The 60948-nt window shown below is 29.8% G+C and overlaps 8 protein-coding genes and 1 pseudogene across 13 annotated transcripts; 3 read left to right on the forward strand and 6 right to left on the reverse strand.

Moving 5' to 3' along the window:
• Positions 1–8178: 8178 nt before the first annotated feature.
• On the reverse strand, positions 8179–12191 carry LOC125423052 (uncharacterized). 2 transcript variants are annotated; one of them, XM_048476209.2, is made up of 6 exons: positions 11754–12191; positions 11289–11403; positions 9040–9121; positions 8896–8947; positions 8723–8765; positions 8179–8578 (listed from the first exon to the last, which is right to left on the reverse strand). In XM_048476209.2, the coding sequence occupies exons 1-6, from the start codon at positions 12150–12152 to the stop codon at positions 8493–8495; spliced, it is 777 nt and encodes a 258-aa protein (XP_048332166.2). In that variant the 5' UTR covers positions 12153–12191; the 3' UTR covers positions 8179–8492. The 2 variants fall into 2 exon arrangements, with proteins under 2 accessions (XP_048332166.2, XP_048332165.2); XM_048476208.2 differs by having other exon boundaries at positions 8723–8777.
• Positions 12192–24008: 11817 nt separating this feature from the next.
• LOC107421612 (LRR receptor-like serine/threonine-protein kinase RGI1) lies at positions 24009–28043 on the forward strand. The gene is made up of 2 exons (XM_048475867.2): positions 24009–27150; positions 27481–28043. The coding sequence occupies exons 1-2, from the start codon at positions 24339–24341 to the stop codon at positions 27933–27935; spliced, it is 3267 nt and encodes a 1088-aa protein (XP_048331824.2). The 5' UTR covers positions 24009–24338; the 3' UTR covers positions 27936–28043.
• Positions 28044–30414: 2371 nt separating this feature from the next.
• LOC107421634 (uncharacterized) lies at positions 30415–35027 on the reverse strand. Its single transcript, XM_016030914.4, has 9 exons — positions 34711–35027; positions 34510–34575; positions 32655–32735; positions 32497–32550; positions 32350–32418; positions 31579–31641; positions 31016–31098; positions 30869–30934; positions 30415–30746 (listed from the first exon to the last, which is right to left on the reverse strand). Exons 1-9 carry the CDS (start codon positions 34948–34950, stop codon positions 30704–30706), a joined length of 765 nt encoding a protein of 254 aa, XP_015886400.2. The 5' UTR covers positions 34951–35027; the 3' UTR covers positions 30415–30703.
• Positions 35028–41780: 6753 nt separating this feature from the next.
• Positions 41781–44214, forward strand: LOC125422970 (glycolipid transfer protein 3-like). Its single transcript, XM_048475690.2, has 6 exons — positions 41781–42124; positions 42303–42358; positions 42499–42629; positions 43025–43160; positions 43842–43985; positions 44115–44214. The coding sequence occupies exons 1-6, from the start codon at positions 41959–41961 to the stop codon at positions 44148–44150; spliced, it is 669 nt and encodes a 222-aa protein (XP_048331647.2). The 5' UTR covers positions 41781–41958; the 3' UTR covers positions 44151–44214.
• A 552-nt stretch (positions 44215–44766) lies between these two features.
• On the reverse strand, positions 44767–47203 carry LOC125422971 (endoglucanase 25). Its single transcript, XM_048466699.2, has 6 exons — positions 46819–47203; positions 46397–46716; positions 45823–46299; positions 45589–45718; positions 45273–45448; positions 44767–45144 (listed from the first exon to the last, which is right to left on the reverse strand). The coding sequence occupies exons 1-6, from the start codon at positions 47201–47203 to the stop codon at positions 44767–44769; spliced, it is 1866 nt and encodes a 621-aa protein (XP_048322656.2).
• A 1231-nt stretch (positions 47204–48434) lies between these two features.
• On the forward strand, positions 48435–51960 carry LOC125418143 (uncharacterized protein C57A10.07). Of its 5 annotated transcripts, XM_060817740.1 has the most exons (6): positions 48438–48736; positions 48917–48964; positions 49048–49613; positions 50525–50646; positions 51191–51629; positions 51717–51960. In XM_060817740.1, exons 3-5 carry the CDS (start codon positions 49154–49156, stop codon positions 51506–51508), a joined length of 900 nt encoding a protein of 299 aa, XP_060673723.1. In that variant the 5' UTR covers positions 48438–48736; positions 48917–48964; positions 49048–49153; the 3' UTR covers positions 51509–51629; positions 51717–51960. The 5 variants fall into 5 exon arrangements, with proteins under 5 accessions (XP_060673719.1, XP_060673718.1, XP_060673723.1 ...); XM_060817736.1 differs by having other exon boundaries at positions 48435–48736; positions 48917–49613; XM_060817737.1 differs by having other exon boundaries at positions 48438–48964.
• LOC112492102 (pathogen-related protein-like) lies at positions 51716–52960 on the reverse strand (annotated as a pseudogene).
• A 1269-nt stretch (positions 52961–54229) lies between these two features.
• LOC125420163 (pathogen-related protein) lies at positions 54230–55576 on the reverse strand. Its single transcript, XM_048476101.2, has 4 exons — positions 55308–55576; positions 55044–55176; positions 54620–54921; positions 54230–54468 (listed from the first exon to the last, which is right to left on the reverse strand). Exons 1-4 carry the CDS (start codon positions 55425–55427, stop codon positions 54319–54321), a joined length of 705 nt encoding a protein of 234 aa, XP_048332058.2. The 5' UTR covers positions 55428–55576; the 3' UTR covers positions 54230–54318.
• A 3581-nt stretch (positions 55577–59157) lies between these two features.
• Positions 59158–60589, reverse strand: LOC125420162 (pathogen-related protein). The gene is made up of 4 exons (XM_016030915.4): positions 60292–60589; positions 60043–60175; positions 59630–59931; positions 59158–59488 (listed from the first exon to the last, which is right to left on the reverse strand). The coding sequence occupies exons 1-4, from the start codon at positions 60427–60429 to the stop codon at positions 59345–59347; spliced, it is 717 nt and encodes a 238-aa protein (XP_015886401.3). The 5' UTR covers positions 60430–60589; the 3' UTR covers positions 59158–59344.
• Between the last annotated feature and the right edge of the window lie 359 nt (positions 60590–60948).

The following is a 60948-nucleotide window of genomic DNA, read 5'->3' on the forward strand; positions in this document are numbered from 1 at the left end:
GTGGTCCAGTAAAATATTTCTCTCTCTCTCTCTCTCTCTCTCTCTCTCTCTCTCTCTATATATATATATATATATATATATATATAGTTTTGTACACGTCTGCATTATCAAACTCATACATGCATCCCAAATATATTACATATAATCAGATAGCGGATTATATATAATTTAATTTGCATGCGTTTTATAACAAAACTATATCTATATATAAATAAATCTTATGAAAGAATCGTATTCTGTAATTGTAGCTGAAAAGGAAGATGGAAACGCACGTATATCCAAAAGCAAATATATATTACAATTTTTCTTTTTTTTTAATGAAAAAGGAGATTATAAGAAAGATTAGCAACATCAACGTCCAGGAGCTCTTAATCCAATCAGGGCAATCCTCACCCCAGGAAACATAATTGTCAATGTCTAGTAATACTAATTAATTAAGATTTGGTAAGTAATTTATATATACGTACCATCAGCGTGGCAATAGCCACCTCGAAGAACATGAGCAGGATAGTTGCTGAAGTAGTAGCCATCATATTCACTTTGGAAGACTTAGAGAAACTCATTTTGCTCTGCTTATAGTACTTCAGAGGAAGAAGATGAGCTACTAAGCTCTAAGTAGGAAGCAGCCGTGGCATGTAGGAATAAAGTATGTGGTGGTATTTATAGCAAAACTCTTGGAGACCTCTATATCTGGCTGGAGAAAAGTCACACATCTTTATCATTAATATATTTATTACTGATACATATGAATCTTTAGTTTATCAATTCCTGAACAGGACTTGGATTAATCCCTCTTTTTTACAGGAGGTATCTAATACGTATTATGAAATATTGTAAAAATAAAATAAAAGGCAATAGAAATTTAAAGATTTTACTCCATTTTGAATCTCCAAATTTGTGATGACAAGGATTGTTTATATTCTCATTTGTGCATGTAGCATGAGTCCATGACCCTACTAATTAATCTCCAAATAGAATTTTTATTTTTATTTTTATTTTATTATTATTATTATTATTTTTATGACGGCCTTTTTTAACTGTAAAGGTACCAAAAAATTACCCAAACATTGGATACCAAACAAACAATCGAGCCTTAATAAATGGAAGAGTTCATCCAATTTGCCAAGGCAAGATGTGTCTCCTTCCGTATGATGAAAGTTGTCTTTCCATTTTATAAAACAAATCTTAAATATGATGTTGATTTGTCGAGCAAGAACCTGTATTTGAGGCACTAAAAACAAAAAATCATCATGTGACCAAACGGTAGCTTGAGCATTTTGCAGTGACTTTTATATGTGTCGTTATTTTTATTTTAAACAGCTAATTTTGAAAAAATTTGCTCCAATTGCCTTTTTCTGTTGATTTAGGTGCTACGTGTAAAAAGTTAAATTCACTTTTTATATTAAATATTATATTATTTTAATTTAATACATAATAAATTTTTTAATAATATTATAATATTTTAAAATAAAATTTTATAAAAATACAATAAAAATCTCTATAGATAGATGAATATTTATGAAACTATAAAAAATTATTCAATTAAAAATGTTATATATTTATCAATAAATAAATAATTTATTAATTTATCAATAAATAAATATTTATTAATTTAAAAATATGTATATATATATATATATATATATATATATATATAGAGCACGGATCAGTTCGTACCAAAAGAGAGGGATTTTGACACTCGTTTGCTTTTTTCCATTTAATATAACGAAGAGGTGCCAACAACGAAAAATAAAATCAAACAACATTAGAGAGTATTAAATCTCCTTTTAACCAAGTTAAAAAGAATAGTTTGCCACTATTTTATAAGAGAATCAGTTAAGAGGGGACTTAGTTTGCCCGTTTATTCATTAAATAGAGAGAAAAGCAAACGGATGGACCAAAAGAGGTGCCAACGCACATTTCATTAAACGGAGAAAAGCAAACAAACGTCAAAGTCCTCTCCATGTGGTGCGAACTTGTATGCTATATCACTGCTATTTTTACATATATATATATATATACTTATGAGAAATAATTTTTCTAACTATATAATATATATATAAATAAAGAAAAAAATAAATCAAATTTCATTAAATCTACAATTATGAAATTAATCATCACTCGAGCAACAAATAAAGAAAAAATAATAGAGAATTTTAACATACATAAAATATTAAAAATCTACTAATAAAAGTAACCGATAAATGCAAATAACACTTAAATGCAAATAACACTATTGTTAAGTTAGCTAAATGGTTGACCTCTACTTAATTCTTATTTCAAATTTTATTTTATTTTCTTCTACTATTGATACAAAGCAAAAAACTTTAAACGCAAATTTTGAAATAAATTAAATTGAAAAAAAAATTATTAAGTAAATTTTTTTATTATGTATGATAAATGTTTATATATATTATTTATCTTTTAAATTTAATTAAATATTAATTTATATATTCAATGGTCTTAAAAGGATTTTATATATATATATATATATATATATATATATTAAAAAAAAAAAAAAAACAGAGAATATATCAACACATAGCCAAACAGGGGATAAGCCTCTTATAAAGCTTAACTCGTTTTATTTATTCGTTCTTGGAATCCAACAATTAGAGTCAGGATTTATACGTACCTACCTTCAGCTACCATTGAGTCGAGATCAGAAAGGGTGCTAACTGCCGTTAACAGTTTATACAGGTTTATGAAAACAAACTAAGTCAAGCTTAATTATAAGTGATGAAGAAGTAGAAAGCAACATATATTAATTAATTAATTAAAAAGAAAAGAAACAAACCATACCAGTACTAAGGCACCAGGCTTTAATGGAAGTTCCTCCCCCCGGTTATATTCCTGGTCATATATATTTTCATATATTATTTTAGTAATTTAGGAATGAATCATATATTAAATATATTTATATATGTTAATTAGAATAATGGAGTACCTAATTATGACCTTTCCCTCAATTTCTTTACATTCAAAGAATTGGCATCCAGTACTGAATTGTATCACCTTTTCTTTCCACTCTGCAGTCATAATTAAATATTATGGTCAAGTTTTCAACCTACTAACTCCGAGAAGGATCGTCATGTGCTAAAATTATCCTTTCTATTTTTTATTATTATTATTTTTTTCAAATAAAACTTCCACAAGTATCTTTTCAAAAAATAATAATCATAATAAGAAAACAAAAAGTTGGAGAATCGATGGCTAGATGGCCAATAAGCCTCCATCTCTTGGTCTAGAGGGCCCATTAAACCTTGAATTCTGCTTGATACACAACAGAATCAAATTTATGCACCAACATATTACAATTTTTAAGATAATTAACAGTAATGAACTGAGGCTGCTCTCTCTTCTCTCCTTGGATGTCATCTATCTCCTCATCCTTTTATAATTGCTTCTGATTCTAATTTTTGTTCTTAAAATGGACAATATAAAGCTAAATTATTTTCTCCTCTAATAGTTAGATTCCCATTACTAATAAATATATTTGAAAATTTAATAGATCAAGCTTAAATTAAGTTTTTAATATCAGAATTTGTTTTTTTAATTATTGGATCATATCAAAAGTTAAAATTTTAAATTATATTTATTAATCATCAAATATTAATAGAGTTTTTTTTTTAATTATGGTTGTAATGTGTAAATAAACTCATGTTTAATTGTTTTTTTAAAATTTTAAATCATAATATTTAATATAATTTAAAAACTAATAAAAAATTATGATATTATCTAGATTTTAACATCAAATCATTTCAATGCAAGCCCAATTATATATATATATATATATATATATATTTGAAGCTATGCAATTTGAGATAACAAAATTAAATTAAAGTGGAACTTACTATGCCCAATGGCACTAGCAGTTAAGCCCTCGCCTTCTATCACATCTTTGATGGCCGCATGAATATTTGGTCCCATTGCGTCCATCACGCTGTGACTAAATCCTACCACATTCTGTATACATACATACATACATAGGGGTGATTCATTTAATGAATTTAAAATTCCAAATTAATCTCAAAATTAAAAATTGGATATAACCTCTCAAGTTAGATGCAATAAATCTTTACAAGTTGATTAATGAAGTGTGGCTTGTGGATTTAATTATATTTTTACCCTCCTTTTTTTTTTTTCTGTTTCATTTTTGTTTTTGATAAGTTAGGGAGCGGGAAGGGACCTCCTTTGTTTTCCCTAATTAATAAAAGAAATTTTCAATAATAATAATAACAACAACAACCAACCTCTTTGCCTTTAAAATGGTAATAAAAAAAAAATGAGGTCATGGAAATTGCAAACCTCTAATAGAAGTTCCTTCCCTTCAATTTTTTTCCTTGGTAGACCAACTCTTTCACAGAAAAAGGTGGAATTCCACATGATCCGTCTTGCACCAGATTCTCCAATGATCTAAAAACTCTTTGCTCTTCTTTACAGCATTTATTACTTCTGACGGTTCCCCTCGTGGTTTTGATGATAAAATCAAACTACTATTAGGTCTGGACTATAGAAAAATATCTAGTACTCCTGGAGTATTGAGAACTGGGTACTCCAGCCTATAGATTTTTGACATTGGACCATCTATTCCACATCATTCAAGTAAAATTAAACACTGTGAAGTGCTTTTCTTCTCTTCCGCCTTTAATCCCTCTTCTATTTCAAATGCCTCGTCAACTTCATCAAACCAAACTCCCAAAAAAAAACTGTGTTAAACGGCGAAGAACTCGGTTAAGCATTTTTCCAGCATCAGATTTGCATAGCAAACCAACAAAATACATTTAAACTCTTCCATTTTTTGGTTTTGATTAACTAAATCTTCCAATAAAAAATCCCCCGTAACCCAAAATTTTAAATAATCTTGAAAAGGGCATTACAAACCAAAATTTTAATAAGGTGCTCAGATGTTTTCATGCTTGTACAAATGAAATAAGCAAACCAATTTCACCAAAAATCGCAACTCAGAAAAAAAATGAAAAATAAAAAAATGAAACTTGGTTGAGGGAGGATTCCAGCAGTGGCTTGGAGGGTGTGACCATATTATTGTCCACACTCGGATGTGTAGGAATAGAACTTTGATATTTTTGTGTCAGAGTGTTCCCTGTGATTTTAGCTTGAAAAATGAAGACCGAGTTAGATCTGTCTTTTCAAAGAAGGGAGATGAGGGTGGGAAGAGGAAGAAAACCGTTTTGTTGGTGTTTAATTTTACGTGGTTGATATGTAATTAGATGTCCAAATGTCAAAAACCTATGAGCAGGAGTACCTATTTCTAAATACTCCGGGAGTACTAAATATTTCCTTCATTAGTAATTCGATGGTTGGGTTTTGGAAATATTAATTAGAAAATGTGCTCCCTTAGTACTCTTTTTCCCATTGGGAGTTTGAGTTTTCCTTATTGGGATTTTTATTCCAACAGGTTTTAATGAAGGCTAGGGACGTCTTGGTCAAAGGATTTTTTTTTTTTTTTTCCCTTGTTGTTAGAGGTGCCAACTTAATTGAAATGTCATTTTTCCCTTCCTTTTTCAAGTAATCTATATCAAATTATTTATTAATTATTTTGTGTGTGAGTATATATATATATATATATATTTATATATTTATTATATATTTGTAAATTGGAGAATAAATTATCAGTTAATATATATACATGATACGTACAATATTAAGATAAGAGTTTAAGGCATTTCTAGTATATGTTTGGCAAAAATCTCAAGAAAAAATATTAAAAAAGAAATGTATCTATTAGGCATTATTCATGTGTTTTTGTCTTCGTTTTACAGGATTAATATATATATATATATATATATATATATATATATATGTAAATTGGTGAATAAATTATCTGTTAATATATACATGATACATACAATATTAAAATAGGAGTTTAAGGCATTTATAGTATATCTCTTTGGCAAAAATCTCAAGGAAAAATATTAAAAAAGAAATGTATCTGTTAGGCATTATTCATGTGTTTTTGTCTTTATTTTACCGGATTAATATTTTAAAAAAATTCAATAACTGGGTTTAAAAGTTATTAAATCTACTCTCTCTTATCCAAAAAAAATATAATGCTAGGATCCTGAAAATATAGTGTTAAATTGTTGTTAATTAATCTATATATGATTACAGCTGTTAATTGATTAATTATTTAAAGCATTCACAAAAGCTTGATCCTATAGAATAGCGGGTAAGAGAGGAAAATGCAAATTAAGCTTAGCTACAAGAATAAGAAATGTGAAGAATAATTGATATGAGAAATTTTTCCCACCGTTTTATTTATTGTGATTCTTTTGCTGCCGATTAATTGCTATGAACACAAGGAATAGATTTTCATGTGAATTAATCTAACTCATACCTGGCTACTAAGGCAAAGAATATATCTTGTTGTACTGTTTGTTTTTTTTTTTTTTTTTTTTTCCTTCTTTTCTCTCTCTTGAAATAAGGAAAATTTCCGTAGTTGCCGTTGTTCTTTAATTATTCTAATTAGTTGCATATTTTTTTAAATAATATTGAGAGTACGGAATTTGAATTCGGAATCTTTTTCTAATAAAGTAGTGGTTTACCACTAGATTGTCCTCATTGTTTGGAACAATTACTAAATTTTTTTAGTAAATTATTATGAGGTATAGATAGGTGATACAATTGATATAGTTATAGAGTAGTAAACTCGGATAATACCAAACTCACAAGATTCCAAATTACAGAAATACAAAAGAGAAGAAGAAAAATTGATTCAAATTGATCTGACAATTAATTTTAGGTTAAATAAAATAAAATTGAAAATGAATATAGACAGAACATAAATTTTCAAAGGACTAATAAAAAAAAAGTTGTTTAAGAATGCTTTTGCCATAAATATTATTATCTTTTTAAATTTTTTTTCTGATATTTTCAAAAAGATAAATCTAAAGTGATTAAATGTTTTTACCAAAATTTTGGTATCCATGATTTGGCAAATTTTAAATCATTTATCTATCTATGTATATAAGGAAATATCAATTTAACATATTAAAAAACTACCACATAATTGGTTATAAAAATTTTGGTAAAAAAATTTGGTACCTGTAGCATTACTCTTTTTAAAAATATTTTACTATTAAAAATATGAAGTTAACTGGTTAGAGAACTAATAAGTCTGATAAAATACCATACGATCTATTAACATGGTACAAACCAGCTTGATAATTTACAAGTTTGGATCTATGATATTGAATTGGATTCGTAGCAATATCACTCGATAAGATCCATTAAAAATATGAGTGATAACAGATGAAACCCATTGGAAACCGTTAGACTCGTTAATATAGGATAGTTTTGTAATTTTATATTACACTAATAATTTTATCCTAAAATTGATTTTATATGAAATTTTAAATAGTGATGTATGGTTCTAGATTTATTATTTTCTAATTGTCATATTGGATTTTAAATATTAGTTTGGTTTGTAATTTTTGAATATTTTAAATTGACATATTCCTTGACTACAAATAATGTTTAATATTAATTTAATTTGTAATATTTTGAATTGACAATTATTAATGGATGTGAAATTTTAATTTGTGTATACTTTTCTTTCTTTTTCTTTGTTTTTTTTCTTTTTTAACATTATTAAAACGACATATTGCCAGACCTAAAAAAAAATTTATACCCACTAAGAAAAGTATACATCATTCGAATTAATATCGAACGTGGACCACTTAATTAATTTATATATATATATATATATTGCTGAAAAAGTGGAATTTATATATATGCCTACCAGGAAAAGTACACATCATTCGAATTAATATTGGGCTTGGACCACTATATAACATTGTCCCTAACACTTTATAATTTATCTTTTAATTAAAAGAAAACAAAATTTTGATCTAGCTGTATATACCGAGTGAACTAACCTTATTTGACCATTCGTATTCAATTATTTGGCATCCAATAATGAATATTCCAAGTTATCACAGATTAATTCATATAAATATTGCAAATATCATTTCAGCCTTTTAGAAATCTATAAAGAATAATAGTATTATTATTAAATTGTAATTAACATTAATTCCCATGGTGTATTGTTAATATATAAATAAATAATTAGTAAATTTCCAAACAATTTCTGATTTATGTCAGTTTAAACATAAATAACACATTTAAGAAAAAAAAAAAAAAGAATTAGCAAATTTATTAGATGCCTTGTTTTATATGCTCATCAAGTGATCCGATAGGTTGATCAAATTAACAATTGATAAAGGGACATATATAACAGATCATACTTTGAAATAATAATATCAAGAAGAAGAAAAAAATATCACAGATTTGCTACAACTTTCAATGTGACAAGTAGAAATGAGAAAATCTTTACGAGAGGTATATCCTACTCACACTGATTTGTGTGTGGAATTCACATGTTGATCCCCATCTATATGTATGTGAGTAGTGCGTTTCATATACCTGTCCCACTGAAGAAGTTTTCCAATAGATCATATAATCAAACAAAATCAAGAAGAGTGTCCCTTACGAAGCATGTCTAAAAGCATATCTAGTCCGTGATGCGTGTCACGAGTCTTCATGCCGTGCAACAAACCTACCAAATTGGTTAACTTTCAGTGGTAATTAACAACTTTTGTTTAGATAATCAAATAGGGAATTAGCCTCTTATAAAGTTTAACTTATTTTGTTTGTTGGCTATTAGAATCCAACAATTAGAGTCAGAATTATACGTACGTACCTTCAGCTACCAATGGGTAGAGATCAAAAAGGGTGCTCACTGTCTTTAAGAGTTTCTACAGGTTTATGAAAACAAAATAATGTCCAGCTCAATTATAAGTGATGGAAAAGTAGAAAGTAAATAGACAAATAAATATAAATAAAAATAAAAGTGAAAAGAAGCATGAACCATACCAGTACTACATCACCAGGCTTTAATGGTAGTTCCTCCACCCCGGTTATATTCCTAGTCATATATTGTCATATATTATTCTAGTAATTTAGTAATGACTCATCTATAAAATATATTTATATATGTTAATTAGAATAATGGTGTACCTAATAAAAAGTTTTCCCTCAATTTCTTCACATTCAAAGAATCTGCAACCAGTAGAGAATGGTATCTCGATTTTTTTCCACTCTGCATTCATAATTAAATGTTATGGCTAAATGTTCAGCCTATTAACTCTAAAGAGTACTGATTTGGTGCTGAATTTCTCCTTAATAATTTTTTTTTTTTTTTTTTTTTTTTTGTAAATAAAACTTCCACAAAGACCTTCTCAAAACATCATAATAATAATAATAAAACTCGGAGTCAAGGGCTAAAGGGTCAATCAGCCTCCATCTCTTGGACTAGACGGTCCATTTAATTTTTTTTCTACTTAATACTCGTTAGAATCAATTTTATGCACCAACAAATTACAAATTTTATAATAATCAATAGTAAGAGCAAATGCGATGGCTCTCTAGGATGCCAACTTTTACCTGCTACATAAAAAATATTGAAATTTATTAAAAAATAAATCTCTTTATGTTTCAATTTAAATATTTTGTTAAACTAATATGGCAAAAGAATAAATGAATAAACACTATAAAAGCATCTTCAATAGTTTTATTTATTTCTATATTTTTTTATCACATTAGAAAAATAGATAGTTATTCAAAAAAATATTTCTAATGGATTTTTCTAAACAACTTATCAAGTTGATGTAACAAAAAATAATAATAATAAACACTATTAAGGTGAGAGCATCTATAATAGTTTGTCTATTGCCAGATTTTGTTTACCACATCAGAAAATTTGATATGCACTATAAAAACATTGTCAATAGATCTATTTAAACATCTTGTCAAGTTCATGTGAAAAAAAATTGTCAAACATCATGAAGTTTTCATAAAAGCAAAATTTTAAAAAAAAAAATCAATTTTTTAAAAAAATTAATAAAATATATGTCACATATATTATTATTGGAGAATAATTTTAAAATAGATTGTACATTTATGACACATAAATTTAGATGATGTCAATTTTAATACTACATAATCACCAATTTATATTTACAATTGAAGATGTCCTAACCCTCTACTTATAAATGGTTTATTAGACATTCTCATATTTCTTTAAAAAACAAAATTTTTCTTGAAAAAGTTTTTTTTTTCAAATAAATTATAAAATATTTAATTAATTAATAGTTATAAATAATTTTTATATATATTTTCATTGAAAAATAATTTTAAAATTAATTGTACATTTATACTACTTAAATTTAGAAAATATCAATTTCTATGTCGCATATGCTGTAATCTACATTTATTATTGGTGATGCTCTAAAAATATTATTTATTTTAAATGGACTGTTAAATTATATAACTTAGTAAAACAATATTTATCACGAATATAATCTTTTTTTAAATGAAAAAATAAATTCATCGATATTATATATTATTGTTATCTTATTTATGGGAAAAATAAATTTGTGCATCATTAATTGATTGAAATTTAAATAAATCTACTGACATTTTATTAAATTAATATTTATGTGACATAGATTGAAAACCTTTTCAACTTTTATACCACATAGATTATAATTCATATAACTATTAGAGCATATCTAATAAAATATCTATTGGTTTTACACATCTTAAAAAATCTATACCACATCAGATTGACAGACAACATTTTTAATAAAATATTCTCTAACAATGCTATGCAAAAGGTTTATTAAAATGGGATGATAACAAATATATATATATATATATAAGTTGTCTAACAGATTATTTTTTTATAAAAAATTTGTTAGACAGTTTGAGTCATTAATTAATATTTTCTCTCTCCTCTCTCTTTATCAATTTACAATCATTTCTCTTCCCTCTCACAAATTCATTTTATTTAAAATTCTAAACATGATCCATTGAAGAAGAAATTTTAAATAAACATTATCTTTTGATAAGTTCTGTATTATCCAAATTTTAATATCCTTCAAATTTTTTACTATATAAATTTCATCGGACAGAATTATTGAAAATGTTTTTAGAGATGCTCTAATCAACCTAGGCTAGTGTCGCTTCTCTAGGTGGATGAATTCAATCTCCCTCATCCTTTATTTGTTTCTTCTAATTCTAATTCTTGGTCTTAAAATGACACTAATGAAGCTAAATAATTTTCTCCTTTAATAGTTAGACTTCAATTACTGACATATATATATATATATATATTTGAAGATTTAACAATAAATATATATTTATATACATGTATATTTGAAGCTATGGAATTTGGGATAACAAAATTAAATTAAAGTGGAAGTTACCCAGATGCCCAATGGCACTAGCAGTCAAGTCCTCGTCTTCTGCCACACCTGTAATGACCGCATGAATATTTGGTCCCATTGCATCCATCGCGCGGTGAATAAATCCTGCCACATTCTGTATACATAGATGTGAATTACCAAAAAAATAAAGGAATCATGCATAGAGGTGATTAAGTTAATGAATTTAAAATTCAAAATCAATCTCAAAATTAAAGATTGAATATAAGCTCTCAAGTAGGATGCAATAAATCTTGACTAGTTGATTAATGACGTATGTGGCTTGTTGATTTAATTATATTTTAACCCGATTTTTTTTATTTTTGATAAATTGAGAAACAGGAATGTCATCATCAATAAAATTTAAAAATTATCTCTAATCATCGTTGTCAATTTGATTATCTCAAAGACTTCCTTTGTTTTCCCTTATGAACAAAAGAAATTTTCATAATATTAATAATAACCAACCTCTTTGCCATCAAAATGGTCATAAAACATGAGGTCATGGAAATGACAATCCACTGATAGAAGTTCCTCCACTTTTTCTTTGTCCTTGTCATTGATGGCCTTGTAAAATTCTTGGATCAACTCTTTCACGGAAAGAGGTGGAGATATAGGTGGAATTGCAGATGATCCATCTTCATTGCACCAAATTCTCCAAAGATTTAAAAATTCTTTGCTCTTTCTCCCAATATTTATTACTTCTGATGGTTTCCTTCGTGATCTTGATGACAAAAACAAACTACTATTGGGTCTAGACTTTTGCTGATAATTCAATGGTTGGGATTTGGAAATATTTGAAAATGCGTTCAAGCTCTTCTTCGAGATAAAGCTAGGTCCTATAGAAAAGTGGGTAAGAGAGGCCATTGCAAATTAAGCTTAGCTACAACAACAAGAATTGTGAAGAATGATTGATATGGGAAATTTTTCCCACCATTTTATTTATTGTGATTTCTTTTTCTGCCGATTAATTGCTATGGACGCAAGGAATAGGTTTTCATGGAAATTAAAAGCTAACTTATACCTGGCTACTAAGTCAAGAATATATCTTGTTGTACTGTTCTTTTTTTCTGAGAGAAGCAAAATTTTTGTAGTTGTCGTTTTTCTTTTAGTTATTCTAATTAATCGTAAGTTATAATATATTATCTATAGGAACTATTCTAAGTTGGAAGCTTTGTAATAGATATCTAAATAATAAAACATATCAAAAGTGTTCGGAACAAGTACTAAAATTCCATAAAATAAAAAAAATTCGTTATGAGGTATATAGATGATATAATTGATATAGTTGTAGGGTAGTGAACTCAAATAATCATGAACTCACAAAATTTCAAATCACAGAAATACAAAAAGAGAAAAGAAAATTTGATTCAAATTGATCTTATAATTACTTTTAGGTTCAATTGAAAACGAATACAAACAGAGCATAAATTTTTAAAAGACTAATAAAAAGCTGTTTGAGGATGCTTTTGCAGAAAACATTTTTCATGGCTTAAAATATCCGAAATTTTTATTATTTTTTTAAGAAATTAAAATAAAATTTAGGTTCCAAATGGAAATAGATAGAATTTCTATAATATCCATTGAAATTTCAAATAAAATTTCTATAATATCCATTGAACTCAAATAGAATTTCTATAATATCCAGAGTATAAATCTTTGGACATTTGGGTGAAATTTCAATGGATATTATAGAAATTTCAGAAATTTCACCAAAATATTCATGGAAATTTCCATAAAAATATCCACATCAAATCCTTAACAATTTGGTTAAAAAATCTATAATTTTCATGGAAATTTCGAAAATATCCATGGAATTTTTTTTTAAATTCATAAATATTATTGATGTTTAGTAAATTTTTTTTATCAAATTAACTTCATTGATAATTTTTTTACCCTTTAATTATCTTTTAAACTTTTAATGATATAAGCAAAATAAAATGAATTAAATTGAATAATATTAATAAGTTCTACTTATTGAATATCGATAAAGCAAAAATACAAAGATTGTGGATTATATTTTTGAATCTGGAAAGTCTTGTTACTGGAAATATCTGTTTTACAAATGTGGGTAAATAGATGATGAAACATATACATAGCGATATCACAACAAGAAGAAAATTCGATTTTTATGAATTTTGAATCAATGAGAGTTAGAAGTCATTTTCATAACCATTATTCAATGGATATTTATAGAATGTCATCAAGTATTAACTCATGAATACCATCTCAAACTCAACCATCAGATAATAGTATTTATGCATATAATCAACCAATAATGGAATATCTATATAGTTAACATATTAATAATTATATATAAAATTATCAAGGAGATACATCTTTTCATAACTATTTTTCACATTTCACATCTCAAAATCAAAATAAGGAAGAAACTGACTATTTTCAATCACTTAGAAATTCTGTGTGTTATTAAAATGACATTTATGTACTACAATGTAATTGTAATAATCGTTTTATATATTTTAGTTAATAAATAATTTTATCATATATGTATTTTTTGACATATTTTTATTAATAATAATTTATCTATAGTCTTTAATGCTTATTATAACTCAGTTCACTAGAAGAATATAATATCTATTCAATATTTTAGCAAGTTTTATAATCAATTTGATAATTTATGGATTAAATAAACTAATTCTAAAGTTTCAATAAATATTTCTATTTTTTAAAATAATTTTTTATTATTTTTTATAATTTTTTATCGATATTGATATTTTCATGAAAATTTCCATATTTTAAATTCTTGATAGTTCTATCGATACCAATTTTTTAAACCTTGACATTTTTATCTATATTCTCGAATGGTATTTTTCCCAATCTCTTCAAAAGTATTTTACTCCTAAAATCCTTTAGCTATTACTTCTTGGACAATTAAGTCCAATTATGTATTTTAATAAATAAATTTGATGAAAATTTTTATTGGTAAATTTGATGAAATTCAACTTGAAAAATTCATATCAGTATATTTGAAAACTGTTTTATCCTACTAATTAATATTGCTTTTGGACAGCATGTACGACAAAACAAGGTAAAATTGCATGATTAAGCTAAATTGATAAAAACGCCTTACTTCAGAAGGCAATATGAGGAATTTTATAGTTTTTGAGGTTAAATGTAAAAGGTTGAATAGTTTAAAAGGGGATAAAATATAGTTACCATGAAGTAGTCCATTAGCTTATGAAGTTTAATAGTAGTTAATATTAATATTTTTAATATTTTGACGAACAAATTAAATAGAAAATGCAATGTATAATACATTTTATTACTAATTAATTTTAAAATTATACAGAAAAAATGAAGCAAAAACCAATTTAGAGGACGAGTCAATCAAATCCCCTGTAACGTCTAAGCTATTAGGCATGTAAAGGTGTATCAAATTAAGCTCGGATTGTCAATGACAGAGAAAACAAATGCCCACTTTTGTTGTCGTTGTCTGATCTAAACGACAATACAATTTTGTCGTCATATTGCAAATGAACCACGCAAACCTTGTTGTCGTTTTTATCCATTCGACATTTGATGGTGCCGTTTGATTCAAGTTGATGTGAAACTTACGACTGGGGGGGGGGGGGGGGGGGGGGGGGGGGGGGGGGGGTGGGCCAGCTGGCTCATTTCTTCACTTTTAGCATTGAAATGATGTCGTTTCGGCTGTTAGCGTTTGCTTGCTTGCAATTCCTCGTCATGAACCCAATCTAGCCCATCCATCCCTTTAGGCAACAAATTCAGCCCAAGCTCTATGCAACAAGCTGGACTCCAGACCAAAGTTTTTGTTACCAAGAAAAGAATTAATTAATTTATTTATTTTTAGACATATAATAAATAAATAATAATAATGCTAATGGGTTCCCTAAAGTCTAATAAACTGTTTAGCAAGTAATGAAATGTGATTATTTAATTAGTTTGTTTACACTTATATTATCTCTTCAAAAGTTCACTTCTTAATATTAATATTTTAACCAATAACAATAACACCTCACTTATTTAGTAAATTTTTTTCTACGCCTAGCATTTCTCTACAATAAGTTAGGGGAGGATAGGAGATCTTTTTAAATACATAATGCTAGAAGCATTTTATCCACCCAAAAAAAAAAAAAAAGCTAGAGATATAAAAAAAAAAAAAAAAAATTATCAAGGTGTTTACCGAATGAAAATCTAACTTATATTAATTTGCTAAACAATCTAGAAGACTTATCAGTAAATTAGTATTACTTTTTTTTAGCTCTTAATTGAGTATGTGTTAACATCCATGGTCATTATTTACTGAAAAATATAGTTGTGGTCACTGATTATTTCTATATGAGTGTTGACTGAAGAATTTTTTGCTTTCTCACATGAGGGTGAAGAAATTTTTTTCTTTTATTTACACTGTTAGAGTTAGTGACCCGAATTTCTTGTTGACCCGACCCGAAAAGCTCGCAGTGCGACCCATTTGGTGAAACTAATTTTGGAGAAAAATTTGGGGCTCTGTGGTGGAAGCGGAGGTTTCGGGCCGATAGGCCCGAGACCGTAGCCCACTACTTAGCCCGACGGGGGTGCGGGGGTAGCCTCCCCGCAGTACGGACCTGTTTAATTTTAGGGTTTCTTCAGTACAATATAAATATATTTTTTATGCTTTTGGGGGTTTGACGGCTGTAATTGGGGTTTCAGAGTATCGCGAAATCTAGCTCACCTTTGTACCAATTTTTCGATATTTGATTTGCTTTTCCCTTCCCGTGATTTTTTCCGTCAAGGGTTTCCACGTAAATTGTGTGTTTGTTCTTCGCTTTCTTTATTTCCGTTGCTAGTTATTTTTCTCCCAATTCCGTAACATACACCACTGCAAAAGCTCTACAAATATTAAAATGAGGTTAAATTACTTAAATAAAGCTGCTCAAAAATATTTTCCACTTTCTGACTTTTTATTTTATTTCCGACATATATCCAAAATTTTATTTGTCAAAACATTTTATTCATTTCAAAGCTTTTTTCTTCACCTTTTAGAGATTTATCAGGAAAGGTCAACGTGCAACATAATTTTCTTTTTCTATTTCTATTTTTATATTTTGTGACCTATATATGTCTTGAATATTGGCAAAGCTACAGTTGTTTTCCGAAAAAAGTAAAAAAAGTAAAAGTCTTTGTGTTTTAAAAAAGCTACCAAACAGTCTTATAGATGATGGGTCCTTGGTGATTATCGACCAGCCTTAGCTACCAGACCTACAAATGAAATTGACTGATGGATGGTGATTTTTGAGGGGGAAAGGAAAACATATATAATAAGCGCTTGCAATAATAATAATAATAGAACTAAAATATATTATATTTAATTTTAGAAGATTCTTTTTTAGAACCAAAATTTATTATTTTGCTATCGTTTGCATGGTGACTAACAGTGATAAATAAGAAAATTCATTACTATGCATCCACATATTTTAATTTTAAAATTTAAAATTTTTACTTCTTTAATATAGCTCTAAAATGTCTACAACTTCGCTGATCTTTCTAATTTATTTTTAGTTGTTACCATTTCCTTTTAGTTCTTGGTCAGTTAGTTACCCACCAGCAAAATTGATCGTCAATGCTATCCACTAACCAATCAATAGACAATTATAATGGCATCATGAGTATAAACAAATAAAAAAACAAAAAGACATTTACAAGAGAATTGAAGAAATTAAAAGGAATGATAAATTAATGTGATTGATGGGAATTAAAAAGAGTTCAATTTTTTGGTAATTTAATTACATTATGTTAAAAAATTAGCAACAAAATTTAAATATTATTAATTTTTGTAAAAATTATTGTTGGTTTGTGATTTAACATCTCAATTTCATGTGGTTTATTAACTTTTCTTTTCTTTTTCTTTTTTCTTTTTTTTTAATTTCGTAAATATATAGTATTTAAGAATGGTATTTTTTTGGGTATATCAAATCCTTTTTCCAAGAGAGAGAGATCAAATTAAATTGTTGGAAAGGAAGATGAGATATTCACCAATATATATATATGAAAAGAAAGATGAGATTCCCCAAAGAGAAAAAAAATAAAAAATAAAGATTACTATTTTCCTTTGTATTCATTGCCTAATTGTTATTCTTTTCGTTTCTTTTTCTCGCAGTACGTGGCTGCCCATGGACCTGTAATTAGGAAGTCACTGATCACATGTGATGTTCAGGGGAAGAAAAAGTAAGAAAAAAAGAAGTTAAAATATTTCTATGAAAATTAATAAAAAGAATAAAGAAACCTTAGATAGTACGGATTATTAAAGTTCCTCTAGTTCTTCTTCTTATCTTCATATTCTTTTCTATCTCTTATATATTTATTTTTGTTTCGTTTCTGCTGCTAATAATTTATGGTGAATAGAATTCTTATAAGTATTTCCGATGAGGATGAGAATGAGAATGTGAAGTCTAAAGATAAGCTTGTTATATAACTAATATGAATAATATTTAAAAAATTATTCTTTAATAATATTATTTAAAATGAATATCAAAATGACATGTGATACATCTTATTAAGATAAATATTATTTTTAAAAGTTCTGCTAGATATTGTAAAGTTTATTATAAAAAAAAAAAATTAAAGTCTTCATTAAGGTTAATTTACCCAATTTAATTGCAAGCCTACTAGATGAATATTGTCCATTTACCAAATCAACATTATTGATGCAATTTGGCAATGACAAATGACAATGACTACAGCTTTTCAAATAATTAAGGACGCGAATTGCAAGTTAAATTGATATTCAATTTGACATGCAATTATTGATAACAAATTACATAATCTACCAAATTAAATTTTCATTAAATCATTTGGTAACAATTGTTTAAAGAAAAAGGTAAACAATTGTTAGTGTTATTTTATGTTGTCATTAAAATTATAAATATTCATATTTTCGCATTTATATGTTGAGGTGATGCATAAGGTTGTTCTTTGTTTTACTAGTGGAATTCTTGTTCTTTTTTAAAAGAAAAAGACATGATTTGCACGTGACGTGGGACATGGCATTATACTTTTTCATTTTCCTTTTTCATTATTATCATTATTATTATTATTATTATTATTATTTTTTAGTAATTCCACTTTTCTTAGCTGATAAGTAGAGAAGGTCTGACTTGCCATATGTATGCATGAGGCAGAATATTTTCGAAGTACACTGGCTTTAACTGGGAGGATATTATATGGAGAGGATTCCCGTAGAAAGGGATTTGACAAATCATCTTAACTTTTTTTTTATTTTTCATATTTAATAGTCAATAAATGTTTCTTTATAATAAATTAGTCATTAGAAAAATCAATTTCTATAAGTTAACCTATTGAGTATAAAATTGTTTTCAACAAGTGGATGAACCTCATCCAACAGCTAGAATAATTTATCACAAAAGTTCATCAAGTCAATTTGTTGAGAGAATTGGGGCATGAATATGTAATAATATATATATACATATGGAAATATTAAAAAATATACATAATATATATGGGACAGTGTCCTCTACAAAAATATTCGATTCTAATATTTTTATCAAATTTATTTATTAAATGATATGGTTGATGATATATTAATTTTTAATTATTTTTTAATTTATTTATTAATTATTTATTAATTAATTTATCAATTTAAAAATTTATTATTTTTATATTTAAATTATATGAATATGTCAATTAATAATATTTTAACACGTGTCATTTAATAAATAAATTTGATAAATTTTTAATACATGTTGCATTGCACTGTATTTAATATATGTTCAGTTTTAACAAATACTATATATTTTAGTACTGAATAGCCATATCAAACTGTATAAATTATGTGCTGAAAAAAAAAAAATGGGTGCATAAAATGATTTGTCCAATACTGTAGTGCATGGAATACTCCACCATATATATATATATATCTATGATTGTATTTATATGCAAATAATTTTATACTCAAATGAAATGATAGCAGGTGAAGTGTTCAATTTGCAAAAAAAAAAAAAAAAAATTAGTGGAATTATAATTCCCACTTGAGGTGGGTTGAAATTATTGAAACAAGGAAGTTAATTGAACTTCAAGGATGCATTAATGTAGCATTCAACTATTGCTGTTGACTAAGGGCATTACCTTGTGGAGGAAAACAAGTCTGTTCCTTAACCAACATTAATTCCTTCCCCAACTAGCTAGGTTTCACTGAATGTATCACATATACTTTGAAACTATGTATATCATGAAAACTACTACTTGAAATAAGTAAAATACAAGCTTTTATTAATCAATTAATGTTCTTATTGTCGGCAGACCCTTTTGGATTCTTTTTTAGTTTTTCGGATAAGAAATTAATGAGAATATTATTAAAAGCAAAAATGATGATTAGAATGTATAGCAATTAGTCATACACCACCTAGCTGGATGGAAACCAAACAACAACCAACAGACCACAACAATGCAACAAACTGCCCAATCTAGTACCACTACTACTCAATGTTGTCCCATCCAAATCCCCAAAATGATGCTTAACTTAATTAGTTCTAGTTCCTTCTTCTGTTAAGCAATCTTTTGCTCTTTGCATTTTGGGAAATGACTGCATTTCACGCAACTTAAATGAAAAATCTTAAAATTTATTGCAAATTGCTTTTGTCAACTCTTTTTCCTTCTCGTAACCAAAACTAATTATCTTATTTTGGGAAGTCTTCTATAATGAATATTTAGAAATTAGAATTGCCAATTTTAAATTTCAAACACTAATTATTATATAGGTGTTGCTACAAAAAGAATTAATTACATTTTAGTATACTCTAATTTTAAAATTAAACTAATTTTAAAATTTTACAATTTAAGTCCTTAATTTTAAAATTCATCATATTGAGACCTCTTTTTTTGATTTGATGCACACTGAGCTTTCTATAAATTTAATAGTTATGGTTTTAACCTCTAATTGCAATTAGGGAGTATGGGCCGCAACCTTTATAAACGGAATTGTGATGTTTTAAACTTTGTTAAGTGAAACATCAAGAACATACTCCTTTTTTGATTGATAATGAAGAATTTGTTAATAGCTGGATTAATGTGAAATAAAAAATAGAAGGTCTAATGTGGGTGAGTTTTATAAACAATGGCCGAAATTGCACTATAAAATATAAAGTGCAATTACCTTAAAAAAAAAAAAAATGTTCATCTCCATAGTGATAATCACTGGTGATATGGCAGCTAACGTGATAGTGTAATCTCTTGTAAATGGGTTCCTTTTCTTATATAAGGTTTGTTTCAAAAATTCAGAAGAGATTTAAATAAAAGTTAAACAAATTTAAATAAAAGTTAAACAATTATGTAAACCATTTTATTGGTGGTGATCACTCTATGGTGATGAAAAGCAATGCACAAAGTAACCATCGTCGTCACTATTGGAAGATCAAAGATGCATATGTATGGTTTGCTTAATTTCCTTTTGCCTTTTCGGTAAAATGCTTATCATTAAAAAAATTTCCTTCGCTTTAGAATTTAATTGTCAATGCCTTGATTATAATTTAAGATATCTTTTTTATTTTTGGGCAAAAAATATCGTCTTTTATTTCATATATATAGTTATCCGCTTTTATTCCATCTTGATGTATACTCACTGGCGGTGACTGGAGAATAAGTTTGTTGTGGATAAATTCTAAATATTATATAATTTGAGTAGAAGATAGAAATTATTTTTTAGTATAGACTTCATAACTTCAAGAAGCTTCAATAAATGTCGTATAATAATCCACTCAAAAAAAAATAAAAAAAATTTGTGTCATATAATAAGTTGAAATATTCACTAATTTAAGATTATTTTTAATGGTGATCAGCGAAAAATTATATGACTAAAAGAATTTCAAAATATATATATAATATTTCCTTATAATCTTATATACATTTATTAATACAGGTCCACTATATACTCTTATATATACCTATCTACAGTAGTGGAGTTACATAACATATTATGATGGACATCGTTCATTTATATCCAATAATAAATCGGATATAATCATGTAACTAAGCGAAACTAACCATAATATGCAAATGCAACTCTACATATAATAATTCTTAAAAAATAAATAACTTCCCCTTCATAATTATCCATATGCACATAAAAATTTCCATTAAATTCTTTATTTCTACTTGTAATAGTTGTTCTGATTGATCTCAGTTTCTCAACAATAAAAGTTCATCAGAACAGCGAAAACTTCTAATTTTTTCGATCGAAGTCTATCTCCCAATAAGAATCCTTAACCACAATTTAATCTTAAAAAAAGAAAAAAAAAAAAAGATTTTAAAGCAAAAAATGTATATGGTTCTTCATGGATGGCGTTGAAAGCACAGTGGTGGCCCTCACTATAGAAATGGCTCTAAAATTTGGGTAAAGAGGTATTGGGTGTCTTTGTTAGGCCATTGGCTTTTAGGCATATTGACAAATTCCTCCATGAACGTAGAAAAGGAGAGAACAAAGTACCGACTCTCTCCCAACCCATACGTGGGACATTACTTGAGAAAAAGGGCCCTATCTCTTAGGTGTCTCTCACTTTAATTCGATTGAATAGTGCTATCAAATGAGTTAAGGAGAGCTAGAAAAACTCAACACTCAATTCTTACTAATAGCTGTCCTTTTTCCACTTTTTTTTTTTTTTTCCTTCCACACAAAGTTTAGCCACCCTGTATAATATTTACATAGTTTTCAAGGTCAATAACACTAGAATTATCAAAATGTTTTATCAAATGATCTACTAAATAATACGGTAACATTTAATTGATTTATTTATTAATTCATTTATAAATTTACTTTTCTAAATTTTAATTATAAAAATATTCTAAGCAATAACATATATAAATAAATTTGATCAACATTTTAATATATAGAATATTACTGTTTCAAAATTAAATATATAATTAGTGTCTAATGACATGTAATTTTTTATAACATAATTAATAAATTATATCTAAGTGAACATAATCCATTATAACATGACTATAAATTTATATATGGATCAATATCTTCAATCACATTTTCATATTCCAATTCATATTCTACCACTATATAATGTTACCTAACCTAAAAAAAACTTTTATAATTTGGAAAGAAAACAGGAAAATTGAATAGTGATCCTAATCCATGATATTTTATGTAGTAAAATAAAAAAGATCCAAAGTGATTTTTTTTTTTTTTAATTGCAAATTAGATAAGTGACAGTAATTGTGGTTGGGGAATCACTTGTCCCCACCATCCCATACTAGCTTATCTCATCCATGGGCCATACAATCTCCTAATAGATATCCCACTTGTTTCCATTTCAAAATCAATGGACATCTTTGAGAGACCCACACTAACGAGAGATCGTTTTCTTTATGTCTTCTCTTCTGTTTGTATGTTTTTTTCATTTCTAAAATTCCCTTCATTGTCTTCTTGACCCTTCTTCCATGTAGATTCTTCACCACGACAAAAAAATTCATCAAATTAAACCCATTATCCTTACCATAGGAAAATGAAAACTATATATACAACCATATAGACCAAAAGCATTTGAAATTAATTGGAAATAACTTTATGAATTTTCAAAAGTGTTCTTTCTTTCTCTTTCCTTTTTTTTTTTTTCTTTTTCCCTTCCTTTAAACATTTTTGAATGGAACTAACTAATAAAGATTTCTTGAGGGGGAGATTTTTACAATAAAGCCAAATTTGTATTGCTTTTTATTAGGTATGTAGTGAGGGATGGATGGTTCATGCACTTGGGTAGGAAAAAAGGGTCTTTCTTTTAGATGAGGCTATGGACCTTTGTTATTGTCCCTTCAAGAAAATCACTTGGTCACTCACATGATATGAACAACTTTAATTATCAAATTTATATTATAAGATGATTTTGAGGCCTCACCATACTTAAGTTGCATCTCCAAAAAGGTTGCAGTGTCCCCCTCTTTTTCTTTTTTCTTTTTTTTCTTTTTTTTTTTCTTTCTCTCTCAAATTTTTATTTGTTCTATTTTTGTGGGTTTGGGTGCTGCTTTGTCGTTTTCATTTTGAAGATTGTTGTGCAATACAACTCAAGAGATGAACAATCATTTTATAAAAGCCTTGAGGAACTACAAGATATTTCTGTCAAGAACTTGATTTTCCATACAAAGATTATCATCCAATTACATTTGGAATACTAGACAGATTTACAATTTACAATAACAAAAACCATTTCATACTTTCTTTCCTTCTTTTTTTTTTTTTTTTTTTTAATTTTTTATGCAAAGTACGAGTATCAACAATGCTAAATGAAACATGAAACTGAATAAAGGAACCAACATATGGATGTTTGCTGGTTTAAGCGACGAATGTCTCTAAGATCACGTCTTGTATTCGAATTCGATCGACCAAAAGTAACAGATAATATTCATGGATCATGTGTTATCCTCCTTTACAGTTTGATGCTTCCACTTGGAAAACTGAACTTTATACTGTGAAATAATTAAAGAACATCCCCTTAAAGATTATATGAACATGAATTTTATTAAAAGCCTAAATCTACATAAAGTTTCTCCACAGTGTCCTGTTTTACTTTTTGGTTACACATGTCACTCATTGCATATAAACTTGTGTCATGTGATGTTATTCTAAACCCACCATAGAAAAGTCTGAAAATAAAAAATAAAAGACTTGAAAAAATTAACCAATAGAAAGAAAGGTCAATAGTGGAATATTTGCAAATTATTCAAAACAAGACAAGACTCTCATGACCCCAATCATAGAAACTATAGTTATGTCCCTTCATAACCAAAAATACATAATATGCCTGGCACTTCATTTTATCCATCTCTATTTTTAAAAACCAAATAAACTGACTTGTCCCTCTAGTTCCATAGCTCTCAATCTACACTTCAATACAACCAAAGGCATGTTCTTCTTCATGATAAGAACAGTGAGGAGGATTTCAATGGAATCCACTATATTTCTTCAGTTGCTTTCATCAAACTGAGGATATTATCTTTTTAAAGACTGGTTCTTTTTTTGGGTCAAATAACATGAGATAAAACAGTATCATCATCTTTTTATGTTTTATCAACCTCATCATGCCAATCAATGCAATCACAATTCTCTTTTTGTTTCTCAACATTTCTCTGTTTCCAAACATCTCTGCTCTGAACCAAGAGGGTATCTCCCTACTTTCATGGCTCTCAACTTTCAATTCCTCTTCTTCTTCTGCACTCTTCTCTTCATGGAATCCATTCCACAAAAATCCATGCAAATGGGATTACATCAAATGTTCAAATGATGGTTTTGTTTCAGAAATCATAATCACTTCAATCAACCTTCCCACCAGCTTCCCTGCACAGTTTCTCTCCTTCAACCATCTCACCACCCTTGTTCTTTCTAATGGGAATCTCACCGGAGAAATTCCTTCATCCATCGGAAACCTGTCGTCTCTTATCACGCTGGACCTCAGTTTCAATGCGCTGACAGGGAACATACCAAATGAGATAGGAAGGTTGTCAAAGTTGCAGTTTTTGGCATTGAATTCAAATTCCTTGGGAGGTGAAATTCCAGCAGGGATAGGGAACTGCTCAAAGCTTCAGCAACTTGAGTTGTTTGACAACCAGCTATTTGGTAAGATTCCTGAAGAAATAGGACAGTTATGGGCACTGGAAACCTTCAGAGCAGGAGGGAACCTTGGGATTCATGGTGAAATCCCAATGCAGATATCAAACTGCAAAGAACTCAACTTTCTTGGGCTGGCAGATACCGGAATTTCGGGGCAAATCCCCAGTAGTTTAGGTGAACTCAAGAATCTGAAAACTCTTTCTGTCTATACTGCTAATCTCACAGGTGTTATCCCACCGGAAATCAGTAATTGTTCAAACTTGGAGGACCTGTTTCTTTATGAGAACCAGCTTTCTGGTGAAATTCCTGTTGAATTTGGTGCCTTGAAGAAGCTCAGAAGAGTCTTGTTATGGCAGAACAATTTGACAGGAACCATTCCAGGAACTCTGGCAAACTGTTCATCTTTGATGGTTATAGATTTTTCGTTGAATCTACTGAGTGGTGAGATTCCTGCTTCTCTGGAAAATTTAGTGTCACTGGAAGAACTTCTTTTGTCTGGTAATCAGATCTCCGGCGACATACCAACATTTCTTGGAAATATTTCTGGTTTGAAGCAGCTTGAATTGGATAACAACAGGTTTTCTGGTGAGATTCCTCGTGCCATCGGAAAACTGAAGGAGCTTACTCTGTTCTTTGCCTGGCAGAATCAGCTACATGGAAGCATACCCTTTGAGCTTGCAAACTGTGAGAAACTTCAAGCTGTGGATCTTTCACACAATTTCTTATCTGGGTCAGTTCCATATTCTCTTTTCAATCTCAAGAACTTAACACAATTATTATTGATATCAAATAGAATCTCAGGAAAACTTCCACCCAATATAGGAAATTGCACCAGCTTAATACGTTTAAGGCTGGGATCAAACAACTTCAGTGGTCAAATCCCAAGAGAGATTGGCCTCCTACATAGGTTGAGCTTCCTTGAATTATCAGAAAACCGATTCAACGGAGAAATTCCACCCGAAATCGGCAGCTGTTCTCACCTGGAAATGGTTGATTTGCATGGAAATGAGCTCCAAGGCATGATTCCATCAACTTTTCAATTCATTTTTGGGCTTAATGTTTTAGACCTTTCGTCGAACAGATTAGAAGGAACCATTCCTGAGAATTTGGGCAAGCTTTCATCCTTGAACAAACTGATCATCAGTGGCAACTCCATTACTGGTTCAATTCCCAAGTCATTGGGTTTCTGTCAAGATTTGCAGTTGTTGGATATGAGCACCAACAAGCTCACTAGTTCAATCCCAGATGAGATTGGATTCTTGCAAGGCTTGGATATCCTGCTCAACTTGAGTTGGAATTCTCTTACAGGTCCTATTCCTGAAAGCTTCTCAAATCTTTCAAAGCTTGCCAATTTGGACCTCTCTCACAATAAGCTAACAGGGACTCTTAAGGCACTTTCTAGTCTAGACAACCTTGTCTCTCTCAATGTTTCCTATAATGATCTCTCAGGCAGTCTTCCCAATACCAAGTTCTTCAAAGATCTCCCTGCAAGTGCATTTGCTGGTAACCAAAAGCTCTGCGTCAACAGAACTGATTGCCACTTTAATGGCAACCAGAATGGAAGGAAATCCACCAGGAATCTCATTCTTTCTATTCTTCTGAGTTTAAGTGCAACCACATTAATTTTGATTGCTGGAATAACTTCATATATTAGATTTTGTGGAATCTCATTTGGGAGGAAGAATGATGAAGAAAATGATCTGGACTGGGAATTCACCCCATTTCAAAAGCTTAATTTCTCTGTCCATGATATTGTCACAAGGCTGTCAGATACGAACATCGTGGGAAAAGGTTGTTCGGGCATGGTTTATCGTGTCGAGACTCCGACGAAGCAGGTTGTTGCAGTGAAGAAGCTGTGGCCAGCAAGTAACGCAGAAGTCCCTGAAAGAGACTTGTTTTCCGCTGAAGTACGTACCTTGGGATCGATAAGGCATAAGAACATAGTGAGGCTATTGGGATCCTGTAACAATAGGAAAACGAAGTTGCTTCTGTTTGATTATATTAGTAATGGAAGTTTGGCTGGCTTGCTCCATGAGAAGAAGCTCTTCCTGGATTGGGATGTGAGATACAAGATAATACTTGGAGCAGCTCATGGTTTAGCTTATCTTCATCATGATTGCATGCCTCCAATCGTTCACCGGGACATTAAAGCTAACAACATCCTGGTAGGACCACAGTTTGAAGCTTATCTTGCAGATTTTGGCCTTGCCAAGCTTGTTAGTTCTTCTGAAGGTTCGAGAGCTTCTAGAACAGTTGCAGGTTCTTATGGTTACATTGCTCCTGGTAAGTGTTTTTCAATGATCATTTACATGTTTTTTTGTTTCAGGATAGTTCATTCCACAATATGCATAAATTTAACATCATATGATATATGATCCATTCCATGTTAAAATTTAGTTTCAACTTCACTCTAGATGTTTTCCAAGTTTTGCATGGCCTTTCGATAATCTTCCCTGTCTGCTTTCGGTTTCAGGGTACTAAATTTCAAATTTTCAGTTTGTTTCTGTATGGACTCTTCCAATTTCCAAATATCGAGCATGCTTCTTGCTTTGATCTTTTGGAATGATCATTCAGGTATATCTGGATCCTAACACAACTTTTGATGAATTGCAGAATATGGCTACACTTTGAGGATCACAGAGAAAAGTGATGTATATAGTTATGGAGTTGTGCTCTTGGAGGTCTTAACCGGGAGGGAACCAATAGATAACAGACTTCCAGATGGTGCCCACATTGTCACATGGGTTAACAATGAACTCCGGCAGAAGAAGAAAGGATTCACAACTATTCTTGATCAGCAGCTGATATTGAGATCCGGAACTCAGATCCAAGAGATGCTTCAAGTGCTTGGGGTGGCTCTCCTCTGTGTTAATCCTTCCCCGGAAGAACGACCTACCATGAATGATGTGACAGTAATGCTCAAGGAAATACGGCATGAAAATGAGGATTATGAAAAAACAAATATGCTTGGTAAAGGAGCAGTAACAAATCCAAAAGCAGCAATTCACTGTTCTAGTTTCTCTAGATCATCTGAACCTCTAATTAAATCACCTTCTTCCCAACAATAAACTCATAGGACCGGTATTCAACTTCATTGATATTTTTGTTAACGTATAAATTATGTAGATTGGCATCATTTAGTAGCAACAGAGACATCATTTCTCTGTCTTTCAGTATATCCAACTATTGCTTCATTCAAATTGGGAAGGTCCTCAGTGTAACTATGTGTGCAGATCCTGGACACATTCATCTTGTAATTACAGCTGAAATGAATTGTTGATAAATTAAGAAGATGAAAATTACAGCATGAAAAATTATGCATTCAGCTGGAAAATTACAAAGTCAGAGCTTTAAAAAACTACCATAAATATGCCTCGGAAATAAAAGATCAAAATGGAGTTTATAATAATGAGTCTACAAAATCATTGCAAAGTGTCCCAGAAATGCAAATATAACTTGTTTCCACCAACAAAACTATGTCCCATAAAGCAGAAAAATGGTTTAGTGCCACATTACCAAGGACTTAAACAACATGATTGCAGTTGTCAAAATGGGGACCAACAAAAACATACTGTTGCTTTCAAGCCCCATCAAAGTTGTCCTTGGAGGGCCGACCCTACGAGAAAAGCGATGGTAGTGACAATCCTGTTTGTCATTAGCTGAATACAACATGAAAATATAAAAAAGATACAATTGGACCGCTATCACTCTCAAGTTTTTCCCAACAATTATTTTGGCAGAGATAAAGAGAACTCATGCTCCATGATCTTGAAAGGATACGTTGCTTTTAGACATGTGATATTGAACCCTCTCAGGCCCACTGATATACATATTGTACCTTATCAAACTTCTATGGCTAAGAATGCAAGCAACCATCAACTAAAAGTAATCATTCTAATAAATCTTCTCATAAAAGCAATATGACTTTATAAGAATTGAAATTATAATCTACTTGAATCTATAAAGGGCCAGCAATTTTCCCATAATCACTGGAGACCTTATAACTCACATATTCTAGCTAAATTCAAGAGAGCAAACCATCACTTTTGCAATGTGGTTATAATACTATTCAAAGAGAAGACAGATAGCGACCATTAGTCTCTATACATCTTCATTAATAGCAAAACAATTCCAATGATAGTGTATATATTAAATATTCATTCATTTAATGATTAAACTCTTATAACTTAAAAGGTAGATGAGCAGAAACATCTTCTCCAAGGCTCAAAGTTTATTTAGATATAGTAAATTAATGACATCAGAAAGAAGTCATCAATAAAATGGAAAGTAATATAATAAAATATCTTAAAATATAAACAAATAAAGCCAATGTAACAGCAGAGAATTTTGCCATCAGCTGCAATGATGGGTACAGAAAATGAAATGCTAAATAACAAAAAAGTGAAAATATCATATGGACGGAAAAATATTATACAGGAGATTGGAAGGTGCCAATGATAAAGTAAAGAAAATGGAATCAATCTTCTACAAATATAAATCAAAGGAAAATTAATCCATATATAATCCTCTTGTAAACTTTGAAACCAAAGTATAGAAATCATTTTTGCCTCAGCGGTAACACATAAATTAAGGCCAATCAGGAAACTAACTGACAAATAAAAGCAACCAACCTAAACAACAAAGTACACATATATTTGATACGAAGTTGAAGACCCCAGTGGCCATTAGGCAAAGAATATCAGACTAGACAATGATTGTACAACTCAATATTTCTTTTGAAGGTACTTAGTACCTTCCGTCTACTCTGTATTTCTTAAATTAATAAATGTCCAGACTCATGCATCTACCAAAAAATGTACCAAAACTAAACAAAATGTAAAGAATTTTCAGCATTCAAAAGGCAAAACATGTCTCTATACATATAGTCATTTCATAATTTACAGAACTCCACATAAAATTTTGAAAACTTAAAAAGGATAGTGTAAAGAACACACAATAATGACTTCCCTTGTATGTCTACATCTGTGTCTATATGAACTTCCACGTTCTGATGAATCAATATTTGCAAAATGGCATAGTTTTCAGGCACAAAATCATAACTATTATTTTGACATTGCTGTGAGGGTAGCATGTGAAAAATAATGAAAAGGCAAATTCCACGGTTGTTTTTTTTTGGTTATATATTTATATAATCTAAAGACATAAATAACCCTTTAGTAAAAGTTCCATCCCAAGAATATAACAACCCAAACTAGGGGCCAAGGAAGGAGCTTTTCATTACCTGCTAACAAAAATGACCTAAAGGAGGATCTACACGTGAATGCTGCAATAGAAGTGGGCCCAAAATTTCAAAGAAAATCAGCACAATAATTGGACCAGTACCAAACACATTAAATAACGTATACAAATAATCAAAACTTATTATCCATATATACATGCAAAGAATAATGTTAAATATATTACCATTGGTGCTACTTTATTGATTATCAATTTATCACATTATTAGAACCTTGGAAACAGGAAAAGCTAAAACTTCAAGCGTAAAATTTACTTTATTAACTCATTCAGGTAAGAATCAGATAACTATATCGCAATACAATTTACTTTATTACATAAATAAATACTATATTACAAAATCAGTGAACCAAAAGAATCAGATTTTACATCATTTTCCTTGTCTTTTGTGCTTTCACAAATCCAATTTAATCAGTAAGAGTAGTGGAGAGATTAAGGTAAACAGTACATCAAGAAAAATATATTTTACATTCCAATATAAAATGGCTAATGGCCAGTACAAGACCAACATGTAACATCTTGAAGAAAAACTGCACTCACGGTTCTTGACCTCAAGAAAGTTGCAACAAAGGCTTACATATTACAATTTTCTCTCAGGGTGCCACTTTATGCTGCATCCAACGCTTTTTCACAAATGGATAGAAAAGATTTTTAAGAATGTATTGAGGAAGAATTGAAAGAAAATTGAAAATGAAATATAAACTTATGGAAAAGAAGTCAGAAAGTATAAAAAAAAAGAAGATACCTCGGTTTCTGAACCATTGATACCGGTTGGCCACTAAGAACAGAATCTATAGCAAGGCTTAAGTCCCTAGACGAAGGAACAATTTGATATAAAAACTAACTAAATGAAGATAGCCAAAATTTGAAGCAGTAAAAAACAGAGGCCAACCTTCCAGTTATGCGCACATTATTACTTGGTCTTGAATCGTCAAATTGTCCATGGTACACCAGCTCAAATGGCCTCCGACCATCCTACTCAAGAGTGGATAGACTTATCACCATGTTAGAAATGTAAAAAGGGTGTTTTCTTAGTTAAGAAAGAAAATGTATATTTCATTTGGACCCAACTAGGGTTTACCCTAATCAAGATTTACTTCCTTGGGACCCGATAATTTCATATAGCACCCCCATAGAAGGTGTGGAAGATATTAATCCAAGGGATATAAATAAAACAATAGGGGATAAAGATAATGACTTTTTGAAACCAAAGGGGAAGTTGATAATATTTTTTAAATCAACAGGGTCAAATTGTATTAACTCTCGAGGGAAGTGAATGAAACTAATTAAAAGAGAGAGAGAGAGAGAGAGAGGAGAAGTGGCTTGATGCAAAAGTTAAATCACATTGATGAAAGAAATAAATGAGAACAAAGAAAATAGATAACCCTTAAGAAAGATCTAAAATGTGTTATACTGCATGAATAATTTAAGTAAAATGATTTTTCTTTCAGTCACCTTTTTAAACAGGAAAAACTCAGGCGTACAATGTGCTCCAAAATCTTTTGCAACATCCTGTGACTGCAATTAAACAAATTTAACTATAAGGTTCAGCCTTATAAACATCAAGAAATACAAACTTCAATTGATTCCACTTTTGACTATGCTACTGCAAGGGCAAGAGGAACAACTATTGTCCTAGCCATTTCAATTCCAGAAAAGCCATCAACAACGAAAATATAATTACAAAAGGGACAAAGAGAGAGTTGCATCAGTGGGTGTTGCTGGCAAAAAAGCCAAAATTTCCAAAATTAAAAGTGTGTTCATAAAAGCTCAAGTTTGTAGGATATGAACTGAAAATAGTTTACATATTTAAACATTCCATTATATGTGAATCTTAAGTCTAGATTGTACACTCTTTTGGGCCAAATATTGGATTCTGTCACATGTATATGAGGGTCTTACTCTTACCTCACATGCCATATCAGGAAATGACAAAACAAAAAATTTAGTTTTATATATATATATATATCCAATGAACATGATACTTATTAAGCAAGGTATAACTAACTATAAGTAAGCAGCAACATAGGTGGGATTGGCTTGGGAAAAATAAAAAAATTAAAAAAAATAAACAGGGGATGCATGAACATGTACAGTGTTTTTATGAGACAAAATATAAGATTACTCACAATCTGAATAATTTCTCAAAGCCATGGTGAAACAGAGATGAAGAGATCAAAAAGCATGGAAAAGAAAAACAGCATGCTGAGACTGGCAGTAAAGTACCTCATCATAAAGATATGGGAATGGATAGTTAAAAAGTTTAGCATCTTCTGCCATGAATTGTGGTCCATCCTGTCAGGAATTCCATGTTGGAAAATCAAACAATAGCTTCAACACAGCTCTAAACCCAAATTATGGAGTTGTTAGAACCTGTGGGTGTGTCAACACAGAATTTGAAGATATCGCAACAACTGCAAGTCCTTTCTGCAACAAAATACAGTCAGATTTGATTAAGTTACTTATGTATGGTCACCTCTTATGGTACAACAGGAGAGGCAAGTTTTTCAAAAGATAAAGAAATATGATACCTTCATATAGAAAGTAGTAAGCTTCACGATATCTTTCTTCAGGTGCTTAACAAATGGGCAATGGTTGCAAATAAACATAACCTGCGATATTACATGGTTAGAAATTAGAATGCAACTAACCATTGCTATCATCTAGAGAGATAATCGGAGGGTACATACAACAATATCCATAAAATGAGTGGGAAACAGTTCCTATGTCTAAAGGTGACCATAGTGGCAAAACAATCATAAATAAGTGTCAACAGGTTGACCTAATCATATATCTAGCTATGGAATGCATATCATAGTAGATTCTTCAATTTGTTTCTTTTTCACTTTTAAATACTATAAATGACCTGTTTTATGAGTACATAAATGCTAAAACAAAGTTAATTAAAATGTCAGCCCAAACTTTTGAGAGTATTAACCAGTAATGACGTGTCTCAACTACCATGTACGAGATCCAGCCAAAAGGTACATAATGAAGACAAAAGAAATAGTATCCTCAATAAATGAATCATCTAGAATGATGAATCACCAAGGCCATATTTTGTTAGGTTGTACTTGTTAAGTCATGTATATTACATGGAAGCCCACAATGATTAGAGGAGGTGTGGGGTAGAGGCACTTATACGAGCTCAATTAGTTAAATAGCATTCTATTGCGTTATAAAAATAATATTTCACTTACAAGAATAGCATAATTTACCAACATTTTTGGAAAATGGAGTTTCTAGTTCTAGCTTTAAGTGTTCACTGTAGTTTCTTTTCCTCCAAATTTGATAAATATATTGCAGTGCAGGGGGGCAAGATAACCTTGCTAAACCAAAATGAGCAATTTGCTACCACATCAGTTCTAGATAGCATCAACTTCAGCTCAGTCCTCCATTTCATGGCTTAAACATTTGGGAAGGTACTTAATAAGGTTATTCATACTCATCCCAGATCAGTGGAATGTTTGAGCCAATGGGGTTGGCAAGCCACCTTCTATTATGAAACCTACAAATTAAAAATAATACAATCCAAGATTCCGATAACTTCTGGTTCAGCCTACTATTTTCTCAACTTTATCCAATCTAAAATTACAAATGAAATAAACATGATCTATTTGTTCAGCAACTGTTTCCTTTAATTCTTTTACTGCAAGCCAGCATTATACCTTCGATCAATATTAACATGAATAAATACAGGACCAGAAATATTTCACTCAGTTGCTCTGATCAGCATCAAATTGATTAAAATTACCTACATATGTGGTTTAAATTGAACTAGTGTTGTTTAAATTGTTGAGACAACTTGTGTGGTTTACTCATCGTTACAGATTTCTCAACTCATCATGATTATATCAATTTAATTAATGAACATTTGGATTCTCACCTCAAAGTGTAAAATTGACTCCAGAAATTATAGCTATAAAAATGTTAGCTCAAGCACAAGCGACCTCAGAATCAGATTGTAGGTTTTAGACTCCAAATCACAGGAAAAAAGGACCAAAATCATTTTATGATCTTTCGTTTGATTCAAATATGATAACTAAGACTTGAAAGCACATTGCCATTTAAACATCAGACATTTTAAGTGGAGGGCACTTAAAAAACTAGGACTGTTTTGGGATAATTTTGTATATATAGATATTTTTTCCGTTGATTTCATTCATACAACAAAAGTAATAGTCAATATCCAATATCCAAAGCAGAAATATGACCACATATAAAGAATAAATAATAACCATCAAGAAAATAAGAAACTATAACTCATCAGTTAAAAGATATAGAGTAAAAAATGGTATCAATAAACAACCCAAACATGTAGTACCAACAACCAAAAATACAAATCAACAACAAAAAAAGCTACAGAAGAAAAAAAGGCATACTTACCAATAAAGCAGGATATGATTCAAAATCTTCTAATTTCCAAACTTTACCGGTAAGAGGCTCCGGAAGCTAAAGCAATCCAACCAAAATCCCAAAATTAACAAAACAAAGATTCAGTTTCAAATCCTCTATCATTTTTAAAAAATAAATAAATAAACAAAATGAAATAAAACTCATAAATATACAAATGAATGAATAGAAGACCTGGAATTCAGGAGCTCTGAAGCCCAAGGAGACTCCTTTGGACTCGGTTCTAGCAGCTCGAACTACAAGCTTCCTTGCAGGCAGAGTGCTCTGAAGCTTCATAGGATTAAAACCCAATTTGGAGAAGGACCATTTGGGTATGAAATGATAACCCATTCTTGCTATCGTCCTTGGAGGCCGCACCAAAAGTGCATGCACTGAGTAAACACCAGCAGAAGAAGTGGCAGCCATGGCCGCCATTTCACAAGGTGAGAGCTTTTTCCCAAGTCCAAATAAAATAAAATAAAATAAAACAAAATCTTGATTACGTATTATGAATATAATATTGAGGGCAATTCTGATACTTGTATTTCTAGAACATTTTGGTCTCCATGGACAATAGCAAGAAGAAGAAGTCCAACTATGGGTTCAAGTCCACTCGAAAACCAACTTCGACAAGGCCTTTAAACAAAGCCCAAGTACTCGTCTATCATAAAACCAAAGTTCCATGGACTTTCTTAATACACCACTGAATTTGTTAAAGTTTAATTTGTTATAATTTCTAAAAAAAATTATATTAAAAAACCAGAAAGAATACTATACCTCCTTCCCTATTCTCCTGCCTAAATGGTTAGCAGATGAAATACCGTCCGCATATATAGACCAAAGAAAAAGTCAATATTTTTTTTTAAAAAACATAAAAATTATCGGTTTTATTTATATATATACGAGAGAAAAACCAATAATTTTTAAAAAAATTTTTTTAAACAGCATCGGTTTTTTCTTGATCTGTATATGGACAGTTTTGATGTAGAAAAACTATATATATATATATATATAGTTTTTTTACTTTTCTTTTTTTTATGTTTTAAAACTTCCAATTGTAATTTAGTATTTTTTTTTTTTTTTGTTTTTGGGGCCAAAATCCAATTATAATTTTATTGAAATAGAGTTAATGTGAATATAATCTTTAAAAATAAATAAATAAATAAAGCAAGAAAGCGATGATATTAATGAAATATGTTTATGAACTGGCAAGATAAGAACTGGCAAAATAAGCCAATGTAAATATCCATATAGCATGTCATGAATATTAATAATATATTTACTCAAAGTATAGCAGTTTAACCAATGTTTTTTCATAAATAAATAATAGAATATTTGTACGAATTAATTATTTTCTTATGCTGATGAAAGCAATTTGGTCTCCCCCACACCAACGAATACAACAGGCCTAGATTCCGTTCACACTTTCAAACCCGTCGTCATCGCATACGTGTCCGTACCATTAGATTAAATTAATTATGATCTAAAAAATTGAATTATTTATAAAAATTAAGCTTTTGGAAACCTCTTAAACTTGTATATATCCTCCTCCTAAATGGTAGTAAGTTTTTGTGATAGTTTTAATCACAAAAAACTATTTATGAGAAGCATTTTATTTCATTTTAGAAGTTAACTTTACTCCTTAATTTGAGTAACACTTTTTTTTTTCTTAAAATTAAAATTATTTTCAAAAAATATAAACGAAATTAAGTAATCGAATCTACCTAAAGCAAAAAAAAATTGACTGATAATGTGTGAAGTATTTTTAAAATAATAATATAATTGATTTAATACTCATAGCATTAGTCATTTTGCTGAACACAAGAATCTGTTTTGTAGAAGATATATATATATATTCGACCAAACAATTAAAAAGCAAATTAATTATTCTAATTGACTTATTGTAAGTTGAAAATAATTATGCCCATTTTTGCATCTCTCTTTTTTATGGTATCTAAGCAGTTCAATAACTATGTTGTATTTAGAAGTTATCTTTAGGTTTTATATTCAATCAAATATAAATGAATGTACTCTCATATATTTCGCTCAAACTCAGCTCTAATGTTTCCAAAAAAAACTAGGCCACGATGCCCCACTTAGCAAAATTATATGTATATATATATATATAACTTTTATACAGGAAAAATACATTGTTAATTAAATTTTAAGAAATATATCAATTAATCTTTTTTAATAACTACCATGGATTCTATGTAAATCTAACAATTGTTATTTTACAATTTTGGTTTTATATAATAAAAATTAAAATATATTTAAATGATATGACATTATTTAGATAATGTGGTTTATTATTTTTATTGCAAATTTTTATTATCACGTCTTTTACTGTGTTAAAAACTGCTAAAAAATATAAATTAACTTTTTTTGATCCCAAATTTATAATTATTCTAAGTTAAATTAATTATAACATATCTTACAAGAAAAATTAATTATTGCAAAAAAATACTTTATAAAACATCAGTTATTGACTCAAGAATCAATAACATATAGAAATTAATGCATCAATCATCCATATACATACCGTTATTGTAATGTTAATATTTTTATCGAGGATGGTAACTTAACAGAAAAAAACCACTTCACATCTATGTATTCAGAAGTTGAGGTTAAAATCTTGACAAGCTCCATTATTGTCTAGGATGGTCCAATTCAGCAATGCGGCGTGACACAGGACTACAACCTGATGCCTATGATACTACCAGATCACATTTTTTTTTTCAGCAAAAATAAAAAAATTCCTCCTTTCAGCAAGGAAAAAAAAAAAAAAAAAACAAGATTCCTCCTTTAGAAAAAGAAATGAAATATTTGAAAAAAAATTAAAAAAAAAAAACTAGATCCTGCTTCAGACAGATCATAAAATATAAGATAATTATAGCAGAATGATTAGCATCTTTTCTAATGATTAGCATCTTTTTTGGGTGTATGATTAGCATCTTTTCTAATGATTAGCATCTTTTTTGGGTGTTCTAGAGGCTAATTTATGTACAGACTGCAGTAGAGTACCCGATATATATGCAACGATTGGTTGAAGCATACATATTTTATCAGACTGATCGATATTTCAAAGCCACTTGAAAGGAAAAATAATTAACATTTATTAACAACTTTGTGTCTATCTCTTTTGGATTAAAAAAAAAAAAAATTACAAACAAACCTTGTCCATCTGTTAAGCAAAATAAAATAATAATAATAATAAATAAATAAATAACTTTGTCTATCAAATTTGAATAAAACACGAACTGTCATCTATTCAATACGTAATTGAACAGTTGGTTTGCAAGCCAATGCGTAGCAATCGCTGCACTGTCATATATTATAAATCCCCTGGATAAATGTCATGTGTATCTTAAAATATATATATATATATATATATATAAATAATTATTTTATTTATGTATCTAGAGACACAACCAATTTGCAATTTAAAATGATAACCCCCTCTAGTTATTTCACATCATCATACCATGAAGATGACATGCTTAATCTGTTGTAATTAATATTTACCTTTATAATTATTTTATGTAGGTATGCATGTACAAATTACCTTTACATACAATACAAATGGTGATTTTAATATGCTGAAGGATTCATGAACAAAGATTATGAGAAACAATATTCATAGTTGTTAAATGTATATAATTTATTTGATCTAATAATTGTAGATAGTTATTTTTTATAGTCTCATCATAAATTTTTCACTATAATAAATCCATATAAATGGTGAAAATTTTTTCACTACGTATATATCTTTTAGAGGATATAAGGCATACTCTCCATTATTGTGCATGATAGTCAAACTATGATTAAAAGACATAGTAAATAAGAGAATAAATAAACCATATTTATTAAAATAAAAAACAAAAAGTTTTAATTTGGAACAGGAATATGCATGCCTAATTAAATTCTTTGGATTCATGAATTCAATTTCAAGAGACATTAATTACATATATATTGTTGTTGAATATACGTAAAACTAAGGAAGAGTTTAAAGGGCATTTCAATATTTTTGAGTAATGTTATAGATACTAATTAATTTACCACTTTATTTATCAATGGAAATGTAAACTGTCAAGCATTATGTAAATTTTCAATCTCTTTTATATATATATATATATACACACGAAGAACATATTTTTAACAATAATGCAAAAGAAACATTCATTGAATTTATTTATTAAATGATGTAATAGATAATATATAAATATTTAATTGATTTATTTTTTTAATTTATTTATCCTTTTAAAAATTCAATTATCTACATTTAAATTATATAAATATACCAATCAATAATATATTAAAATGTGTATTTGATAAATATTTTAGTGCATATACCATTATCGTATTTTTGATCCCCCCTCAGTTGGTTGACTTGTTCTTTATCTTATTTGTGTGCTAATTAATTAATTAATTAATTATGTTATGTTATGTATATTTACAGTTTTTTTTTATGAATAGTATATTTACAGTTTTGAGTCTATAACTTATTGTCAAAAAAAAAAAAAAAGCTTGCCAGAGATATATATGTGCTTGCAAAATGTAGTCAAGAGAATTTTCTACTAGCTATATTTTTTTATGTATATATTTTAAATACATAGAAAGTTTCAAATTAAACCTACTCATTCTCAAGGAATCCATAAGATTTTTCCTCTTTAAATTGAATGTGGTAATTTTTAACAATTTGTTATATAATAATCTCTAATTTAATAAAGTTAGAGATTTCTAATTAGAGAATTCTTATATCTGAATCTCAATATATATATATATATATATAGTTAGTAAAATTACAAATTCTAATGTATAAATATATGTATATATATATATATTAATTACCAAAAATATATATATTTATATTATTGGAAAATACTTTCATGTTAATCTGTGTATAACCTGGATTTTTTCAAACAGATCGAAAGTCCAATACTGTACTTTTTCTGTTATGCATTTTTTCTAGAGGTACTGAAAATTACAGTTGTGTTCCGTTATATTGTAAGTATTTTACACTCCAGCCCTATATCATTTTAGTTAAATCTGTATTTCACTGTATTCTAATATACTGAAATTTCTTCTATAAATTAATCATAACTTTTTTTTTAATTTAATTTATTGATTTTTTATTTTTTTTTTTTTTGTCTGGATAAGATTGGTTCAAACATAATTTAGCTGTTAGTTGACAGTTTTTGTATACATATAGATACGATACACATATAAGGGCTTGACAATGATTTTTTTCATTATTATTCCTTTGAACCGATCAGCAAAATAATTAATTAATCATCGAACTAACGGCATGGATAAAGCAACAACGGAATGTTGGATCATCAGTTGACAATTAATACGATCTCATTGGACAAGGATGTGATATATTTATATATATATATATATATGGATAAATACATTATACATGATCTCTCTCTCTCTCTCTCTCTCTCTCTCTCTCTATATATATATATATATAGTAAAGAGCTTATGAAAAATAATTTTAAAAAATAAAAATTTATTCAAAATTCCCACGTAAGAGTATTATTAATAAAATTTGTTCAAAATTTGTTGATAAGAAAATAACTAATATATATATATATATAGATATTTTATTTTTTTAAAACTATCTTCAATTTATAGTTGACAACATACCAACATAATAAATTATAATATCATCTCAATTAATAAATTTAATACTAGAAACTTACTTCCAAATATCTTAAACCCTAAACATTGTCTTGTTTACCATCATAAATTAGAAAATAGTTTAGATCAAATTTGTATATATGTTGAGCTTATTTATTCTTAAATTTTCTTTTCAGTAGAGAGTATTCTTAATCACTTGAGCGTTACTATATATAAATTATAAAAAATTCAAAACTCAAATTATATATGTACATATACATATACATATATATACACACATATTATATATATATATATATATAATATATATAATATGTGATTAAAAAGGATTTGAGAAAAGCAAATTATAAAAACAATGGTCGTTATCCTTCTAACAATGCATTTCGAATAAAAATGGGAAGCAAAAGTCCAAATAAAGCACAACCCATTTAAAAGAAAGAATAATAGCTTGATTACTCTAATGTCCAACACGACGTCAGGCCCATTATTTTACAATAGAAGGAAATAAATAATATAAATGAGTTATGCTATTATCGGGGAAATATATATATATATATATATTGGAATTTTATTGTGCCGAGAGTCTCTATGCGGATCGCATCCAATATCGATGTGTTTTGAATAAAAGCGTTGATTTTGATGTGTACAGTGTACAGCAAAATCGATATTTTTATTAAAAAAACATCAATTTTGGGTGCATCTGCACCTTAAAAACACTTTATATAGGATTTTATGATGATTTTTCAATGATATATAAATGGTCTGGAATCATTTCTTGTGGAAGTAAAACAACTCGTTTACTTATAATAATAATAATAATAATAAAAGAGCTATTATAACATTTTAGTAAGAGGTTTAGTCACTAATTAAATTTAGTTAGTTTATTTTTTTGATATTAAATTTAGTTGGTTTATTAAGTAAATAAATTTATCCAAATGTAAAGTTACTCATTAACTTTTAAATAAATATATGTTTAATGGCTTATATGTACTCAATTTTCAAAGACCAGACAATATTTACCTCAAAATTATTGGGAAAAATATTAAAAACGGAATTAACTCATTGATATGTGGTAGTGGAATGGTTGAACCTCTTATAAACAAAAGATAAAATAACAGAATTAGGAAGACATAAATAAATAAAAATAAAAATAAAAAAATAAGAAGAAGAAGAAGAAGAAGAAGAAGAAGAAGAAGAAGAAAGAACAAAAAAATGAGACGAGGACCTAAAGTGTAGATATATGGGCTTGTTTAGGTTCTGCTGTCTATAAAAAATTAATTTTAAAATAATAAGAATTTTCTTTTGATTTTTAAAAATAAAATAATCTGTACAGATTATTTTATCATTAAAATCAAAACTGTTCCCTAAAATGCTGTTTTTGTTTTTTTTTATTTTTTATGTTGGGAAAAATTGAAACACTATTTTGAGCTTAACAGAATTTTGAGACAGAAGCTATTTTTAATTTTTTTTTAACTTATTTATTATCATTATCAATATATATATATATATATATATATATATTTGTTTTTTTTTGGAAGAACAAAAAACTGTTTTAAAAAACAGTTAGAAAATAGTTCCTAATCTATGTGTTGACCATCTCCCTCTTTTAAGTAACAAATAGATGGAGTTGCAAGATTTTCAAGCAAAGTTAGCTTAATTAGTAGCTAGTTCTGAAAACAGTAAAGCTCACCCTCTCTGTTTGAATGCAAACTTCAATTTCAGAGAGAGAGAGAGAGAGAGAGAGAGAGAGAGAAACTGAGAGAAAGAGGAGGTCTATATAATTATATGAATATATAAATGAAGAGAAAAAGAGAAATGGAATCCTCAGAAATAAGATCCGCCATTGAAGAGCTATCCAAGTTGGCTAAGCTTAAACCTGGTTGTGACGATAATCACGACGATGCCCTTCACATCCCCACCATGATTTTCATTTCAGTTTGCAACTTTGTTCTTCAAGTTCTTGGTTTGGTTTTTTTATTTTTTTATTTTTTTTATTTTTTAATGTTGTTTTTCAACTTAGTTTCTTCTTCAAGTTCCTGATGTTATTAATGTCTTCTCTCTTTCTCTCTCAATAGCTGTGAAGAAAATCATCTATCTAAACTTGATTTTATCTGACAAAGATCGAACTTTTTTTTCTGCAGACAAGATTGGGCCAACAATGGCTGTTCTGAGACAAGACATTCATCAGAATATTCAGGTAACAAAAGAAGACAAAGTAAAACACATGTATCAATCAGAACATTTTATATAGTTTATTATATAAAATGGGGTTCCCTTAATTAGTTACTATGAGTAGTAGAATTGGTAATTAACAATTTGATATGTGTGGCACTGTAGAGAGTGGAATTGGTTCGTGAATCCGATCCTTCAAAGTTTTCTAATTTGGTTGAGATTTTGAAGAAAGAAGCCATTGAAGGCAATTCAAGGAAAACCAGCAGCTGCAGTAGAGCCTTGGTTTGGCTCACCAGGTTACCAATATTATCAACAATTATTACTTCCTTATTTTAATAATCATAAATTTGGTAATTTGAAGCCCAAATTTTTTTTTTAATTTTAAAATTAAAAATAGAAATTACAGTTTTTAAGTATATAACCATAAAAGTGTTAATTAAGATTGAATGCAGATTTAAAATATGTGAAAGTGCATGTTTTGTTGCTTTGGTTTTAAGCTTATCAATCTGTTTTTACCTTTTAGCAAATAATTATGTATCTGAATCCAATTAATGAAAAATTGTAGTAACTTTTAATTTTATAACTATTCCAAAATCTTAGTATTGGAGAGAACCAACACAAATGAGTATACATAACATGCAAAACTATAGTACTAATTACTTTGTCATAATTTTTTAATATTAATGATCAGATCCTTGGATTTTACTGTGGCATTATTACAAAAGTTGACAAAAGGGTCTGGGCAGAAAATGGAGAAAATAGTAGAAGACTGTTACAACATCACTTTGAAGCCATGGCATGGATGGATTTCATTAACTGCTGTTAAGGTGCTAATGTTTCTGCTCTATTTCCTAACTAGTTTCTCAATTTTACATATAATCCCTGTTCAAGTGACGACTAGTGGTTTAGATCTATTAAATTAAGTGCTTTGATCAAATTTAGTAAATGAGCTCAAATTCATAAGATCCTGGACTAAACAGAAAATTTGCTTATTAGCAGACCACTAATAAGTTATTATAACTGCTAATAAGTTGTTAGACTCCCATGACCTTTATAAATTTGTCCATTTATTAGTGGTTATAGAAGCCTATTATATCTCATAAAGAATGTTCCATGGACTTTAGTTTTACTCCCTGCCTAAGAGCCTCTCTAAAATGATAAGAGGTCCAAATTTATTTAAAAGCCTACAATCATTAAAAGAATAGGCCTTGACCGGACAAAAATTTATCCAAAATTTGCTATTGAAAGAAAAATTTTATATATATATATATATATATACATGTGTGTGTGTGTGTGAGAGAGAGAGAGAAAATTATATATATATATATATATATATATACGTGTGTGTGTGTGTGTGTGTGTGTGTGAGAGAGAGAGAGAGAGAGAGAGAGAGAGAGAGAGAGAGAGAGAGAGAGAGATAAAAAGGAAAAAAGAATCTATACATATATTAACATATATTTATTAAATTTGAAGATTCCTTGAACTAACAGGTTTAGTATTTATTGCAGGTGGCTCTAAAACTAGTGCCTGATCAGAAAACGTTGATGGATTACCTAATGGCAAAAGATGGAAACTTGGACACCCTGAAAGAGGAAATGCAGACCTTTGTGACTCTGCTTGCCCCTTTTTTAGAAAACATCCATTCTACTTTGGTATATATATAAATATATATATATATATGCTCTAATTAATTGAATTTATGCTTTAATTTCAACTTAATATGCAGCTTAATTTATATATACACTTAGTCAATTTTTAATATATTAATTCCCATTTTGCAGAGATCGTATCGAGTGGATAGGCTGAAGTCTACTTAAAGATGTATTATCAATTAAGAAAGCAAACAGTGGGATGTTTCTTTTTCTGTCTTTTTTTTTTTTTTTTTTTTTTTAAAACCCCCATGATTTAATGTTTATTTTGGTCTAGAATTTGCCAACTTATGTACATAGGTAACCACCTCCTTTTTTTGCATATGAAATGGGGACAGTACTCTTAATTGTGTTGTTGTAGACCAAGAAAAGAACTCATTCGTATTTTTATCATCTTTATGGTTTTGTCTGACCATATATATGTTTGCGGTGAAACAATTAATTTTCTGTACCATATACAAATAAAAATTAAGGTGAGTTCTTATCCAAGAATATAGCTTTTAATTTCTAGCCTTTTGAGTAAATTAATAATTAGGAGTTTAACATAGTTTTAGCTTTTGATTCAAAGAATACTAGCATGCAGTTGTTGTAAATAAAGAAGATATTCATAATTAAACTTCTATATGACGCAATGAAAAATTTCACATACATATCCAAAAACAGAATAATAAATTAAGCTGTATTAATGGAAAATGAATAAAATTAACTATTTTGATATTCCACTATTCCCTCATTAATTTCCTTTTATCATAAAGTTTGAAATGGTTTTCACGGATCAAAAATATTAAAGCCGGATATTTTCAAAGAGACTGGTCTGGTCTAAACCCAACTTATTGCCAGAATTATGGCGAGGAGGATGATGAAGTGCAATGAGTGCTGCAACCAAACCAGCATTGCTTGAAATGCTAGGCTCAGTGAACAATGGTCTTTCCCTTTCATCAGTGAAATTGTCAAACTGGTTTGGTCCTCCTACCATGGCCCCAACCACAACATTTGGATTTGGTTCTTTAGATTTCAACCATTTTTCTCCTTTTTCACAGGAATAGTGTTTACCATCCCAAGGAATTGATGCACTCCTATGGTGAACTTGGTTTGGATACTTGTCCCCAAACCCTACCATGTAGCTCATCTTCATTGGATTATCTCCCAAAATGTAATTCACCTGCAAAAAACAAAAACAAAAAGACATTATAAGCATGAATTAAAAAAGTTTAGACCCATTTAGTATATATAGACATATATATATTTGCATAGGTTTAACTTTGGTATTTTCATTTAATTTATACTAGCCTGGGATTTGGAGAATTCCCTCAACTTTTCTACAGTAAAAGCACCAATACTGCTGCATCTCCCACCTGATCTCAATAGAACTTCAAGATAATCACTGTACAATTTACTTAGGAAAGAAGCTGTTGCAGCAAACTGAAGTGGTGCTCCATTTTCAGGTCTTTGGATGATCAATCCACCTATACATGTTTTTGAAGATAATTATAATATATATATATATATATATATATGTATATGTACATTTATATGTATATATGCATGTATTGCTTGATTAGTACTATCAGACCGAGATGATAAGAGGCTGGTTATGCATATGTACCTGGAGTCATGTCAAAATTTTGACCAAGATAAGAACACATTAGGGAGTCAATCATATCCGAGGACTGAGCAAGAGCATCTTCAAATGGATAGCCAAGATCATAAAAGAATCTGAGACGCGTAAACAAAACCTAAAACAGAAACATTAAAAGAAATAAAAATGATAATAAAAAAAAAAAAAGCCTTCACAATATGTTATGAAAGTTGAAGAAACATTTTGAGAACATATAATTACAGCAATAGCAGTGAGCTTGTTGTTCCAATAAAAGACCCCACTATCAAAACTTGTTACATTGTTTTTGGCTGAATCAAAATTCTTGGTTGCATAATCAAGATAAGTAAGATTCCCAGTAGCAAAAGACAACCAAGTTCCTCCCCAAACCAGCTCATCTATATGCCCAGATGAGTTATAAAATGTTCTTGATTCTCCTCCACATGCATCATCCAACCTGGTATATGTTCCTTGCCTATGTGGGTCTTCATTCCATGCAACCTCAAATAACTTCTCAGCTGCTTTAACTAATTTCCTTGAATAGACATCATCTTCCTTAAAAACCATTGATGCTGCTGATAATGCAGCAACAATTTCCCCTGCTAGATCCGAAGCCGAGCCGTCACAAACAGAAACAGGTCTGTCATAATCCATGTCTTCAGGTCTTTGCCAGCACTTCATATCATTAGAAGCCGCACTTTTATTGCTGGCAACTCCAACCTGAATTGCAAAATCAATTACTTTTCTAGATTAAAAGAGGAAAAAAAAAAAAAAAAAGATTATGGTGCAAAATTTTTGGTATTTAGACTTTGCTTGCCTGAGAATATAATATGGTTCTGCCGGAAGTTGCATCCATAGGAGGAACAAAAACTTTGAGCAAATATTCAGTACCCCATTTGATGATGTCCTTGACATGAGCAAGCTCATGAATATCATCATATTTCTGGTGATATTCGATCACAGTCCAACTCAACAAAGTTATGGTATAAGCTGTAGGGAAAGTGAACTTCATGTTGTTTCCAGAGTCATAAAAACCTCCCACAAGATCAACAGGTGGATTAGCATTGCTCGAATTCCCATCTCGCAATCCCGAATCTCCTCGGAATTTCACCGGACTGTTCTTTGGATAAATACCAGCTGATATGGAAAAAAAAAAAAATAATAATAATAATAATAACATAAATGAACCACATTTTGAGAAATAAATTAACAGTCAAAGATAGGAAGAGATTGTATTACACTTTTGAGCATCATAAAAAGTCAGAGCTTGGTTTACAGCGAGTGTCAAATTCTTATTATCACCATGTTTATGATGTTTTTGAGGCAAAAAGACAACAAGCAAAACCAGTGCGATAATAAGAATAACCGATGAACCTAATATGTAAAGAAAACGTTTGAAGTACTGCTTATCAGTGACAATGAGCTCATATTGGAATGACTTTGAGTAGCGAGAAGGAAGTGAACCATAATCTGAGGAAGCCTGTGGGAAAAGACCGAATTCAAGTTCTATTGAGTTCCATTGACTTGAAGAAGGAAGAAGACGACCTGCCTCTGAAATTGTGTGAACATACTTTACAGGGGAATTTGTCTCAATATATGATGCAGAACCTACAGGGGACACCATAACTGAAATATATATAGTGAAGAAGAAACAGTTTTCAATGCCAAAAATTCATTTCTGTAAATATATATTAATTCTTCTTCTGGGTTGATAGAAATCACAAAAACAAAAATATGGTGTGTACTTTTTCACTAACTGGAATCATTAAGGAATAAGAATAATTGGAATGTGTATAGGCTAAAATTCTGATAAAAGAGAGGCAAAAATTTGCTGTGCTTTGCTGTAGACCGTGAAGATGAAGGAAAAGAATTTCGATGCCCCCAAGAGGGTGCCAAAATCTTTGATAAATCTTTATAACCATCACAGTTTGAAGAGGTTAATATAGACATTAATTTTCTCTGAGACCAAGCAGCAAATGGTTGTGTTGGACAAAACTTTTTTCATGGTGGGTGTAAGTCCATGAGCAGTATGTCAGACAAAAATACATCTTTTTTGGTGATGTTTCCAAAGGAAAATTGATGATTTGGTAAATACTCATATAGATTAATTAGATGCTAATGAGAAAATGTAAAACTTGAAGAAACAAAAAGGAAAAAGCCATCTGAAATGTTAATCTCAATGCTTGTTTTGTCTCTTATTATGGTACTTTGTTATTCCTAGAATTACTGAAAGTCAAACAAACACACAAAGCCTTACCAAAATGTAACTTGCTATATATGTTTCTTCAACACAGATTATAGTAAGGCATCTACAAATGGTAAGCCCCTTGTATTTGAAAAATAATTTATCAGTTAATTTTAAATTTAAAAAGTTGAGTCGATATTTTTTTGAAAACCAAATACAGAAACAGTTGCGAAAATTCTGTTTCCAAAAATAATTAAAATAAAAAAAATTAAAATTAATATATATATATATATATATTTCTACCAAATGAGCATTTTTGATTTTCATTTTTAATTAATTTACTTTAATTTAACAATATGTATAACTAGAATATATATATATATATATATATGCATACATATGAACCTTAGCACACCAAAACATAAATTAAACAGATGTCTCAGATGATAATAATCTTTATCAACTATGCCATAAGAAATTTTTTATTAATTTTATATACAATATAAATAAAATAAAAATGAAAATATTAAATATTTACCAGTTAAGGATTTTGCTTGGCCCATTTGGATGAAGGTCCATCCAAAATTCTCACTAATGGGCTTACAATTAATATATGTTGCATGACCACAACTTGGGACCAAAATTTTTCCGATTGGGACCCAAATTAGAAATATTTCCACAACATCGAAAACAAAACAAAAACAAAAAAAACGACAACGAAAAAACATGAAACGTTTACCAGATTGGGAAGATCTTCACCCTTTGAGCGACGACCTTAAAAAAATAGAAAACAATTCCAAATACAAAGGAACCTCTGTGAAGCAAGGACTGGATCTTCTCCAATTTTCTTTATGAACCACGTCTCAGGAAAAGTAATGTGTTTTTAAGTCAACCATTCGGCAAAGCACAAAGATCGCCTTGAAACCTCAAAACATTCTTCCCAGTAGAGTTAGCAATCTTCCACTGTTTTTGGTGAGTTTTTTGTCCACTACTTCCAATTTTTCATTTTCAAATCTGTCTATTCTCATTCTCGTACTTGAATTTCTATTGGGTTTTGATTGCTTTCTTTCTTATGTGCTGTCTCTTCCACGGGAGTTGGTCTGATTGATGTCGATGTATATATATAAGATGTTGATATTTTTGTATATATAGATCAAATATTCATGATCCCGTTATCTTGTTTGTGTAAATTCCGTCTGGGTATGTTTACTTTCATTCTTTTTCGTTTCCCATTAGCTTAGTTCATATGCTATAATGAGCAATTATTCATTTGGGTCTGGTAGTACTCCCAAGTCTTTCAGTGCATACCCAAGAGGTGATTTTGATTTAGAATCTGGAACCATTAGAAGACATCGGAAGCGTAGGAATTCTCGACTTCATCCCTTCAAAATGATTAAATCAATAAGAAACCGTTTGCTTTATTATTGTAAGTTGCGCCCACTTTTAGCTTTCTTCATATCCTTGTCCCTTGGGGTCACAATTTTCATTGTTGTGTCTCTATACGAGAGCCATTACCGGGAGATGAACAACTATCGAAAATATGATCTGGGTTCGGATAAGTATCCGTTGCCAGAGCTCCGGAATTTAGTAATGGTTGCTGGGCACTCGGTTTATACGAGTAGTAGTTGTGGAAAAGTTGATAAGGAGGATTCTTGGTTTTTGGAGACTTATCAGAAAAATCCAGGTCAAGCTGCTACATTTCTGGCACATATACAAGAGGGAATCGAAATTGCAGCGAAAGATGATGCGGCTTTGCTTCTGTTTAGTGGTGGAGAGACTCGGAAAGATGCCGGTCCTCGGAGTGAGGCACAGAGCTACTGGGCTGTTGCTGAATCAAAAGGATGGTTTGGTGAGTTTCTCTGACTTTCTTCATCTTACACATGCTTTCACATGCCTCAGTTTGTAAAGAATTTTATCTATTGTGACTTGAATTATATCTCGTTTAGACTGTTGTTTTGCCCCTGCTTCTATTGGTACTCTTGGATTAAAATTAAGTCTTGCAATTACCATATATTTCTCCAACTTTGTTTGAACATTTGTTCAAAGTAATATGCCAAAAGTCTGCTTTAGCAGCAACCTAGTAACAGTTCTGTGAAATTGAAATTAAATTATTTATTATTGGAAAACAAGTTCATTATTTTTTGTTTCATACATCTAGGAGCAAACCATGTTTTATTTTCCTCTCTCACTTGAAAAAACACACCCTAATTACCCTCTATGGAAAAAGACATCTTATCTGTGGCTGAAGAAGAAAATGAAAAGGCATGTTTCTGTGTTTGTGTGCATGTGAGAGAGATTTTTAAAAAAGAGATGTTTACATACTATTATCTACATAGCCGTTGGCCGAATTGTACATAAAATAAACTGCTTTTTCTTGGTAACTAACTGTTAAAACCAAATTTGATTGTGATATTCAGAGGTTCATCTTGCACCTTTTATAAATGAAATTTTGGATATAGGTCCATCACAATTTTAGTACATGTAATGCTCTAGTAAAGTAATTCTTGCTAAATTGTTTTAAGCTAAGCTCTTACAGGACCAAACAGATCCCACTTCTTAATGGTGCATTATTTCCAAAGTTGTTTGCTAATCCAGCAGATTAGTCCTTCTCTGAATCCTCTGCTTCTATAAAATAAAAGATAACAAGATGGTTCACCCTTCATTTATTTGATGCTGAATTGAATTTACCTACTTGAATGTTTTGAACCAGCTAATTCTGTTTGTCTTCTGCCTATAACTTGTTTATGATAATCTATGTAGGCAAAGAAAATGTGAGATTAAGAGCACTCACAGAAGAGCATGCAAGGGACAGCTTTGAGAATCTTCTTTTCAGTGTCTGTCGGTTCCGAGAACTGACAGGCACATATCCTCAGAACATAACTGTAAGCTCTTTAGTCTTAAATATTCTGGTCTGTGGTCTTCTCTCTATCATCTTCAATAACATGGGAGTATAACAAGGAAACAATGAAACATTGATCCACTAATTTAATTAGATAAAATATAAACTGAGTGTTATGTACACTTTGTATTAATATGAAGTCATGTGTAAATCTGTCTTGAAGATGAAGGTACTGGTTGTAGCAGATAGTGAAGTTAGACCATGCACAAGGAACCTTGAAGCATACGACAAAATTTTCTTTTATCTATATTTTTAAAAAAATTGTTTGTAATAATATCGCAGGTTGAACTTCGTGCATATCTGCTCTTTCTTCTTGTGTCCATATATACAACTGCCAACTATTGCTTGACAAGTAAACATTGTAAAGGGATATTTTAAGACATATTACCGTCATGTATGTGTATTTTATTTCCAAGCATGATTGTTTGCGAACCAGGTTGAGCACACTCTTATTGAGCACATTATTTAATGTTGTCTATGGACCAATCATCTTAATTTTTTTCTGATTATGTTAATTTGTGAACCAGGTTGTAAGTTATGATTTTAAGGAGGAGAGATTCGCACATCTACATCGGTCTGCATTAGGCTTTCCTGAGTCAAGATTCTTCTATTCTGGAACCCCAGCCACTTCTACTTCAAAAGAAGGAGCTCTTAAAGGCGAGGCATTGGTCAGGACTCAGTTTCAAGAAGATCCATTTGGATGTCAAGGTTCACTTTACCGGAAAAAACTAGGACGTGACCCTTTTCACCGGACAATCCCCTATCCTAATGGCTGTCCGGAGATTGAAGGGCTTTTCAGATACTGTGGGGAAATTCCCTATCCTGGCTCCCTTCCTTGGGCTTAGGGAAAACAATCTCAATACTTGATGTTTATCAATCACAAAGGATAAGCAACTTAAACAGCCAGAAAGTGGGAGATCAATCTGGCAATTACATAGTTTCTCTTTTTTCTGATTCTATTTTTTCTAGTTTTATAAGAAAGTATAGTTTCTTGAGATCAAAATTCAGATGTATGTAACACCGAATAAATCTAGTTGCTTAATGAGATATAATTAGGGCATTGCCAGAAGATCTAAAAACAAGTTCTGGCAGGCAATGCTGCCCTTGTTCTGTACATATCGATTCTCATGTTATATTTTATAAGTGAGGTTGGTCTAGTGTTAAGTTTCTCATAACCCACATTTTGAGGTTGTAAGTTAGAGTCACCTTCCCCTCCCCTTAGTGAAGAATATATTTGTAACCCTTAAACAAAAAATAAAAATAAAAATAAAGATAAAATCTATATTTTAAGGCCAAATTAATTGCTGAAGTATTTAACCATTTTTCTTTTTTTCTTTTTTCTTTTTTTTTTTGGGGGGGTAGTAAGTGCCTTAACCAATTTTCTTAGTGAATTCGTTCCTTTGCAATTTGAAAACTTTGCCTCGCATTTGTGACGGAGATGAAAGATAAAATTGCATAATATATGTTGCATTCTATTATCATTATGTTATTTACAAAAATTTAAAAGATTATTTAAAAATATATATTAAAGCATGACTTCCTTCTAAAATCAACAGGAAAAAAAAAAAAAATGGGATACATACCTCCAAAATTGTAATTCTAAAGAGTCCAATGAGTTCCAAAGTAGGAGCATGGCCTTTAAAAGGACCTTCCATGTATCCCCAATGTCTGAACTTGACCACAATTCTGAAGAATCTCCATAGCAAACCCACCTGGGAATGTGTTTGTGAACATCGAATTAGCTGAGTTTGAATTTTCCTCAGTCGGGTTGTAGATCCGAAATTGCTCCGGCAATGAGGTTTTGAAAAGTGGATTATAGCCTCCTCCAAGCTTAGCTAATTATGCCAAACTCAGTGCCAGTGGTTTTCTTCCCATAAAAATCAATAATCTCAACTAAGTTTTCATTAAGTAGCGAAAGCATTGCCTAAGCTTTTGGCTACATATAAAAGTCATGTAAACTATATATCTAAACCTACCATTTAGACTGTAAGTTTAACTCCTCAGGATCTATGGACTTGTAATCATTGATGCATACTTTGTGAAAAATCTCTAGTTCCCATGTCTTAACAAGGTTCTGTACCATTTCTTCAAGTGACCCTGGAGGCCATACCAGTCACATTTATCATAAAATTACCAATTTAATCAGATTGTATGCATATTTTTTTTTGGGTATATATATATATATATATAGGAAAGTTGTATTAATTATATAATGAGAGAGAAACCTTAGTTCTGCATTGTTCAAAAAGATTATTGGCAACTTCATAATTGGGAGGAGCACCAAATGCAATGCTCATTTGGTGTTCATGTAAATAACAACGACATTTATCTAAATATTCCATGTTCTCTGTATATGATGAGACAGAGTTTTCATGATCTTATATAAATAGGAGATTACCTACCTAATTAACATGTGGAATTTCCATCCAGTGGAATTTTTAGCAATTACTTCTTTAGGAGATTAATTCTATGTCAAGTGCTTTACTTAACTTTATTATATATGTGCATGATATACTTGATATAATTTTGGTATGTTGGACCTACATGCCTATATTATGATGGGTCAATGTCCAATTACACATAATTCTATTGAATATTTGCAAATAAGATTGGAATTCAAGGATCAACAGAATCAATTGTCATAAATTGGCTCTTTTATTTTCTCAGTATCGATCATGTTTAATATTGATGGATTATTTCTCTTTTTACATATTATTCTATATTTTCTTTATTACATATTCTGTGTACCTATGAATAGAGTTGTTTTTTCGTGCATTATAAGTAAGATAGTATAATACAATATATTAGCCCTTTAAATTTTGTGTCTTGTGAACTAGATCGATATTTGACTGTATCATAGTTGAATCCTCTATATTTCTATACTTGATATACTTGTACATATAATAAAAACTAAAAAGGGTGAATTGTTAATAACAATATCCAAATGCTTTAGTATTATTTTATTATAGCTAGAAGTTTGATTTGTCCAATACTTTGTTTAATATTTCCTTTACTGAAATAGTAATAAAAAAAAATTTGTTTATATATGTATATAGAGATCTTGAATACAAAGAGAAGGATGGTTAATCTGAAATTCTGAAATTGGCACCGGTTAATCTCTGAATGAGATTTCTACTTGATTTTTCCATATCATTTTATTATTAACTATAAAAATTTTATTTACGATTTGTGGTATTATATGTATAATAATCCTTTCAGTACTTTTACTTAATATTCTTATGTGATTAAAATTCTCTGAACTTTAGTCATGGCAAAGTTGGTTTTGGATACACTTCCTTTGCGTCTGTGAGTGAAGGTGAAGCTTATGGACAAAGAGTACTGGTCCACCTAGAGAATGGTCAAAACCATTAATATGTAATTTCATTTCCAAGTTTGTAGGTTTTTTTCATTTAACTTTTTAGAAATTGGATTCTAGTTATGACCATTAATTTATATTCTTTTGGTTTTACTCTTCAACAAAAGATATTAGGACACATAACCATTTTTTTTTTCGAAAAAAGCTTGGTTTTTATTAATTAATAACATTTATTACCATATGACAGAGCTAACAAAGTCCGTCATTTTATTTTATGGTTTAATAAGCAATACAAGGATTTAACAACAAGAGTGAGATTTGAGTTTCTCATTGGAATTTCTATCCTGTGTTCTTGAGAACAGGGCAGCTTGAAGCAGCACCTGCAGCAGCCTCATCAAGTCCAGTTGTTGCCCCTTTCACAAGTCCTCCGAGCAATTCTCCGCGGTCAAAAAAGAACTCCACCTTCACCATTTTATTATTCTCATCCAACTGTTTCCACCAAAAAAAAAAATATATATATGTATATATATATATATATTAATATTTATACACATATTGAAAAATCAAAAACATAAAGAAAAAATAAACTAAAAAGATGGATCAGAGTCAGATATGTATATATATATATATAAATATACACCTCGAAAATGGCCATTCCAATGAGTTCAATGAGCTCCCCAGTAGGAGCATGGCCCTTGAAAGGACCTTCCATGTGTCCCCAGTGCCTGAACTTGAACACAATCAATGGTGGTCCGGTGTAGACCTGAAGAATTTCCACAGCAAACCCTCGTGGGAAAGTGGTTGTGAAAATCAGCTGAGATGAGTTTGAGTTTTCCTCGGATGGGTTGTAGACCCGATATTGATCTGGCAATGAGGTTTGGAGATGTGCGTTGTAGCCTCCTCCTATCTTTCTTACATCTTCCAAACTCAATGGTTTTCCACCTTTACAATGAATTTAATTCAATTAGTACTTACGTTACAATTAAACTTAAAAATATTTTTAAATATCAACCTTTTAAGTGTAAATAAATTAAAATGGTTGACTTCAATACACTAATATGTACCATTAAGACTGTAAGTGAACTTGTTTGGATCAAGGGTCTTGTAGTCATCAGGGCAAGCTTTGTGGAAAAGCTCCATTTCCCATGTCTTAACGAGGTTCTGTACCATTTCTTCAAGTGACCCTGGAGGCCAGACCTTCCACGTATATTGAAAAATTACCATTTTAATCAGATTGTAATATACAATAAACATATATATATATATATATATAGCAAAAATTATATTAATCAGTAATCAATATTGATAGAAAGAGAGAAGAGAGAAACCTTAGTTCTGCCTTCTTCGAAGAGCTTATTGACAACATCATAATTAGGACGAACACCGAACCTCCATTTGGTATTTTTATTTTCTTCTTCATCCAAATAGGATCGATATTTATCTGCCATGTTCTCGATCGGTAGCTGGACCAAGTGAATCAGCTTCAGCTGTTTGGTGGGTTGTATAGTTTTCAGCTTTTCATGACGCTCTTATATATATATATATATGTAAAGAGTAAGAAAAAACAGAGTTTTCTTGTTGATATTATTTAAAATATGAAATTAAGAAAAACTAGCTATCGTGTGTACATCATTTAATATAAATATATATATATATATATATATATTTTTTGTTGTAATGGATGACGTTTATTTCTTATTACAAAAATATAACAGTCAACACCAAACTTCGACTTTGGCTTATGTACATCCATTGCACATGAAATGTGTCTGGTTCCAACGTAGTTCCGGTTGGTTTCCTTAAACTATTTCTTGCTTATAAAAGGATGCATCCACCTACCTGTTTTATAATGAAATTCAGATTTTCCATCTAAAAAAAATAGAACTATCAAGTAGCATTGAATAATTTAAACAAAAAAAAAAAAAACCAAAAAACAAAAAACAAAAAATAGAACTATCAAGTAGCATTGAATAATTTTACTTGTATGAATAAATGGGGGTACGGTGGTACTATTTCCGCTAGCTATAGTTCGCGTATTATAAAACTATTGATGATGTAGTTTGATAATTGGCTTTAGACTCTCTTTTTATTATTTATTATTAATTAACCAAAATGACAATGACATAACAATAACCCATAATTATAATTAATTATATCTTAAACAAACAAAAAAATATTATAATTAATTATATGCTTAGGAAGACTTCAAAATTCAAACCGGTGACTTTCTTTTATTAAATCACTAATTGGTAGTAATCTCTTAACCACTTGAGTATATTATATACAATTAGCAAATGTAATTAGATATCGAGTTTTTTTTTTTTTTTTTGGAAGCCCCTTGACCAGAAGCCCCTTGACCATTTCTCTGTTAGCAGGGGTGGATCCGTAAACTTTAGGAAAGGGAGGCCTAATTTTTTAGTAGAGTTAGCTTCTGCAAACTCTTATTGATGGGTTTTGGAATCATACTCCATATATAAGGAATTCAAACTTAATATTATTGTCCAAGAAAAAGGTTCGCCATTAATTATCTTTACAAGAACCTCCATATCAAATTTAAATTTAAAATTATAAACATCTTACATGTAATAAGTTAGCAGTATTCATATAAACAACTTTTTTGATTAAAAAAAAAAGTTACAAAATTAATTAGCAAAATAAAAAAATAAAAACAACAATTTTAAATTTTTATTAAGATAAAAGTATAATTTTAATTGCAATCTTAAAAGTCAAACAAACATATATGTAATAGATTATCAAAAGTTTAATATATATTTCTATATTAAAAATAATATATGTAATAGATTATCAAAAGTTTAATATATATATTTATATATTAAAAATAAAATTAAATGTGCAATATCCACTACACATTTATTATCCATTCCATTACAAAATATCAAATATCAAATATATTATTTTTATCATAAATAATAATTTAGAAACCTAAAATATTAAACATAGAGAGTCAAAATGCAATATTTGAACGTTTGCCTATGTTTTTTTGGGTGGCCAAATACAAGTTTTCCTCAGAAACCATAAATGAAATATAAATACACATAAAGGGGGTTTTCAGAAATTTTGGCCCCACCTTCCTGGATCGGCCCCAGTTTGTTAGTGATTTGTATCCTTACACTTGTGACGGAGGTATGCAGGGCACATACCATTCCTAGCTTAATTTTGAGATGAGGAGTAAATCATCTTACCATAATATAGTCCTTTTTTATTTTTATTACTATTATCATTTTTATTTTATTTTTAGTTTTTCCCAAACAACAATATATATAAATGTAAGTGACTTGATATACAAAATAGTAATATCTGTTTTAGAATGATTTTGAAATGTCTAAAATCACTTGTGATTTATTTTTCAAAAATTATATTTTATAGGAGAAATGATTCTTAAATTTGTGCTTTATATATATATATATATTGTGTGTGTGAGAGAGAGAGAGAGAGAGAGAGAGAGGACAACATAACACGGCAAAAGTAAATCTTATGAAATAGTAAATTAAACATTCCATCGTGGGAAACACTTATCCATTATTCATGATGTTGTAACATATAAATTAAACATCCCATTGCGGGGCAACACTTATTCTATAATTTTACGTATAATATATATAAATGGTACTCTTTCTACTTGCTATAGTGCATTATAATTATTGATGATGAAATTATATAATTGACTTTCAACTCTCTTTTTATATTATATTATTAATTTACTAAAATAACAATGACCCAAAATTATAGTTAAGAAAAATGCAATAATTAGTCATATGTTTAGGAAGATTTCAAAATTCAAATCGATTACTTCCTTTTATTAAACGAGTAATCGGGAATTTGGGGAGCAGTCTTTTACCCACTTTTTTGATAAATCAGCCTTTTACCCACATGAGTATACACACAATGAACAATGAGTATATACAAAATCAACAATTGTAAATTACGTATCAAGTCCTTTTTTTTTTTTCCTTCGCTTTTTTCTGTTTTGTTATATAATTTGACATTGGCTTAGTCTCCCATATTCATTAATGAAGGCCATAATTATTGAAGCCCGTTGACCATTTCTCTGTTTGTGATTTCTGTCCTCACATTTGTAACAGATATATGTAGTGCACCTACCAATGGGATAGGTTGTGTGTGTGTGTGTGTGTGTGTGTGTGTGTGTGTGTGTGAAAATGTGTGTGTGTGTGTGTGTGTGTGAAAATACCTTTCTTTGATTCCAGCACAGAAGATGTGTGTGTGTGTGAAAATACCTTTCTTTGATTCCAGCACAGAAGATAAGATCATTTTCTATTTTATTTTATATATTTTATAATTTATAATATCTATTTTAGACCGCATCTATCAGATCGTAGTTTGATGTAATCACTTGAACCTGGGCTGGGTTGGATCGGCTGCGATTTCGGCTGCATCTATCAGATCGTAGTTGATAAATACTTCCATCCACATGGATATATATAATATTTTTGTGGATTGAAATGAGAGAGAGAGAGTGATGCAATGCACCTATCAATCCAAATTCTTGGGATGTGTGTTTAATCATCTTGCTATAAATATGGCCTTTATTTTTATTCTTTATTATTATTATTATTTTTTTTTGTTTCCTTCCAAACAACTATTTCCCTGTATTTGTGTGACCATTTCTCTATTGGTGATTTGTATCCTCACATTTGTAACAGAGACATGCAGTGCACCTACCATCCTAATTCTTGGGATGGGTGTTTAATCATCTTCTTGCTATAAATATGATCTCCTTTTTTCTTTTTTTTTTACTTTTTTTTCTTTTCTTTTTTTTGCGCGCGCGCGTGTGTGTGTGTGTGTGTGAAAGAGAGAGAGAGAGATGCAGTGCACCTACCAATCCTAAGTCTTGGGATGGGTGTTTAATCATCTTGCTTCAAATATGGGCTTTTTTGTCTTCCCCCCCCCCCCCCCCCCTCTCTCTTCTAAACAACTGTGTGTGTGTGTGTGCGTGCGTGCGTGCATGTGTGTGTGAATTTTGATGTAGATTGCCATGTATAAGGATATGCATGTATTTACGATACATATGTATTCTTAAAAAATACATAAATCTGTAGTTGTACCGAAATATATTTCATTATGGTATATAAGCAACTTGCGAATTAGAAATATCCGTTGTCAAACTGACTTTAGACGCTTAAAGTCAATGTTGATTCATTCATTAAAAAATACTTCGATTCCTAAGGTCGAACTTTATATATCAGACAATAGTACATGGAGAAGTAATTTATTGCAACCCTTATTCAAGCTGTTGTTCAAAAAAAAAAAAAAATTCATTATTCAAGCTGTTTGTAATATAATGGTATCCCTTTTAGTAAAATTTGGCGTCTACTTGTAAACTAGGCTACCCTGTATTTCTCAAAAAGGGGCAATTTGAAGCAGCCTCTTCAGGGGAGCTATCCAAAACTCTACCCTTCATAAGACCTCCAAGCAGTTCTCCACGGTCATAAAAGAACTCCACCTTCACAATTTTCATTTCTTCATTCACCTGTGTAATTCCAAAACAAACCCCACAAATCAGATTTTGCTAATTAAGCATAACGAGACCAGGAAAAAAATAAAGAAATAAATAAAAAATCAAAGAATATATAAATTAAAAGGGTTACAAAATATATATAGACAGATATACCTGAAAAATTGCTGTGCCAAAGAACTCAACAATTTCTCCGGTCGGGGCATGGCCTTTGAAAGGACCTTCCATATAACCCCAGTGCCTGAACTTGTAAACAATCACAGGTGGACCTGAATAAACATGAAGAATTTCCAAAGCAAATCCTCTTGGGAAAGCACTTGTGAAAGCCTGATGAGCTGAATCCACGGTTTCTTCTGAAGGATTGTAGCATCGGAATTTCTCCGGCAAAGATGTTTGAAGCAAGTTGTTGTAGCCTCCTCCAAGTTTCCTCTTCTCTTCCAGATTTACAGCTTTCCTTCCTGCAATTTTATTTTTTTTGGGTAAAATTAAAAGACACCCTTTTCAAATTAGTCAATGGATGATCTTAATTAAATAGTGTTTTTTTTTTTTTTTTTTGAATATTTGTATACCATTGAGGCTGAAAGTATAGACATTTGGGTCAACTGATTTATAGTCATCAAAGCAAGTCTTATGGAACATCTCCATTTCCCATGTCTTGATAAGGTTCTGCACTTTCTCTTCTAGCGATCCCGCAGCCCAAATCTGGAATTTTTATTCATAGAGTTACATATTAGGATCGCTTTCAAATATTATATATATACAACCAAATTCGAATCAAATCGTAATACAGAAAGAGAGAGAGAGAGAGACTTGGTAACCTTAGTTCTGCCTTCTTCAAAGAGACGGTTAACGATATCATAGTTCGGAGGAGCACCATATCTCCATTTGGTGCTTTTCTCTCCCTCTCCATACAAGTAAGAACGATACTTGTCTGTCTCAACTCCTGAAGATACCATCTTTGTTACAGATAAAAATGGAATTGGGCTGCTGTTTAACTTGAGACTTTGTGGATGAAAAAAAAAATGGTTATATAAACTTGGAAAGGCAAAATAATAATAATAATAATATAGTAGTAGTGCAATTCAATTAGGGTTTTATTATTGATATTTTCTTTCATACTTTTGACAATTATTCCCCACTTATTCCATCCACTATCGAACATTTGTCATATATGTGAGAAATCGACGACAAATTCAGTGACTCTAGACAATGCATTTGCATTTCTGTTTTTTCTCTCTTTTAAACCCAATTTCTTGGTTATTTCTTAAGGACCACATATATTTGTCAGATTTAAAGAGCAAAATCTAATATTATAGCATAATATATAAAACTCTTCAATATCTCAGTTAAATGTTCAACCAAAAAAGACAAAAAAGTGCCTAGGTTAAATATTCAATATTTGATGATGTTAAAAACTCCAATTCTTGGTTGACAAGTTAATTGGAATGCCAACACTTTAGGACAAAACTTAACAA

This window comes from Ziziphus jujuba, chromosome 5 (genome assembly GCF_031755915.1).
Source record: "Ziziphus jujuba cultivar Dongzao chromosome 5, ASM3175591v1".
NCBI classification, from domain to species: Eukaryota; Viridiplantae; Streptophyta; class Magnoliopsida; order Rosales; family Rhamnaceae; genus Ziziphus; species Ziziphus jujuba.

Coding starts and splice junctions, on each gene's coding strand:
- LOC125423052 (XM_048476208.2), bottom strand. CDS start 12,152: ATGGCCTCTCTTACCCACTTTTCTATAGGACCTAGCTTTATCTCGAAG. Junction 9,122..11,288: donor TAGTGCCATTGGGCATCTGG/GTAACTTCCACT, acceptor TTATGAATGCAG/AGTGGAAAAAAATCGAGATA. Junction 8,948..9,039: donor GAGGGAAAACTTTTTATTAG/GTACACCATTAT, acceptor ATATATGACTAG/GAATATAACCGGGGTGGAGG.
- LOC107421612 (XM_048475867.2), top strand. CDS start 24,339: ATGCCAATCAATGCAATCACAATTCTCTTTTTGTTTCTCAACATTTCT. Junction 27,151..27,480: donor TTATGGTTACATTGCTCCTG/GTAAGTGTTTTT, acceptor GATGAATTGCAG/AATATGGCTACACTTTGAGG.
- LOC107421634 (XM_016030914.4), bottom strand. CDS start 34,950: ATGGCGGCCATGGCTGCCACTTCTTCTGCTGGTGTTTACTCAGTGCAT. Junction 32,551..32,654: donor TTACTACTTTCTATATGAAG/GTATCATATTTC, acceptor ATTTTGTTGCAG/AAAGGACTTGCAGTTGTTGC. Junction 30,935..31,015: donor AATGTGCGCATAACTGGAAG/GTTGGCCTCTGT, acceptor TCCTTCGTCTAG/GGACTTAAGCCTTGCTATAG.
- LOC125422970 (XM_048475690.2), top strand. CDS start 41,959: ATGAAGAGAAAAAGAGAAATGGAATCCTCAGAAATAAGATCCGCCATT. Junction 42,630..43,024: donor GCCTTGGTTTGGCTCACCAG/GTTACCAATATT, acceptor ATTAATGATCAG/ATCCTTGGATTTTACTGTGG. Junction 43,161..43,841: donor TTTCATTAACTGCTGTTAAG/GTGCTAATGTTT, acceptor TATTTATTGCAG/GTGGCTCTAAAACTAGTGCC.
- LOC125422971 (XM_048466699.2), bottom strand. CDS start 47,203: ATGGTGTCCCCTGTAGGTTCTGCATCATATATTGAGACAAATTCCCCT. Junction 46,717..46,818: donor TTTTTATGATGCTCAAAAGT/GTAATACAATCT, acceptor TTTCCATATCAG/CTGGTATTTATCCAAAGAAC. Junction 45,719..45,822: donor ACAAGCTCACTGCTATTGCT/GTAATTATATGT, acceptor TTTCTGTTTTAG/GTTTTGTTTACGCGTCTCAG.
- LOC125418143 (XM_060817735.1), top strand. CDS start 49,019: ATGAGCAATTATTCATTTGGGTCTGGTAGTACTCCCAAGTCTTTCAGT. Junction 49,614..50,524: donor TGAATCAAAAGGATGGTTTG/GTGAGTTTCTCT, acceptor TAATCTATGTAG/GCAAAGAAAATGTGAGATTA. Junction 50,647..51,190: donor CATATCCTCAGAACATAACT/GTAAGCTCTTTA, acceptor TTTGTGAACCAG/GTTGTAAGTTATGATTTTAA.
- LOC125420163 (XM_048476101.2), bottom strand. CDS start 55,427: ATGGCAGATAAATATCGATCCTATTTGGATGAAGAAGAAAATAAAAAT. Junction 55,177..55,307: donor TCGAAGAAGGCAGAACTAAG/GTTTCTCTCTTC, acceptor TATACGTGGAAG/GTCTGGCCTCCAGGGTCACT. Junction 54,922..55,043: donor GTTCACTTACAGTCTTAATG/GTACATATTAGT, acceptor TTCATTGTAAAG/GTGGAAAACCATTGAGTTTG.
- LOC125420162 (XM_016030915.4), bottom strand. CDS start 60,429: ATGGTATCTTCAGGAGTTGAGACAGACAAGTATCGTTCTTACTTGTAT. Junction 60,176..60,291: donor TTGAAGAAGGCAGAACTAAG/GTTACCAAGTCT, acceptor TAAAAATTCCAG/ATTTGGGCTGCGGGATCGCT. Junction 59,932..60,042: donor CTATACTTTCAGCCTCAATG/GTATACAAATAT, acceptor ATAAAATTGCAG/GAAGGAAAGCTGTAAATCTG.